General features: G+C 29.1%; 4 protein-coding genes and 1 non-coding gene across 5 annotated transcripts; 4 read left to right on the plus strand and 1 right to left on the minus strand.

Moving 5' to 3' along the window:
- The first annotated feature begins 540 nt into the window (after positions 1-540).
- Positions 541-1,925, plus strand: LOC113363904 (ataxin-3-like). The gene is given in 5 exon segments (XM_026606385.1): positions 541-564; positions 627-691; positions 693-1,163; positions 1,378-1,627; positions 1,735-1,925. Coding segments are annotated over 5 exon segments (942 nt in total). The 3' UTR covers positions 1,867-1,925.
- Positions 1,926-5,077: 3,152 nt separating this feature from the next.
- LOC113363903 (post-GPI attachment to proteins factor 3-like) lies at positions 5,078-8,737 on the plus strand. The gene is made up of 7 exons (XM_026606384.1): positions 5,078-5,198; positions 5,313-5,375; positions 6,341-6,489; positions 6,587-6,739; positions 6,818-7,079; positions 7,154-7,361; positions 8,477-8,737. The coding sequence occupies exons 1-7, from the start codon at positions 5,159-5,161 to the stop codon at positions 8,592-8,594; spliced, it is 993 nt and encodes a 330-aa protein (XP_026462169.1). The 5' UTR covers positions 5,078-5,158; the 3' UTR covers positions 8,595-8,737.
- A 9,912-nt stretch (positions 8,738-18,649) lies between these two features.
- LOC113363902 (D-glucuronyl C5-epimerase-like) lies at positions 18,650-23,671 on the minus strand. The gene is made up of 7 exons (XM_026606383.1): positions 23,572-23,671; positions 22,937-23,088; positions 20,908-21,486; positions 20,639-20,779; positions 20,372-20,556; positions 20,115-20,282; positions 18,650-19,091 (listed from the first exon to the last, which is right to left on the minus strand). The coding sequence occupies exons 1-7, from the start codon at positions 23,669-23,671 to the stop codon at positions 18,725-18,727; spliced, it is 1,692 nt and encodes a 563-aa protein (XP_026462168.1). The 3' UTR covers positions 18,650-18,724.
- Positions 23,672-24,193: 522 nt separating this feature from the next.
- Trnae-uuc lies at positions 24,194-24,265 on the plus strand. The gene has a single exon. It is a non-coding gene; the product is annotated as a tRNA-Glu (tRNA).
- A 32,338-nt stretch (positions 24,266-56,603) lies between these two features.
- Positions 56,604-64,322, plus strand: LOC113377905. Its single transcript, XM_026618361.1, has 6 exons — positions 56,604-56,715; positions 57,345-57,518; positions 58,981-59,118; positions 59,239-59,470; positions 61,620-61,852; positions 63,930-64,322. Exons 1-6 carry the CDS (start codon positions 56,604-56,606, stop codon positions 64,313-64,315), a joined length of 1,275 nt encoding a protein of 424 aa, XP_026474146.1. The 3' UTR covers positions 64,316-64,322.
- The last annotated feature ends 5,667 nt before the right edge of the window (positions 64,323-69,989 follow it).

Here is a 69,989-nt window from a genome sequence, read left to right on the forward strand (position 1 = left end):
TTGTTAATGTAAACATTTTCAAGTGTTTTAAGCGATAAGATCGTCACGTTATATTATATGTACGAATAAATATACGATAAATAATTATCTTTTTGAAAACTATTGAAATTTATTGATTATTAATTTTTTTGCTCGAATATTTAATTCTGGTACGGGAACTACCTTAACTTTGAAATTCCTTTCTACTATGGAAGCTTTTACGAAATAAGTTCGTAATCAAAAACAAAGTAAAACCGGTAATTATGTTCTGATTCAAAAATTTGACATGTTCACTTCCTATTTTAGTAAATCAACCTGATTATGATTATATAAATTTAAAAAAAACTCCAAATTATATTTGAATATTTATTTTGCGTGGTATGTTTGGGAGTAATAATGTTACCAGATTGCATAAGAAATCTCATCGACTGTCACTTGTCATAAATGGTAATATGACGGAATGCACCTATTTGAAGTTATGATTAATTTGTGTTGTAAATATATTGTAACTCGTTGATTGAAAAAGCGTTTTGTTTATTTATTTTAAACGTTAAAACAAAAATGGATATCATATTTCATGAGAAGGTAAATTGCATACTTTGTTTCTATGTGTTAATGTAATTGTAATTGTGTGTATTCATTTTTAGCAAGACGGTCGTTTGTGTGCTCAGCATTGTCTAAATGCTTTATTGCAAGGCCCATATTTTTCTGCAGAAATTAAGTATAATAGCAAACAAGCTCGATGATGAGGAAAGAGAACAGATGGCTGAGAACGGAGTTGATTCTGATGAATACCAACAATTTCTCCAGCAGCCCTCTAATAATCTAGATGACACTGGCTATTTCTCAGTTCAAGTTATAAGTAAAGCCTTATCCCTGTGGGGATTGGATTTAGTGAACTACTGGAGCAGTGAACCAGAAGCCCTAAGCGCCCGTGCTGATCCTAGCATGATGAACGCATTCATTTGTCATCACCAAAATCATTGGTTTTGTATCCGAAAATTTGGCTATGAGTGGTTTAATCTTAACTCTTTACTCTCGGGGCCTAAATACATGAGTGACACTTATCTTGCTGAATTTCTTAACGAGTTGCAATCGTCAGGGTACACAATATTTGTAGTGTCTGGAGTTTTTCCACAGTGTGATGCTGATAAATTAGTTAATGAAACACAACTCTCCCTTAGGTACTTATATGCAATTACCAATAACCATAACATTTTTGAAAACAGTTTACTGTCTAAAGTGCTATTCGTATTAGCAACAATTTTAATTTTCTATTTGCTATGTATGTAATTTATTTTAAATACATACATGATTTTTGAACCAGAAAGGTTCGTATCGACATATTATTTTAGTTATATTTAATATAACTTAGATTTACAAATTAGTTTGTTTTAGGCCAACTATAAATATACCATTGGAGCAATCACCTATTGCTATACCTAATGGTAAAGAGCATATAATTCCGATAACGTTAGAGACTGATCAGCCGTTAGCTCACTCTACGGAACAAGAATCTACTGCTATTTCTTCAGATGATGATGAAGATTTGCAAAAAGCAATTTCTCTAAGTTTGCAGGGCGAGAGTAATAGTGTAAAGGAAATTATACAAATACAACCAATTCCGACCGATGATGAGGAACTACAGGTAAAGTAAATTTCCAATATTTATAGATATTTTAAAATTTTAAATAATAGTACTTTCAAACATGACATTGACAGCTTTGATGTTTTTTTTATATATTACAATTGCAGGCTGCCTTAAGATTGAGTTTAGAATGTTTTTCCAATCCTGTAACACCTGATTCGTTAGAGACTGCCGATTGTAATCGAATGCTTCGCATTGAATCAGATGTAAGCAGCGCTCAAAATATGATAAAAGATTAGTAATAGTTTATTAAATAAATCAAATTTTAAAAATAACAAAGTTACTATCAGTTCTAAACTAAAAGAGATATATTTTTAATACCATTAATATATATGTTGATTTTTTAAAAATTATATTTATACATGGGAAAAAATGTATAATGTTGTTGGTATCATCATTAGTACAAATAATCGTGTTGACTAAAACTACTTATACTGATGATACATAGTTAAATTTTTATGATAAGTAGATTTATAACGTTAGTTTATTTAATATTTTTTTTGTCTTTATTTGTTAAACATTTTAAATTATATAACAGGGTTAAATCGGCATAGCTCAAAGTGCATATATATAAAAATGAATATATTTTTATATGAAATTTGAAAAAAAAGTCTAATGGTTAGATTATATTTTATAATTATATAATTTATAAATGCATGTAACAATGTTCTCAGATAATTCAAGTGCGTTTGAGAAAGTTCTCTTGGAAATCACAATGTTTAGATTTTATTGTTCTTTATATTCTATTTTTTTTGGTTTTTTGAAAACTCTACAGTGGTGTACACCCCTTAAAGCCGAAGCCATAGACCTAAATTAATGAACCTGTCTTGGATCCATTAATAGGATTAATTTGTTTTTAAATAAAAATTTGGCAGTGATATTAGTGATAATTCCAAAGCACTTACTACAAATTTTTAACTATATATAAAGGTGCCTTTGCTATTTGAATTTATTATTGAATCACTTATTTATTTATTTAATATATTTATTATTATTATTATTATTTATAGTAGGTATTAATTTGGGTCTGTGTTGATTATTGATGTTTTGTAAAATGAAACTCAATTTTAGTACTCGTAATTAGAATTGTGATAAACATTTAGTAAATTTAAGTTCACCATGTTACTATCATCTATTAACTATAGTATTTTTAATATTGAAATATTTACTGTGCAGCTAATATAACAATTTTGTTTTTCTGATCTTGATTGTTAATTTAGTTTACAAAATATTGATAAATAATTTGATTATTAATTCTTGGATATATTTAATATGATGTAAGCACATTGCTTTTAATTTAAGACATTAAGAAAATCATATTGTGATAACATTTTATTAATATGTTTCAACATTACATGGAGCTTAAAATCAATAAATATGTTTGTTCATTTCATTTCATTATCAAGATAAAATTTAATTTATATAATTTATAAATATATAAATATATTTCTAATAAATACATTATTTAACTGAAATAAATTGTGTTTTGTATTGGAGTATTTTTAGTGTTAAATATAGTGTATTTGAGAGCTCTAGACACATAATTTGAGAACTCATTTGAGAATGTTATTTTTTATATATCTTTACGTTTCAAAGTTTCTGAACATGCCTACCTTAGATAAAATGGATGTGTGTGTGTGTGTGTGTGTGTGCGTGCGGATACAATTTTCAGTCGGCGATTTAGGGAATACGAATCAACCGATTTAGGTTATTCAAAAAACATTCGATTCCTATTGATAAGGAGACATGCTGATTAGTTTTTTACAAAGGCAGGTCCAGCCGTTTCGAAGATACGGGGTAAAAAAAAATGCCAAAAATGTCATTTTAGTCTTCGAGAGAACAGAGCGTCCGATTTGAATCATTCAAAAAACATTTTTCTGGTATTGACTAAGCAAAAAATTGATTAAATTTTGAGGAAGGTAGATCCAGCGGTTACGGAGACTCAATAAAATGTTTAAACAACTCATTCGTCGAAATAAAAAAATGAGTTAAAAAACATTTCGTTATTGTTATACGTTTCGACACTTTATGCGAATAGAATCTTTCATTCGTTATATTTCTTCTCTGTTTCTCTTTCCCCTTTCGTTTCTCACAAATCGCTGCGTTGTAACCTTGATCAGTGTCCACAATGCACCGCTATCAATAACATTAAATATAGGAGGGCAATATGTGCTTCTTCTATTTCTCGTTTGTTAATATAATATAGTATTTTATTATTTTACACAAATTTGTGTTCAATCAATTTTACATCATAATTAATTTTTTCTGTTGTTTTTCCTGGTTTATATTTATCATCAACTTTGTATTTATGTTATATGTTTTTTAGACATGATGACACACATCCAGTGTCGAAACGTTTAATGGAATATATAATTTTGTTATTTAATCTTATTTTAATTCGACGATTGGGCTGCAAAAATATTACAAATATGTATCAACGTCGACAAAACTATCATATATATATATATATATTATATATATATATATATATATACATATATACTAGCAAACCCGACGAACTCCGTTTCGCCACCAGATGATTTCGTGAGAAAGATGAAGAAATTTTTTGTTTGTTTTATATTTGAAAAGGAAAAATTTGATTTTATTGTACAACAGTAATGAATTTATTTCGATTACAAAAATGAAATGCTTTTTAGTTGAACTTTTCTAAGTTAATAAAAGTGAATCCGCAAATTATCCGTTTCATTGAAGTGCTCTTTGGTAAACCACATTTTTTTGTTTTTTGGTCTGACGTTAACACAAACAAAGCGGATGGTTTTCCAACTCGTGAACAGGCAACGTATAACTGCCCATGTGAAAAACAATGATTTTCTAAATAATCTATTTAAAATTTATCCCGCAAACGCTAAGCGATTGGCCTTGCGACTTGTTATTGCGAACGCAAGGCGAACTGGAAATTGCAATCGTTTGAAGTCAAACGGAAGACCAGTCGGAATCATTGGTATGTCACCAAATCGCCAGCAATTTTTGATTGAATGGTGAAATTCAGTGCGTGTACATCATTCATCTTTGCGGCAAGAATTGCTCGTTGACTTAACCAAGCATAATACTGATAATTCTCACTAATGTTATTACTCGAATTTTTAATTACGGTGCGTGAAGTTCCAGAAACTTGCATTAAGGCACCACTAATTTTCTTAGCTATAAACCTTGCGGAGCCCGAGACCTCCAACGAATGCAAAATTGTCGAAATTGTGCGTTCTGGAGTTATTTCGTCAGGAAGGAAAACCCGACTTATTTTTATATATATAGAAGATATATATATATATATATATATATATATATATATGTATATATATTGTCGCTTTTAAAAATTAACGGTTAAATTCTGTATCAAAAAATCGCCGTAAGCGCCACCAAGAATGCGCGTACGAAGCAGGTACTAACGAAACGTCAAATGTATTATCCAGGATCGCTATGCTATCGGATTCCATTCGGAATCCAATGTAATCCCGATCAAATCGAGGTCAAACCCAAAATTTATTTGTTATCAATTTCTTATCTGTCATAATGAGTTTGATAAACAAAATGCAGAAATTCATGTGGCATGGTGTGTGGTGTTTGCAATACGAAAGTATTGAATAATGACAATGATCTGTTATTATAATTGTTTTGTAATTATTTATTTGTTTTTTGTTAATATGTCAAAACGAGGCTTCGTTAGGTGACAGGTCGCCTTATTTTGGAAACTGCGTCAGGAAGTGTTTGGAAGAAAAATGTGTTGATTGTAAGATATATTATGTATACATACTTATAATTTATATATACATAAGCTTTTTGTTGTCTAAGGCCAACAGGGAATTTATTTACACTTTGCTTTTTAAGTTTAGTGTTTAACCTAACCTATATTTACTATTTATGAAACAAGTCATAATTTAAAGTTCAATGTAATGTATATTTAATTACAATGATTCCTTAATGTTTTTAACTTCAGTTGGAGATTGTAATGAAATTTTCTCTTCATATATATTTTTTCTGCTCAATGTTCAATACTTGTCACAGATATGCATCGTACAATGTTTGAAGTTTTTATAAGTGCTCAATGCATTATTGGCCATAATTAAAAGGCTATATACAGGGGAATCTTGTTTTTATAAGCTTTTATTAATACTATTATTAACTTTACAGTTGTAATTTTTGAATTGCTTATTTCCACAGTATTTTAATCTCTCACTGATGTCTGTCTGGGGTTTTCTCTTGTTGCTATTAATTTTTGTTAATTACAATGATTCCTTAATGTTTTTAACTTTAAGTGGAGATTCTAATGAAAGCTTTCCCTTAGATATTTTTTCTGCTCAATGTTTAATACTTGTCACAGTTATCATGCTTCGTACAATGTTTGAATTTTTCAGTATTGCTTGATGTATTATTGGCCATATTTAAAAAGCTAGATACAAAAGAATCTCGTTTCGATAAGCTTTTATTAATACTATTATTAACTACTAACCAGATATAATTTTTGGATCTCTCATTTCTTCAATATTGTAATGTTCACTGTCTGTTCGAGGTTTTCTCTTGTTGCTATTAATTTTTCTTAAATGAGAAGTAGCTTCTATAACATGTTACATTTTATTAGGACTCAGAAATTGATTTGTCCTGTTTTTTTTTTTTTTATCAACCCATATAATTTATATAGTTTTTATTTCCGATAATTTTTGATTTACTATTATATGTTTGTGCATTATTTTTCAGTACAATCTTTTAAAGATCCATCGGACACAAATGTATTAAATGATTTTGTACACTGGCACTGTAACGATGATTGTAGATATAATTGTATGTGGAAAACGGTGGAAAGCTTCAAAGAGCGAAAATGGTCCACACCACAATTTGATGGAAAGGTAAAGTAATTCCATTACAAAATTATTTTTCACGTCTGATTTAATAAAATATCAAATGATCTATTGTGTTAATTGCTACATTTATTTCATTTTTCAGTGGCCATTCAAAAGAGTATTATGCTTTCAAGAATTTGCTTCAGTTTTATTTTCATTCACAAACTTTTATGCAGTCTACTATTTATACAGAAAGCTGAGGAAAAGATTGAACCGAACATATCCCATGTATTTCGTTTGGAACGTTTTTGCACTGGTAATAAAATATCTTCATATACAAACAATTTATTACTCCAAAAAACTTGTATTGTTTCAATTAATATTATGTTATTAGGTTTCAATAAACGGTTGGATTTGGTCAATGATATTTCACACTAGAGATGTGCGCTTCACTGAATTTATGGACTATGCTTCTGCATTTGCCATAATTTTATCCTACTTCTATTGTCTCGGAATGAGGGTCTTGGTCGGATTACATCAAATCTTCTCAATAGCATTCAGTTGTTTTTGTGCCATTTTACTTTTCAACCACGTCAAACTTTTGAGTGGTACCAGAATTGATTACGCTTATCATATGCAGATCACGGTAACAATAGGTAAAGGATAATGTATAATTTATTACAAGCATATACGATTATTCTTTTGTTGTTAACATATATTTTTATTTCAGCGACTGCAAGTATTTTAGGGTGGTTAATTTGGTGTTGGTTCAACAAGAATAAACTACCGTATGTGAAAAATTGTATTATATTTATGTTTTTATCTGCTATTGTTGGACCGGTTTTGGAACTAGCAGATTTTCCACCGATTTTCTGGATTTTTGACGCTCATTCTTTGTGGCATTTGTCCACAACTTTTGTTCATGTATACTTCTACAGGTAATATCATGTTTTTTGTTGAATATATATTTTTCCTGTAGTTTACACTTATTTAATTATACTACATATAATTTGTCTGTACGTTTTTTAACTTCCTGTAGGGTAAGTATAGTAATCGCAAAAAAATCGAAAATGGAAAATTTTATATATCTTTACGTTTCAAAGGTTTCTGAACATTTTGGCATACCTCAGAAAAAATGGATATTTGTGTGTGTGCGGATACAAATTTTCGTCGACGATTTTGAGAACACGGATTAACCGATTTGAATAATTAAAAAAATATTTGATTTGTATTGATAAGGAGACGTAATTACTAGTTTTTGCCAAAGGCAGGTCTAGCCGTTTCGAAGATACGAGGTAAAAAGAACCAAAACTTCGACATTTCTTCTCTGAAACAACCACGCAGCACGATTGCTTTAAAAAAAAGTTCAAAACTTTCAGGAAAGTTCAAAGCATAAAAAAAATTTCGAAATATAATAAAAATTCAAATGTTTCAAAGTTCATTTTTTCAAAAATTTCAAACATCTCATTTTTTCACTTTTCAAAAAATGTTTTTTTAAAAAAATTTAAGTTTCGATACGGAAACTTTCGAAGAAGCAAAATTCAAAGAAAAAAAAATACAATTTTTCAAAAATGTCATAGTTTTTCAAAAACTTCAAAATTTTCAAAAATATCATTTTTACCAAAAATTTTAAAGGTTTTTTAAAAAATTTAATTTTCGGTAAGGGGAGTTTCAAAGAAGAAAAATTCAAAGAAATAAAAAAATTCGAAATTTAAAAAAAATCAAATTTCTCAAAAAGGCAAGTTTTTACAAAAATTTCAAAATCCTCAAAAATCTCATTTTTTCCAAAATTTTCAGGAAAAATTTAAAGGTTTTTTAAAAATTATAATTTTTGTTAAGGAAAGTTCCGAAGAAGAAAAATTCGAAATATAAAATAAAATTCAAATTTTTCAAAAAAGTCAATTTTTTTTCAAAAATTTCAAAGATTTTTGCCAAAATTTTCAAAAAAAATGGGTTTTTTAAAAAAATTATTTTCATAAAATTTTTTTTTTTTTTTTTGGTTTTAATATAAACGTAGTTTTTTTTTCTGTATTAATAGTTTAATTATTTTCAGGTTTATGATAGAAGACAGTATATATTTAAGTAAAACACTTCCAGATAAAAATTCCATGACGCTACCAGAAAGATATATAAAACGAAGAGATTCCTCAGAAAATAGGAAATTAATATAAGAATTAAAATTATTAGAAAACTTCTTAGTCATCATAAAAAATTTTTGGCCATATGAAATATTAGTCAAAGCTTCTATAGACAAATCGTTAGGCGTGCATTATTTATATAGATATATTTATGTTATGTTAAATATTTTTAATTATTTGTTCATGAAGAGTCTATTTAGTACAAATTTTATTAAAGATTTATATATATGCGGTTTGGGCAACTTAGGTGCTTAAGAGGAAATAGATTAAAAGAATAATATGTTTTAGTTGAATTGTTTTGTCTTTAATAAAATTGCTGAAATTGCTTAGATTTCAGGTTTAACCTGTTGCAAATGTTTCATATTTTTATCAAATATGACAAAACAATTTTCTAAACTATCAATTCTAAATATAAGTTACAAATATTTGAAACCACCTTTGATAAAACTTTAGTGCGATATTAGTCATATAGTATTATTATTTTTAAATTAGTTATTACGCTAAATTTTAATAATTGATGTTGATAATTTTTGCAGAGTTCTATGTTGAAAAATATTTTAAATATAGTCAATTTATTGATCTGCTTAAACTGTTTATGTTAGTAGACATTTTTTAAATCTTAAAAAAAACGATTTTTGAATGAAAAATCATTAAAAATTAATAGAAAGTATAATAAATTAAATAAAAAATGTATAACATTTATTTGAAGTTTTCCAAAAATTTAACATTTTCTTTTAGTCTTTATACATACATATATATTAGGGTGGTCCTTAATATGGACATTTTCAAATTTCTTTGCTCTCAAAGGCTCAAATGCTTCCAAATTAATAAAAAAAAATCTCTGAAGGTTTTAGCTCTTAATATTTAACATTTAGATGGTCTTAATTAATAAATTAATTCGAAATTGTCCATATTAAGGACCACCCTAATTTATATATATATATATATATATATATATATATATATATATTACAAACATGAAATTTTATGAATAATTGTTATCGTGGAGGTAAAAATTTGTGTTTTCAAATTTTATATTACCGATTACTGAAAATTAAGTTTTAATTTTAATAGTTAGTTCAATAATTGTTATTCTGTTGATTTTTAATGATGATGATAAAGTAAATTTTAATATTGTAATATCCTAATTATTTATAAAATTATACTTTAACGTTATATGTACGTTTATAGATGTTCAATTATTCTATACATTTTATTTTTGTTATTAACAAAACTAAATCCATAATAAATGTTATAGTTACTATATAATAAAACAGCCAGGTATGAGACGAGTTTAAAATTAACAATTTCGAATATTGCATAATTATATTTAACATAAAATGTTAATTTTAATGGCATCAAATTAAATTAAAAAGACTAGCACGATAGTGTTAAAATAGCACAATGATATGTATTTGTTACTAATTATATTATTAGTCAAATTTAATTGCAAAATTTATATACAGCTTGCTTTGAATGTCCATTAGAAAAATTCTAATATAAAATGTTACGAAAGATTTATTTTAAAATTCTTCAATATATTAATTATATTCAGAAATAGTGATATTTGGTAATAGATTTTGTTTACAAACCGAACCTCAATGAGCTTGTTTTAAACAAGTGAGTGCAATTCAATATAAAAATCCTCAAAGATAAAATAACATATATGTTATAATTAAATGTTTAGAGAAAAATCGATATGTTTGTTAAGATGTAATCTACCGATAATCTGTTTAGTCTAGTATTTATACTAACTTTTATACATATCATATCAAAATCTTGAATTTATTAAATAAAATTACCATCTTAATGTGTTCACCGACTTTGGAAAAATAAAGAATTAACCACATTAGCAGATAGCATTATTTGTGTAAAATAATTATATAATAAAATTGACAATTTCTCAAAAAATGAGATAAGTAAAAACTCGATTTAGGTCTAAAACTTAATACACTTTTGTGCTAATTATGAAGAATCTTGAATTTAATAAATATACCATCTTAATGTGTTCATTGACTTTAGAAAAATAAAGAATTAACCACATTGGCAGATAGCATTATTTGTGGGAAATAATTGTACAATGAAATTGACAATTTTTAAAAAAATGAGATAAGTAATATCTCGATTTAGGTCTAAAATTCAATACACTTTTGTGCTAATTATAAAGAATTAGCTCGGATGAACATCCAATTGCTTATAACTTTTTAAAGTCAATTAAAGACCCAGAATCGTCTCACAAAAACCAAAATACTAAGTTTTGCTATTGTCGATTATATTTTTCATAATTTTATTACGAGTCTATGTATTGATTTAAGTACAACAGTGTTTATTATTTCATAAATTTTAATATTTAAAGAGAATATTTAACATTAAGACGTTTTACAGTCATCCTAGGATAGTATCATAACCTAATTTTGCCTTTTATGTTCAAATTATTTTGAAATGAAGAATGATTCTGATTGAAGATCTCTTCCATGTTTTCAATAAATTTTTAATAAATAATAAATATTTCTATCTTACCAATTACAATTGTGTTATCAAATTAACTTGAACACATAAAGCAATATTTTCTTAAAGAATTTACCTTTAATATAAAATATTCATTATGTCAAAAAAATATTATATAACTAGACTTACCAAGGCGTCGTAAATGTCTTCTACAAACCGCGTCAGTCGGCTATATTCTTTTTTGTATTTAATACGTTTTTCCATTATTATTTTCTTATAAACTTGTCACTAGGCACTACAGATAATACTAAACTAGAAATCACAATAAAATAACACAGGTATTAATTTAATAATTAATTTTTCCGATGCTTTCGCATCGACAGCCAAACACTGAATGTCCTCCATGTTTTTGTATCTGACTCAAATTGTATCAGGCGCGCAGCATTTAATATTTGTCACAAAAAAGCAGGGCCGTATTTTGATCAACTTTAAATATTTTAAACAAATATGTAGATTATTTTGAAGTCCGAATAACACATTATTATATTGATAACACTTGCTCAGATATTCACAAATAACTAGTTTTTTCATTGCTGTACATATAACACTAAATATTAATGTCATAATAATATTTCAAATGCAATTTTGCTATATAATGCCTATTTAACATTCTTTTCAATGTTTTATACCACAAATACAATAATTATAATGTTAAAATAACATCCCAATCACCAAAACTTGTAAATATATTCCAAAATATTAAATTTCATTTTTAAATTAAAAAATATTCTAATTCTAAAAATAATTACCCCTAACAATTCAGCAGATGATCCTGTGTCGCTGCAAAAGCGGTGTCAAATGTAAAAATGTGACTGCTCTCCTAATACATCAAAACAATTTTGACGAAATTTTGTATGGAATTCAATATTTTTCGTACTAAAGCCATGTATACTACCAGGGGAACAGTCACAATTTTGAATTAAAATGGCACTCATAGTGTACACAGGGCCGACAGCAAAAATGTTAGGGGTAACTATTTTCAATTAAAACAAAGAAATATGCAAAATAAATAATGTGTTTAATTAATAGTAATTAAATGTTCATAATTGATTTAAAATTGATATTTGTATATGGCTATTAATTATTTTTTGCCAAAAGCAACCTTAATATTCAATAAAATGCACATAAATATTATAATAAAAGAATTAAATTAAATTCATAATTTTATTAATATAATTACAAATAAATTATACAGTATAGATAAAATAGTATATATATATATATCCACAAGCACTAGGCCATATATAATGATGTATCGATCAATATATACATTTATATATCCAATTGCCATACAAACCAACTACACTAGGCCATATATAATGGTGTATAAATCAATATATACATTTATATATCCAATTTCCATACAAACCACAAACACTAAGCCATATATAATAATGTATAAATCAATATATACATTTATATATCCAATTCCCATACAAACCACGAACATTAGACTATATATAATGATATATAAATCAATATATACATTTATATATCCAATTGCCATACAAACCAACTACACTAAGCCATATATAATGATGTATAAATCAATATATACATTTATATATCCAATTTCCATTCAAACCACAAACACTAAGCCATATATAATCATGTATAAATTAATATATACATTTATATATCCAATTTCCATACAAACCGCATACACTAGGCCATATATAATGATTTATAAATCAATATATACATTTTTATATCCAATTTCCATACAAACCGCATACACTAGGCCATATATAATGATGTATAAATCAATATATACATTTATATATCCAATTTCCATACAAAACACGTACACTAGACAATATATAATGATGTACAAATCAATTCAAACAATTAAAAAAGTATTCAAATTGAGTAAAATGTTGATTGTATTAACCCTTTTCACTCGCAAATTCCGAGATTTATATGAAATTTGCCGCCGTAGCGGCGGTATCCGAGTCGAAAGGGTTAACTTGATAAATTCAAATTGATGAAGAAATGTTTGACGTCGGTTGCGACATCTAACACAGAACCATATGAACCCGGTAGTCACTACGTAGTTCCCAAAGAACTGGGAACAATTTTGCATAGAGGCGCTGCATGTGCTACATGTCAAACAGTATGGCGGGATATTTGAATGCGCTCTTATTTTCATGGTAACAGTCGTTATAAAATTTTTATTTATATGTATCTAAAGTATAAATCAAAATGCACATAAATATTATAATAAAAGAATCAAATTAACTTATTTATATATTTACAAAAATATCTCAAAAGAAGTACATTAAATACAGAATAATTTTGGAAGCAATAATGAAAACAAACTATGAATATTATTAAATTTTGTTACTCTATTAACATTATTGTTTAACATAAAACAAATCAATAATATTTATCCAATCTAAATATTTTTTAAATGAAATAATGACTTTTTAGAACTGAAATTATTTTTTTAAACTGATTTAGAAACCGATTATATTATAAATCAATATTCGAATATAATAATTAGTCTAAGAAATATTTATTAACTGATATATATATATATATATATATATATATAAAAGACAGTTAATAAACATTTCTTAAAATAACACAGGCCAACAAAAAAAAGTTTTTTTTTTGGTGCCTCAAATGTTAGAGCTGATTCTTATAGTATTTTTTGCGCTGATTTCAAATCTGCAAACCATTTTTTTGTATCAGCTCTAGTTTTTGAGATACAAAGAAGTTGCCGAAACCAGGTCCATTCGAGGTCGTCACGGAAAAGAACTTTTCACAGTGTCAACTAATGTCCCAACTAAGGCCGAATGGGTCTTGTAAGTTTGTATGTACGAGTAGTCATATCTCCTTAAAATAACATTCGGAATTGTATTATTATTTTGTACTTTCGTTCCTCATATTAGGTGCGCAACTAAGTTCTCGCTGTTTGTCAGTATATGGCTCTAGCAGTAAGGGTTGGTCGATTTTGACAAATCCAAAACGTCTTGAAGCAAGCTTAGAGTAAGTAAACAAACTGCTGCGACACATAATTGATTTCGTTTTTGCATTATATACTTCTGGTTAAGTGAATATGTCCAATTTTATGCCAAACAATCCTTATTTGCGAGGAGTGTTGATTTTCGTCTTCTTTTCAAAAAAAAAACGGGAATTTAAGTGCATCGAGACCTACGGAAATGTTGCTCTGAGCGAAACAACATGCCGTGAAGGGTTTTGTCGCTTCAAAAATGGTGATTTTGATGTTGACGACCACCCTCGTGAAGGAAGGCCAAAACCTTCAAAAACGCTAAATTGAAGGCCTTGTTCGAAGAGGATTCGTGCCAAACTCAAGAAGATCTTGCTTTAGAATTAGGAGTTACCCATGAAGCCATTACCAAGCTATTGCATGTGTCGGGGATGACTTAGAAGCAAGAAACTTCGGTTCCTTGTGAGTTGAAGCCAAGAGACGTCGAGCGTCGTTTTTTCGCCTGTAAACAACTGCTCCAGCGGCGAGAAAAGAAGAGGTTCTTCATCACATCGTGACAGGTGATAAAAAATGAACACATTACAGCAATCCAAAGACGAGAAAATCTCGGTTTGGCCGAATATTCACTGCGAAGGTTATGCTCTACATATGGTGGGACCAGGTCGGTGTTATTTGTTATGAGCTGTTAAAACCGAGTGAAACCATCACAGGAGAACTGTATCGAACTCAATTGATGCATTTTTTTATAATAAAGTTACATTTTCATCGAAAAAACAGCGAGAACTTAGTTGCGCACCTAATATCGTGAAATATATCATACATATCATATCTTGAAAACTAAAGCTCATAGAAAAAAAACAATGTCATTTTTGAAATCAGCGCCCCAAATATACTTAAAAACAGCATTAAAATCGTTTGCACCATTTTCTTTGTTGACCTGTGTAATTAATCAATATTATTATATTTGAAATTATTTGAATTAGACTTTGAAAGAAAATTCAGATTGGATTGATAACACAATTGGTTTGCAAATTTTGATTCAAACATTTTTCTTATTTGAATCGTGTAATCCAAATTTGTGTTCATATTTGCATTATAATTTCATAACTTAGTAAATAAATTACAGTAATTTTAACACAGTTCGTAATCGTAATACATATGGCAATAAATTAAAGATAAAGAAAACTTATATAAAAAATAATTTCTATTTGAAGATTTGTTTTTGAACAAAAGTAAAAGTAATTTAAAATCAAAAGTTCTTTTACTTTCATCAAAAATTAGGTTTCAGAATTTGAAACTTATATACTAAAATACATCTCGGTTTTGTCAATTGCAGATATTTACTTATGATTATCATAAATATATATTTGTTAAGTTATTTACTTTACTACTGTGCTTGTGAATATATACTTGAATTTTTTTGCATTTTTTAAAGAAATCGTAAAATTCACGATATTATTACATAAACGCGTATAATTTTTATTAAAAACTTGAATTTATATACTAAAATTATTGTTCTAATAGTTTGAACCACAATGCACTAAACCAAAGATAAATATTATCAAATCAAAAAAAACTTTTTTTATTTTCTCACATTCAAGAATATATTACATGTTTCTAAATTGACTTTTTATTGTTCAGATTGTGCTCGTTGAACATATGTTCATTTTATTCATAATTATAATTCATTGCATCAGTTGTAGTTATAAAACTAAAATTATGTTATCATATCACTAATATATAAACCGAACATCATGTAAATGTAACATTCCTTTGACTTTTCTTAATTACAAGTATATACAATATATAAATATAAATCAGACTATGCAAAAACCAAGTAATTTAAAATCTTACTGTGATATGATACCGCCTTCACGAGAAATCTTAAAATTCTGCAAAACTTAATTTAAATTCTACATTATAAATAAACATGTTTTTGCACTTCATGAGAATACTACAAATTAATATATTTAAAATTAAAAGAAATAACATAATTATTAAGTTTAATAGATCATTCTGTTAACAGTCCTTTTACGATAATCTTAAATGTTTACTTACAGTTCTAAATTGCACTATAATTTTAATTAAAGGAAATATTATAAATATATGTAATACTTTTTATCGATAGACAAACGACTGATTAAAAAAAAATTGAGAAAGGCACATAAAGAATTAATCGAGGAAATACAGAAATAAAATATATGTTTTGATTTTTGACTTCCCGATGGAAAAGTTGTGTTTGTTTTGTTTTTGTTTTCATCAAAAAATCCGATTCGCTAATTTTATGTTTTCACGACGTTTCAAGCCATTCTGAATCGAATGAGACAAAATTTGACCATATAAAAGCACATTTGTTCTATGTTTACCCCTAATATACTAATTAAACTAAAAAGAAATATAAAATTCTGATCGTTTTTTTTACTTGAGGCATAAGTTTACATGTGTTGTTTTAAAACTTAATGAAATTTCAGTATACGTCATTAATTTTCCAGAAAAGTATAAACGATGTCTTCAGTTCTAGTATTTGTTAATAAAAAAAACTATACTATTCTAATATTTATAATAAGTAAAAAGTCAGTAAACGTGTTCCTCTAACCTAAAGATCATTTATAAAAGATCTACATGATGATACTCATTCTAATTTAGATATAAAATTCAACTACAAATTTTCACTATATAAAATTATTTTAATATAAAACAGATTATTCGAGTAAATATATTTCAATCGTTAAAGGTACGTGTTAGTCGGTTTAATAATTAAATTGACTTAATAATAATACTCTTATATATTACAATAAATGAACAAGTTGCAGTTAAATAATGCAATAAATATGCACTAGAGAATTCTGTATTTTATTTTATGTGGTGGGTGGTCCTTAGAATTTCCTTGCTCCCAAAAGATCAAATGCTTCCAAATTAATAAAAAAAAATCGTCTAAAAGTTTTAGCTTTTAAGATCAGCATTTAGATAGTCCGCAATTCAATTAAAAATTTCATATATTTATTATTAACAAATATCATTAGGTAAATTCTTGCGCCATCTGTGATAGCAAACTTATAACTATGATGGCAAATTATTACTGATAATTTTAGCGTCAAAATCACCTAATAAATAAATATTTTGCTGCAAAATTGATATTGATGCCGTAATGAATAAATATTTCGTTAAACACTCCACATGAATTTAATTAAAGGATAAGTGATTTATAAATATTTTTAAGTGTTATAATATTTAAGTTCACAAATGCTATCACAGATGGCGCAAAAATTTATTTAATTATATTTGTTGAAGAAAATGAAAGTTTTAATTGAATTGCGGACTATCTGAATGTTAATATTAAGAGCTAAAACTTTCAGAGAATTTTTTTAATTAATTTAGAAGTATTTGAGCCCTTGGGAGCAAAAAAATTCGAAAATGTCCATATTAAGGACCACGCTAATGTATATATGTATGATTCTGAATTTGATGTTGACATATGTATTAACAAGGTCTAGTAATTGTACATAACATCAATAAAAACATGAATTTCTTTCAAAGCTTTATTTTATGTCCATACGTTTCGGCTATAACCCTAGCCTTCATTCAGTGGAAACAAAAAATTACGATGCAATTTTGAAAATTTAAATTAATTAAAAATTAAATTAAAATAATCGAACATGAAGTACCAGTGTTATGTTATGGTTATGTTTAATAATGAAAGGTAACAGAATTTTTTGCTCTCTTTGATTTGCTCAATAGAATAAATCGCATAAAATCCCCAAAATAAATAGTTTCAAAAGCCAAATAATATTACACTTGCATTAGAAGTAATTGAAAATTTAAAAGTATTCTTGCAAGCAATAATGAACATACTGAAATTTTTAGATGTCCTAATAAGTTAGAATTGAAAAAAAAAAATTTAAACTAGTTTTGTCAACAATTTGATTATAATAAATAATAATTTAAAATCAATGTATTTTCTGCGCTTTAAGATTATATCTAATTTTGTGTACTAAATCCAGAATTATTAAAATGTATTTAAAAAAATTAACGTAAATGTTCATATAATTCTAATGATAAACTGTTAAAACAGTTAAAATAATAAGGGCAGGGGTTGCTAGAAAAAAAATCCTTGTGGGCGCTGAGAACTCCAGAACCGGCCCTGTATATACGTATAAGGGTGGTCCTTAATATGGATGTTTTCGAATTTCTTTGCTCCCAGGGGCTCAAATGCTTCCAAATTGATAAAAAACAATTTCCTGAAAATTTTAGCACTTAATATTAACTTTAAGATAGTCCGCACTCGAACCAAAGTTTCTTATGGAAATAACATAGATAAAATTTCATTTGTTTTTTGGAATTTTATAACTTAGCGACAAGTGAATCAAAATTTTGAGCATAATATTGTAATTGCTTATTTTGATCATAAATAAAAAAAAATACAACAAAAATTTGTCATATTTCACAAAATAAGTATTTACTTAGGAAAAAGAACCAAGAAATTTTGGTTGGAGTGCGAACTATGTTAAAGGCAGCAAAAAAATTCGAAAATAAACATATTAAGGACCACCCTAGTATATAAATGGTTGTCAAATATCTCCCTTCCGCCTTTTTGTATTATAAACCAAGAGCAAAAAAGCGGAAGGGAGATATTTGACAACCTAATATAATATGCATTTGAGAGTGTAACGCATGACAAAAAATAAGACCTTTATTACAATTATCAATTATGAGCCGCTCTTTTCCCACTCATATACCCCATCCATCTTTCGGCAGTGGTTGCCAAAAGTGGATCCGCATCAATAGTGCTCAATAACAACAACTGATTTACATGTGTCGCATGGTAGTCCCATCGAGCAACATTAGGAGCAACTTTCAATGTAAAATGTCTTAAATCGTAGCTGGTGCCCGATCCCAGATCATACAGCAAAAGCATATTTTTTAAACTCAACATACCTTCGTTGAATAGAAGAGTGGCTTCCTTAGCTTCACCTCGGGGTGCTAGAGTCTTGAGATCGTATAAACCGAGAAGAGAGTAGATGAAACCGTTCAGTACAAATGAGGGAGGCGAAGTAGGGTATTCTTCGAACCTAAATGAAAAAGGTTCGATTTTAATAATACAACTAGCTGTAAGTGGAATTCTGTCTTAAGGCAATTAAGGCATCGTGCCTTAAGGCAAATTGCTGGAACTTCCCGTACCAAAAATTATTATTTTTTTAAAAACAATTAACATTTCTGAAAAAAATTTACTTTGAAAAAATAAGATTTTTGACAAACAATTAGACAAAAAATTACTTTCTTTTTTGAAAAAAAATTTTTTTTTTAATTTTTTTTAAAAAAAAAAATGTTTTCTTTATTTTTACATATTTTGAAAGATCTAAACTTTTTTCAAAGCAATCGTACTGCTTTAACTGCATAAAGACGAAATATCAAACCGCGTAAGCGCCGCGTCGACGTCTAACGCGTAAACATTGGTACGGAACCCATAGGAATGTAAACCAAAATTATACTGATTGTTAAAATCTCCATAAAATATCTGATAATTTGATGTGCATATGTCTAATGATCATTTTTGACCTACAGATGGCATTTTTTTTTTACTTTTTTCATTAGATCTCCGAAACCACTAGACCTGCCTTTATGAAAATTTGATCGGTTCTTCACCTTGTCAATACAAGTAAAATGTTTTTTGAATTATTAAAATCGGACGCTCCGTTCTCTTGAAAACTGAGTTACCGTTTTCGGCACTTTTTGCCCCGTATCTTCGGAACGGCTAGATCTGACTTCGCCAAAAACTAATCAGCGCGTCTCCTTATCAATACGAATCGAATGTTTTTTGAATTATTCAAATCGGTTGATCGGTGTTCCCGAAATCGTCGACGAAAATTTGTATCCGCACTACATACACACACATACATACACACACACACACACACACACATCCATTTTTTCTAAGGTATGCCAAAATATTCAGAAACCTCTGAAACGTAAAGATATATAAAAATTTTCATTTTCGATTTTTTTGCGATTACTATAACTTGCCCTACGGGAAGTTAAAAAACAATTCACATGTATTGACAAGATAAAAAACTGATTGATTTTTTATTACATACCATATATATTTTCCTAAGAATGTGGCAAGTACTCCTCCTTGATAAGAGGGAACTCTAAAAGGTCTCAATCCAGCCAGGGCTGCATTCAGGTATCGCTTATCGCCATTAGAATGATAATAGGCTCTTGCAAGAACTGAAATTGCATGTCCTTGCCCCATGGCCGAATACCTGACAAAATAATAAGTACAATATAAATAATTGACAAATTTTTAGATCTGACAATAATAATGTAGAAAAATTATTATTATTATTATTACCATCCGTTCTGTAGCTCCTCAAATCCAGATGCAACTCTACGTTTGACCGCATTGGGCCATCCACCAGAAGCATCCTGGTTATTAATGAACCATTCGGCAGCTGCATAAAACTGAGTGATATGTTCACTCGAAGCTAATGTTAAATTATCTAATTGGCCATCTCCCAGCAGACTGATTGAAGTTATCTAGAATATTAATAATTCAACCTTTATAATAACCTTAATAATAATAATGCAACCTTTATAATGTATATTACAATTATCTTACCTTAATTTTGGTCTTTGATAATTTTTTCCTAGATTTATCTTGATATAATAAAGCAAGTCCTTTTTGTAAATCTACAACTAAGTCTCTAGTTAAATGTTTCCAAGTATTGGCTTGGCCGATACCGTGATATATTACATCATCCTGGAACAAATATTATTTATAACTAGTTGAAAGTGCTCCCGATAGGTGTAATAACTGATTTAATCAACGGAAATAAACTTCTCCTTCGGGAAGTTAAAAATAAAATACATACAAATGTCATTTATTACCTGGGCTGATATCAGGATGTCACTAGCCACATAAATAAGCGTATAATTATCTTTATTCTCCCGATTCTGAAGAACAATTTTCAAGCTGCCATTATTCCTCAGAAGTATATCGACTCCCATAACTAAATCCAATACATGATCCATTTTAAGTACTATTCCATTATCAACTATATCATCACAGTAAAATTTTAATATCTTATTTCTATTATTTCTGTCATCTAAATCTATTTCTAATTTGGAATGTGGGGGTATAACCCAATCAGCTCGGATTGTATTTGCATTTTCTACAATAGTCTTTCTTTGTTGGGGCTCAGTCAGGTTCTTGCTGTAATGAGATAAGCCGAATTGAGCTATTTGAGTGGGATAATAGTATCCTTGGCTTTGCCATTGCGTGGAAATGGGGACTCCGTCTATAGCAGAGATGCATTTTACGCGGTCTCGTATTTCGACGTTGTAATTTTCGAAATGCATGAAAATTCCTCTGGGGTCATATTTGCCTTTAGGGATGTAGATTTTACTAAAGCTGTGAGACCAATCGAATTGCTGAACGCCGTCTACTAGGGATAGTTTTCCATTGATCTGGAAGAAAAAAAATTGTAATAATTAATTATTAATCGTATAACAACTAAAAAATACTAGTTATGCTGATACAAACTAGTGGTGCATGGCATCGTGACTTAAGGCAATTACTGCCACTTCCCGTACCGAAAATTTAAAATAACTTCAACATTTTTTGAAAACTGAAAAAAATAGATTTTTGAGCATTTTAATTTTTGAAGTAAAACTTCTTTAAGCGCGACTAGGAGGTAAATCTTTGAAAATGCAACGGAAAAGCGTTACGGCCGAGCCGAGTACCAATGATTTGTCTAACAAAAATAGATTTTTGAGAATTTTAAATTTTGAAGTAAAACTTTTATGCGCGACAAGGGAGTAAATCTGTAAAAATGCAACGGAGGTGCGTTACGGCCGAGTCGAGTGCCAATGATTCGTCATTCGCTCTCGATGAGATCATTTTTATACGGGTCGATTGATTGGTCATCGTGTCGCGTCAGAGGGTTCTTTGATTGTATAATAAAACTAGTGATGCATGGCATCGTGCCTTAAGGCGAATTGCTGGTACTTCCCGTATCAAAAATATTTTTTTTTTTAAAAAAAATAACATTTTTGAAAAAATTTTACTTTAAAAAAAATAGATTTTTGAGAAAAATTAAATTTTTGACAAAAATTTATTTTTTTCGGAAAAAAGACTTTAAGAAAAATAATGTTTTCTTTATTTTGCCATATTTTTTAAATTCTGAACTTTTTTCTCAAAGCAATCGTACTACTTTAACTGCATAGAGACGAATATCGAAGCGCGTAAGCGCCGCTTCGTCGACTAACGGACAAACGATAACATTTAAATTAAATAAAATTATACGTATTAAAATCTCCATCTGATAATATGATGTGCATATGTATAATGATCATTTTTGAACGCCAAATGGCATTTTTTTTTACTTTTTTCACTAGATCTCCGAAACCGCTAGACCTGCCTTCCTGAAAATCTAATCAGTTCTTCATCTTGTCACTACAAGTAAACTGTTTTTTGAATTATTCAAATCGGACGTTCTGTTCTCTCAAAAATTGAATTTGACTATTTTTAGCAAACTTTGCTCCGTATCTCCAAAACGGCTAGATCTGCCTTTGCAAAAAACTAATCAGCACGTCTTCCCATCAATAGGAGTCGAATGTTTTTTGAATCATTCAAATCGGTTGATCCGTGGTCTCGAAATCGTCGACGAAAATATAACACAACCATTTTTTCTAAGGTATACCAAAATATTCAGAAACCCATTTTCATTTTCGATTTTTTTGCGATTACTATAACTTACCCTAATAAGATAATATATACAAAAAATATTTCATTTAAATAACATAAAAATTTCCTATTCCCATGAGCAAATAATAAAATAAACATCATTATATGATAAATTACAGCACTAATTTTGTTGAATATGATTTTGCGATGTTACTGAAATAAGTTAAGTACCTCAAAATATTTTTTTATAAAAGAAAATGGTATGAACACTTCATCTTTATCTTTTCTGCAATCGATCACTTCATTATTGTTGATATGGCACTCAATTCCTCTCAGTTGATATGATACAGAATTATCATCCGAGTTGGGACGTGAGTACAAATCTGAAAAATGTGAAACAAAACTAATTAAACCACATAATCCACAGAATGCTCTTGCAAACATTATTTCAGTAGAGTAAACATATGGCTTTTACAATGCAATAAAATTTGCTCTGCCGTGTGAAATAGCGATTGATTTATATAATATTTATATTTGTGTCAAATGCATTTGAGCCACTATAGTATTGCAAATAGTATGGCTTTGGTATATTATTCAGTACATCTTTTACATCGTTATACATTTATAAATACATTAACTATAAATATAAATTGTGACTTATCAGACTGAGAAGGTTTCTCAATGAGAATCTATCGATACCATCATTGATTTTTTTTAGCTATTTCACTTAAAGTTAGATGGCCATTGTAATGAAATTATTTACTCAATTAGGGGCACATACGATTCAAAATAAGTACTTATAAGTAAAGTACTAAATAAGTAAATTATTAAATTACTATGTCAATTACCATGTGATGTCAACCCACCTGCTATAGGAATATTTCCACAGCTGCTCCACAAAGAAAAAGTGATGACAAATACAAATATGCATAATATAAATAAAAGTTTATAATTCATTCGCCACATGATCAGAAAATGTCACCGACTAATATAAATTTGCATGTCTTAAAATACATAATAATTCGTAATAGATACGACGAACTCATTACTGCATGCACTAATCAAGAATCGATATTTTAACGAAATTAAAAGATATCACGATGCATTTGTAATTGATTATTATGAATTTCAGTTCGTTGCGATCATTTCGGCAATCGTAATTGCCAAGATAATGGATTTTTATGATAAAATTCGTATTTTTTGCACCATATGATTTTGACGTTCCATAATGAACTGGTTTTTAGGTTATGCTTATGTTAGCTGTACTGCTGTCAACTTCAGAGAACATAGGGCGGTAAATTTAAATTTAACAGTAGGAATGAAGAATTATTTGAGAAAAACGGTTTAAAATTACATACGCGCGATAAATTTTATGTATTTAGTGAATTATTAATGTTTTAATATAATTTTTTTTAATATTTTAATATATTTATAGCAATATATAACATGTTGGATATAAAACCACGTAGATATGGTTTGTATTACAACTCCCATATGGTCTAGTGGCTAGGATACCTGGCTTTCACCCAGGAGGCTCGGGTTCGATTCCCGGTATGGGAAATATTTTTTTTATTTGATTGCGACTAAAAAATGATTGTTACTTGCATTGTATGTAATTTTTAATTTATTTCTTTACTTATATATGTTCTTTCAGTGCATTCACCTTAAGATTATCAGAAAATCTTCTTAATCTCTCTCACACCCAAAGTTCAATATTTATTATTATTTTTTTTAAATTTTAAAAAATGGTGAAACTCAAGAAGTGGTGAAAAAATAATCCCTTTTTTCAAACAGTTCTTATTTTGTTAATTTTTTTATATGGTATTGTTTTACCTTTATGGAACCAGTAATCCAATTTCCTCTTTTTAACCAGAAAGTTCTATCCCTTCCACTTTTTGATGCATTTAATTTACTACTCATGTTTTTATTCGCTTTCTTAGAGTCCATGTTTCTGATCCATAAAGTGCCATTTCCCAAAAACTGAATTACCATTTATGGCTCTTTTTGTCTGGTATCTTCGAAACGGCTAGACCTGTCATCGACAAAAACTAATCAGCACGTCTCCTTATCAATACAAATAGAATGCTTTTTGAATTATTCAAATTAGTTGAATCGTCGACAAAAATTTGTATCCGTTCACACACACACACATACATCCATTTTTTATAAAGTTTGTCAAAATGTTTAAAAACCTCTGAAAAATAAAGATATGCAAAACATTTCATTTTCTATTTTTTGCGATTACTATAACTCACCCTACGGGATGTTAAAAGTTAGAAAAACTACCTCGAAGATCATCCTAACTATCACTTGTAATGTAACTAACGCCGCAAAACTACCAGGTCAAAATTGAAAAAGAAATTTGTATTTTACCCGTTTTTATATTCATGCAGTTTTACTTCTATGCCATTTCAGGACAAGTGTAAAATTCATCATATAATTAAAAAAAAAGACTTAAAGTACTATCATATGGCCATCATCTAACTTCTTGTAGGTAACACTAATTGCAAGTATAAATAATCACCTGTTACGACTTCCATGATATCTCTTGAAAGTATAATATCGTTTTTGTAATATAAATCACTACCCACGCGACATTTACTGTAAATATCATGTAACATGATAGTACCAAACGTATGTGCGTATCCACATCTTCACATTTCGAATCCCACGCCCGCGACATTTATTAAAAACATCTCAATTATTTGGAAAGAGTGTTTGTTTTTGATAGTATAATAATTAATTGTCAGATAAAAATCACTCTAGTAATTAAATAAAATGTTTAGGAATTTACTAAAGGACATCACCTCTTATGATTCGGATAAGCTTACAAGATCCTGTCAAGTTGTACTGGAGGACGTTGACCAATTTCATGTTATATTGAAATATGAACAAACCAAAACATGCATTTCAAAGTAATGAAAATAAAATCGCAGAATTCAACGCAAATTTGATAAGCTGGATGAGTTGAAGACAAGAAGCAAAACATACAAATTATATGCTCCGAAAGATTTTATTTAAAATTTTGAACAATGGTTCCTTGTAATTGCTGTAAATTTTTATCGTCAGTTTTCATTAAACGATGTACTTGACCGTTATATTATATAGACAAAACAAAAATAAAATTTTTAAGTGAATTAATTTATGTAGCATTCTGCCTTAATTGAGTATTCTGGCGTAGAAGTTCAAAATTCATTTTTTCTATTGTTTCATATTTCCAAAGTTTAAATATTAATTTTTTTTAAAAATTTAAATTATTTTCGAAGATATAGCCATAATAATCCTGGCCAGTTTCCTTCCTTTTGCGAAACTTTAATACGATGTCCACAATTCCTCGAGTTCTATTGGGCCGATTTACTTGAAATTATCAGAAAATCATCTTAATAGACTTCTCTCTTGTAAAGTGATCCCTTTTTTCAAACAGTCCCCGATTTATTAAATAACTTCTCGTAGGGTAAGATATAGTATTGGGCCAAAAATTTAAAATGAAAATTTTTGCATATCTTCATGTTTTAGAAGTTTCTGAGCATTTTGGCACACCTCAGAAAAAATAATGTGTGTGTGTGTATGTGTGGATACAATTTTTCGTCGACGTTTTCGGGTGTACCTCTCAACCGATTTGAATGATTGAAAAGGCGATCGATTCTCACTAATGGGGATTAGTGCTGATTATTAGTTTTTGGGGAAGGTCGGTCCAGTCGTTTCCGAGATACGAAGCAAAGAGTGCAGAAAATGGAAACTCGTTTTTTGCGAGAACCGGGCATCTGACATGAAACGTTTAAAAAAATATTCATTTCGTAGTAATGGGGAGAAGTAGTGATTATTTTAGACAAAGGCAAGTCTAGCCGTTGCGGAGATAATGTTTTTTGAATCATTCAAATCGGTTGCTCCGCTAAAAAAACTTCAAAAAAACTTTTTTTTTGTTTTCTGCACTCTGTGCCTTGTGTCTCCGAAACGGCTGGACCTGGCTTTGCCAAAAATTAATCAGCACATCTCCCTATCAATGGAAATCGAATGCTTTTTGAATCATTCAAATCGGTTAATCCGTGCACCAGAAAACGTAGACAAAAAGTTGTATCCATACATATACACATATCCATTCTTTCAAAAGTGAATGCCAAAATGTTTAAAAATGTGAATAATGCAAAAATTTCAATTTCAATTTTTGGATGATTACAATAACTTACCCTACGGAAAGTTAATATGTAAAAATATTCATTCTTGATTTTTTGTGATTATTATAACTTACCGTATGAAAAGTTAATAATAAAACTCAAGAAGTAAATTTTTCCAAGATTAATTGAACTTATGAAAAAAAAGTTAATGTACCATATTTTTCATGTCAATATAAAGCAAATAAACATTTATGTTCGCGTCTACTAAAACAGCTCCGTATTAATAGCAATCGAATATTTTTTGAATCATTCAAATTGGTTAATCCTTGCGCCTGAAAACGTGGACAAAAAATTGTATCCATACATGCACACACAACCATTTTTACGAAGGTATGTCAAAATGTTTAGAAACTTTCAAAACGTGAATGAGACAATAATTTTCAATTTCGATTTTTGGACGATTACAATAACTTACCCTACGGGAAGTTAATGTGTAAAAATTTTCATTCTTGATTTTTTTGTGATTATTAAAGCTTGCGGTATGAAAAGTTAAAAATAAAACTCAAGATGTAAATTTTGCAAGATTAATTGAAGTTTGATTTTTTGAAATAACCATATTTCTCATGTCAATATAAAGCAAATAAACATTTATGCTCGCGTCTACTAAAACAGCACCTAAACCAAATTAATACCGCCGTGTCCTTTTCAAAAAGCCCACGCTTTTCTCTTCCGATATTTTCCTCGTGTTGATCTTTTAAAATGCCCACGCTTAGCGCTCCCGTGTGCGGCGCCTGCGCCCGCATCATCCCTTACCGGCGCAGTCGCAACGGCGACTAGGGCGACTAGGGCTTACAATACCGGGATATCGTAATCCCGAATACCGGGATCCCGGACGATTTTTGTCCTGTATTCAATACCGGTATTGATACAATAATACCGGTATTTCGGGATTATCAAAAATTCGAAAAATTTAACTTTCAGGATACACTTACACAGTTTTCAAACTAGTGCAGTAAACGGAGCGTTTTAGGTCTGAATTTTTTTACTGTGCTCCGAATTGAATGAAATTTTGGAATTAGGTTCATCTTAGCCCCAAGTTCAAAAGCGAAAACAATTCGGGTTGCGCCATCACCCCGCGGGGGTCTTCACCCCTTCTCAATTGCGTAATTACATTTTTTCAAAATAACGTCGGAAATCGATAGAAGAACTAATTATAAGAATAAAATGCCTTTTATAGTTTTTAAAAACTAATACTTTTCAAGTTACTGGCCACTAAAGATTCATATATTTTTGACGTCTTTCTTCGTTTTTTTGCAAATATCTCCTAAAATATACATTTTAACAAAAATCATGTAATGAACAAAATAATGTCAATAAAAATCTTAATAAATCGGTATTACATAAAGTGTTCTAGGAATAATATTAAGCAAGATTTGAAAGAGCAAAGTCGTTTTTTTTTATTTCGTTCAAGATTTAATTGTTGTATTTAAAGCCATCTAGTGTCGAGGTTTTACATTTTATGCATTTCGGTGAAATTGGGTTTTTTAGTGCTCAACATAAGCTTTAAAATGAGTACTGTTACAAGTTTTTTACGTGTAAAATGAGTGAGCTATCATGCAAATAAGAAGCATATACGAAGTTTTTTTCTTTTAAATCATATGGTTTAATGAGCGCCATTTCCACCAGAATTAAAGTAATTCACATTCCATCTAGAATTCACTTCATTATAGATATCTTGATGGATTCTAGCAGATTCACTACTTTAGTGAAAATCGAAATATGGTGAAGAGACCGAAAAATGAACTCATAGAAGAAGCTCTATGTTGTTGGTTTTTACAAAAACGATCAACATGACGATGTGACAAGGCATTACAGTTAAATAAAAAATTTGGCGGCGATGAATCGTTTGTGGCAAGTAGTGGATTGATTTTTGTTGATATCTGTGTATGTATTTGTTATTTTTGATAATCAAAGCATTATTCTTCATAATTTGGATTATCCGGATTTTCGATTATCCGGATGCCTATCGACAACAATTAGTCCGGATAATCGAGGTTCTACTGTTTATTAATACTAGCAAACTCGACGAACTGCGTTTCGCCACCAGATGGTTTCGTGAGAAAGATGAAGAAATTTTTTGTTTGTTTTATATTTTAAAAGGAAAAATTTGATTTTATTATACAACAGTTCGAATTTATTTTGATTACAAAAATGAAGTGTTTTTTAGTTGAACTTCTCTAAGTAAATGAAAGAGAATCCGCAAATTATCCGTTTCATGAAAGTGATCTTTGGTAAACCACATTTTTTGTTTTTTGGTCTGACGTTAACACAAACAAAGCGGATGGTTTTCCAACTCGTGAACAGGCAACGTATAACTGCTCATGTGAAAAACAATGATTTTCTAAACAATCTATTTGAAATTTATCCCGCAAACATTAAGCGATTGGCCTTGCGACATGTTATTGCGAACGCAAGGCGAACTGGATATTGCAATCGTTTGAAGTCAAACGGAAGACCAGTCGGAATCATTGGTATGTCACCATATCGCCAGCAATTTTTGATTGAATGGTGAAATTCAGGGCGTGTACATCATTATTCTTTGGCAAGAATTGCTCGTTGACTTCTGATAATTCTCACTAATGTCATTACTCGATTTTTTAATTATGGTGCGTCAAGTTCCAGCAGCTTGCATTAAGGCACGATGCCATGCACAACTAATTTTCTTAGCTATAAACCTTGCGGAGCCTGAGACCTTTCCAACGAATGCAAAATTGTCAAAATCGGTTTGTGCGTTCTGGAGTTATTTCGTCAGGAAGGAAAACCCGACTTATTTTTATATATATAGAAGATAACAACTGCAGTAACTAAAAACATGACTAGTAAATTTTTCATTGTTAATACCGGGATCCCGGTATTACAAATTTCAAATTTCGAATACCGGTATTCAGATTTTAGTACGGTATTGGAAGCCCTAGTGGCGGCGGCAACGGCAACGGCAACGGCGCTAAACGGGCGCCATCATCGATCACACTCGCACGCGTTCCACCATCGTTTTCCCCACAACGCACGCGTCACACGACGCACGCACACTGTCGAAAATTACACATCGGTGTGTGCGTGCGTGCCGGGGGTTAAGGAATAGAATGGATTTTTTTTGTTGAGAACAGAAATTTGCGGTAAAATTTAAAGAAATTTCCAACAAACCGACAAACAAAGTCGCGACGACGGTTCCTTACGAGTGCGCCGTTTTGCCAGAAGCAGAAAAGTGTGCAATGTATGTTGGGGTTGTGTAACTTTGACCGATTTAGAGGAAAATGGCGAACGTGAGAAGTGTGAAGTGAACGGGCGGGCAATTGCGCCCGCTCGGCTTTTCTAATTTTCGATTTAGGGAATTATTTGCGGAAACATTTTTCAAAACGGATACGCCATAAATGGCCACTCTGGACGGCCGACGGCATCCTGCACACTACAGCCCAAGGATGTCGTAATGGCAAGAGAGGTAATCATTTTAGAGGTCACATATATCATTTGCAAACAATATTACATCACTAGAGCAAAATATCCATTTCAGATTATACTTTGTTGAATCGTTTACCACTTGTGTGAAAATTTATTGTAAAAATTCATATCAAAACAAGAATTGCTTTTCATTTACTTCATTACCTTTAGGGGTTACTCTGGTCTAAAATTAAACTAGTTGTGTATGGCATTGTGCCTTGAGGCAAATTGCTGGAACTTCCCGTACCATAACGAAACGTTCGAGGAATATCAAATGTTTTCAATTGCTAACAATATTACATCACTAGAGCAAAATACCCATTACAGATTATACTTTGTTGAATCGTTTACCACTTGTGTAAAAGTTTATTGCAAAAATTCATATCGAAACAAGAATTGCTTTGCATTTACTTCATTTCCTTTAGGGGTTATTCTGGTTTAAAATTAAACTAGTTATGTATGACATCGTGCCTTAAGGCAAATTGCTAGAACATCCCGTGCCGTAAAGAATATTAAATATATTATAAATATTGTAACATTGTCTAATATTTATAAGAATTATATAAACTGAATTATAAAGTTAAAATTATTCATTTAAAGTATATAAGTGAGGTTCAGAACTTTAGCCACAATTAAAATTAAAATCTGAATTATTTTCGATATACAAAATTCAAAATTTTGCAATAATGTTTTTCCAAAAGCAATTATTTTGTCAAAAAAAGCATAAAATTCTTTGAATCATTCAAATCGGATGCTTAGTTTTCTCAAAAACTGCCATTTTTTGCAAATTTAGCTCTGTATCTCCGAAATGGCTGGACCTGCCTCTGCCAAAAACTAAACACAACTTCTCCCAATCATTTCAAATTGAATGTTTTTTAGATCAATCAAATCCGATACTCCGTTCTCTCAAAAACTCGATTTCTATTTTCTGCACCCTTTTGCTTCGTATCTCCGTAACAACTTTACCTGCCTTTGTCAAAAACTAATCAGCACATCTCCCTATCAATAGGAATCGAATGTTATTTGAACCATTAAAATCGGTTGATCCGTGCGCCCGAAAACGTTGACGAAAAAATGCGGACATACAAAACACACACACATCCATTTTTTCTGAGGTATGCCAAAATGTTCAGAAACCTTTAAAACGTGAAGATATTTTCATTTTATGAATATATTATTTTCGGACATGTCCTTTTCGATAGGATACCCACGATTTCTCAACTGGTACTAGACCGATTTACTTAAAATCTTCATAGACTTCTTTTTAGTATGAACAAACTGTCATCCCCACATTCCAATTTAAAATATTTTTTTAACAAAAATCGAAAATATCAGAAAAAGTTGCAAGCAAAACATATTTTCTAACTTGTCAATAGTTCATGCAATTGCGACATTATTTGAATGAATAATATATTTTTTTATCTTCAAATTATTTGGAGAGCTAAAAATATGAGTAGGGTCAAATGCCATGTTTTCACCTTTCAAATTAAAACTTCGTGACTAATTTTATTTTTTTTTCTGAATTCTCAAACCAAATAATAAATTATAAAAAATATAGTAATAATATTGCTTCCCTTTTTTACGAACTTTCAAAAATCGCATAAAAGTCATGTCTCCAGACCAGAATATCACCTTAAATAAATCTTTGGCACAAATTTAAAAGCTTTTACAATGTGATATATCATATATAACTTAATAATTGATGTCTAAATATAATTGAAAAATTAACATCTATAGTTTTATCATACGGCATTTTTTATGGTCTTACTAATATGCAAAATTAATTTGTTCAATAATTGTTACAAATTCACAAAGATATCAGAAAAGTGTGTATTGAAAAAATAAATTGACGGTTTGAAAAAAAAAATATGAAGATTTCAAGTAAATCGGTTCAGTATCACTTGAGAAATCGTGGGTATCCTATCGAAAAAGACACTTTCGAAAAAATGGCCAAAGAGCTATATCTTCGAAAATAATTTGAAGTTTTATAAGAATTGACAAAAAAGTAAATATGTTGCTGTAAATTCAAAAAAAGATCTTGGAAACATGTCAACGTTGCGCCCCTTTCTTTAAAAAACTAAGGATTTTTTTTATCATAAACTTTTAGTTTACAATTTCTAAGAATATTATTTATAACTAGCGACCCGTTCAATAATGTTTTATAAGTATAAATAAAACTACAAATAAAATAACACTACAATTGTCTATTATATTCATCTAAAATACCCTATTAAATTTAACTGAACATAACCTGTCAAAACCATTTGACATTTGACGTATGAGCCGCCAGCCATTGTTTTATTCTTAATTACCCTTCTACAAAAAAATTTATATAAAAAATGTAAAGTTTCTACGCGGTTTTGACATAATATCTCACTTTTCCCACGACCTCTGAATTAGCACAAATTTTTCAAGACTAAGACTGGCCAAATCGGTTCAGCCGTTTTACAGTTTTAGTATACCTAACATAATATCGAGCTCCATTTTCATATATAAGAAGATTATAAATTAGTTGACCATTTGGGTTACAAATAAGTATCGTTGTTGCATGTGTGCATAATTGATACTGTAAAATTGTAATATTGATGTTTTTACGAATTTTAATTTATACAAGATTCAAAATGACTTGTTCATCCGTGAATTATTAGTACAAACTTTGTACGTTTTAAATATACAAAGCATGTGTCTTCATTAGCTTCTAATTTATTTATCCTGGTTGTGGATAAATATCATACATTCAATGGCTCACACTACTTACACCCGAATCAATTAAAAAATTTACTATAATGTTACTTATAACCCGTTTCCAAATCTTTTTGCTTTTAGAAAAAATACTTACTAAATGACCTAATAGTAAATTTATAAATAATTATTCTAAATAGACCAGAAAAAATTGAAAATTTTTATAATTTATGATAAGAGTTTCCTAAAAATACTTAAAATTCTAAAATACTTAAAAATCCATGTAACTGTCTGAGAATTTTATTCCATCTCTATTTTCTAAGTCCTGTCATTTTTACTCAATTCGAAATGTAAAAATTATAGTCAGTATCTAAACATCAAAGAGCAAATTATAGTCAGTATCTAACATTTATTGCCATTTACTAAATAAATTGGCAGAAGTATTTTTTTTTAATTTTAGAATAATTCTTGGCCATTTGTGATCAAGCCCAAAGCTTCTCCAGCTTTTACCTACATCATAGTCTGTTGAAATATCGATCGATATCTTTAATTACACATTTAATTCTATCATCGAATCAAATCGGTTTGTAAGATATTACGAAGATATCATAATAAATAGACAGAGGGTTGGTGAAACCTATTGGGTTATTCTTAAAAAGTACAAAATCCTAAATATTCATTATTAACTTCCCATAGGGTAAGTTTCAGAGGTTTCTGAACATTTTAGCATACCTCAGACAAAATGGACGTGTGTATGTACATGTGTGTGTGTCCGTATTTTTCTCCCACGCTTTCGGGCGCACTGATCAACCGATTTGAATGGTTCAAAAAACATTCGATTCCTATTGATAGGGAGATGTGCTGATTAGTTTTTGGCAAAGGCAGGTCCAGCCGTTACGGAGATACGGAGCAAAGAGTGTAGAAAATTGAAATCGAGTTTTTGAGAGTACGGAACATCTGATTTGAATGATCCAAAAAACATTCAATTTGTAATGATTTAGAAAAGTGGTGATTAGTTTTTGGCAAAAGCAGGTCCAGCCATTTCAAAGATACAGAGCTAAATGTGAAAAAAAGCAGTTTCTGAAAGAACTTAGCATCCGATTTGAATGATTCATAAAACTTTTTGCTTATGTTGATAAAACAATTACTTTAGGAAAAAAAATTACTTGAATTATATTTTTTATTTCCATTTAAAGAAAAAAAAATGTATATCGAAAATAATTCAGATTTTAATTTTAGTTCTGGTTCAAGTTTTAAAGCTCACTAATATACTTTAAATAAATAATTTTAACTTTGCAATTCAGTAGATAAAATTCTCATAAATATTAGACGATTTTACAGTATTTGAAAAGATTTATTATTTCTCGAACATTTTGTTACGGTAAGAAAAGTTCCAGCAATTTGCCTTAAGGCACGATGTCATACACCACTAGTTTTTATAGTAATATTGAGAAACATTTAGGGAATTTTAATCAGAAACAAAAAAGTGCCAAAACGTTACTTCTATGTAAATTATTTATTACATTATTCTCAAAATTCCTTAATAAATCGACTAAGGTGTAATATGAGTTGGATTCCCATTCCAGATATCATCTTAGATCATTTATTAAAAAATTCGTCTTCTAATTCCAGAACATAATTTTTCATTACATAAAACTTCAACATTGAAAAAAAACATGAACCTAATTTGTGTTAAATTTTATAATCAATCAACAAAGCCAAATAATTTAAAAAACAATTTAATTAAATACTTAAGAAGCACTCGAGGGTGGTATTTTTTCGACCAATTTCTTATATTTTAATTTTTTATGATTTGTGCTAAAAAGGCATATACAGCCCTAAAGCTTCACACTCCTACCACACATAATTGTAACTACTATTTCATAATACTTATTTTAATATTAATTATAGTCTTTTTCACAGAATTTAAATCAAAATTATTCTGAGGCTTAAATTTAGCCCTGAAACATTTTGAAAACAATTCTTATATGATAAGGTTATCATCGTTCAAACTAGATACGTTAAAATATCGACCGATTTTTGCATAATCATTAATTCACAGGATTATTCCATTGTACAAATATTTTTCCGATCTTCATTTCTCTGATGAAGGTTCATTTCTAAATGCTAATTACAAAGACAAACCGATCATGTCATATTTGAAGTATGACTTCAATTACATTATTGTTTGTAAATATTATACGCATTTATAATGCTATTATAAATATATAATTTATAATTTATCATTATATAAATGTGTATAATGGTTGACACTAATGAATGTGTGCACCACGAGTATTACCATATTACTAATAAACATTATTCAAAATTCTTATATGATGTATTTTTAACTTCCCGTAGGGTAAGTTATTTTTAACTTAAATACCATCTCGTACAGTAGCAAAAAAGTTTCACTTCAATCGCGTGTGAACCTTGCGCGCACTTTTTTGTGGACCCGTATTATTGAAGATGAAAATTTTGAGAAATTGTCCATCAAGCTCCCCAACGATGTGTAGTAAAGAGGAGAGCAGAGGAGCTCCTCTGTTTGAGTTTTGGGAAAACGCGTGGGTTTCGGCATGTTAAGTATCGATCCGTACAAACTTAAGGGCATTCTAAGATTCTTCTATATATACATACACATTTATGCACCCAAACCGATGTACAAATGTACCTATATGAATATTGTTTATAACAACATTTTGTTTTAACAAAATTATATCAACTTCCCGAAGGAGAAGTTTGTTTTCATAAAAAAATCAGATTCGCTAATTTTATGTTATCTCCACATTTCAAGCCATTCTGAATCGAATGAGACCAAATTTGAAAAAAGTGTGTTTGTGTGTAAACAGATTTTTACAATAAAACGACGTTTTCTCAAAACGGCTGGACCGATTTCAAAAATTGAAAAATCATTCGATGTATCTCGATGAGGACTAGCGTTTGCCAGTTTGGTGCGACGATCGGCCCAGCCGTTTCTTTGTAATTTGCAAAAAAGTGTAAAACTTTTCGCCCACGTATTAGCTCACAATACTGAATGGATTTTAAAAAAATCAAAAACTGTTCGAAAAATATTAGTTGGGAATGATACTGATTGGTTTTAGGTAAAGATCGACCGAGCCGTTTTCTTGTAATTAACTGTTGAAAATTTTTTTTACCGATTTTATGAAACTTTTTTTTCACAATAGATCTCATTGTCTTATAGAACATACTGAAATATTACAGACCTACGACAAGTAGTTTAATTTTAACAATTCAACCAAATTTGAAAGAATATCATGGTCAAAAGTTGCTTAAGTGATGTAATAAGTCAATCATTGTCAATTCATCAAAATATGGAATAATAAAGGGCATACAAGCACGTATCTGTGCAATATAATTGATATAATAACAGATAAGAATGATGTGTTTAAGAATGATGCTTGATTTTTGAAATAAACAGTTAAAAATTTTATTTAAATATCTAAATCCCAATTTCGATTGATTAAGTCAATTATTACACTTATCTAGAAGTTTATTCAACTTGCCTTTGGGCAAAATGCCACTTTCAACTAGTTTTGTTTATCTGTTTATTTTTGTGATCAATGGTTTATAATTTGGTGATTTTTGCATCTACAAGTTCATATATACATATGCATTCAAAAAATTGTTTTTTATGTCTTCAAAGTTTAACTATTCAAGAATGTGTACGCACTAATAATTAATTAATTGTTGAAATAGTCTCTCACATAATTTTACTTTACAATTTCACAAAAAATTATCAGAAATAATGAAACCGAACTTTTTGACTAAGTTCTCCAAAGTGAGAAGACATATACGAGTAGTTATATAATATTTTATATAACATATAATGGAATAAAAGTTATTTTTAATTGTAAATATTTTTTTAAAAAAGGTTGAACAGTAAATAATTTCATCCACCAAATTGCATTTTTAAATGATATTTAAAAATAATTAACAATTGTTTGTAATGAGTTTTTTTATAAGGTATTTAAGGTACAAATGAGGTACAAATTATCTAAAAAAAATCTAAAAAAAAATTAAAGCATTAAAATTATATTGACAACTCCATATTTCCCTTATCCTCCTTCCATATTTTCCTTTATATTTATCTAGAAAATACACAAAGTAGACACAAAACAACTATGGTAAAAAAAAACTATAAAATCTCTCCCTTATAGAAGATGCATACGGTAAAAGCATTTCTGACGTGTTTTCATGGCCTGTGTGAAAGATTGTCGCCATTGTGGGAAATTTCTGAAAACTAGAACCCACCCTTCTAGATTCTAAGGGATGAACAAGCAACCCTCCGCCCATCGCATTCTGCGACGGCACTGGCTTTTGTGCACCGTCACAAATATGCATCAGCTTGGCAAAAGGAGATGTATGAAAAAATACACTCCCGGGGGGGTGGTAATAGAGTTTGGGGTAGATATTTGCACTGGGAGTGTATATAGGTGAATTAATAACTATTAACTAAGTTTTGGCGGTCTTTAACAACCGATTTTAGAGGAACGTTCAGTAATATTATTAACTTCCCGAAAGAGAAGTTTATGTTTTCATAAAAAAATCCGATTCGCCAATTTTATGTTTTCTCGACGTTTTGGAGATACAGAGCTAAATGTGCAAAAAATTGCAGTTTTTGAGAGAACTAAGCATCCGATTTAAATTATTCTGCTTGTTTTAACAAAATAATTGCTTTTGGAAACAAAAGTTCCATTGTTTTTCTAAAAAAAAATTTACTTTGTATATCGAAAATAATTCAGATTTTAATTTTAATTCTGGCGAAAGTTCTAAAGCTCACTTATCTACTTTAAATAAATAATTTTATCTTTGTAATTCAGTTAAATTCTTATAAATATTAGACAATGTTACACTATTTATTTACAATAATCTATTTAAAAATATTTAATATTCCTCGAACATTTCATTACCGTACGGAAAGTATACACCACTAGTTACAATTACAGATAATTTAAAAGTGTTTCAGAAAATTCAATTGGAAATTGCTATGTTAATTCTTTTTTATAATATTATTATATTGATAAAATTACATTAAAGATAATGATGATAGTCAAAATAAAGCCCTTAAAATATTATAGGCATATGGAAAGTGGTTCGTAAAGAAAACGCGACAAGGATACAATACCAAATTTAGATAAGGTTTCTTTACAGAAAATGCCCCAATGATCTAAAAAATTGTATCACTCTAATATTATTACAAACTAGTTGAAAGTGGCATTTTTCCCTAAAGCAAGTTGTAAAAACTTCCCGAAATGTGTTATAATTGACTTGATCAAACGAAATTGAGAGTTAGATATTTAGATACAATTTTCAACTGTTTATTTCGAAAATCAAGTTTTCGGTTTCAATTAAATCTAAACATTGCGATTGCCAATTGATTTTTTTCAAACACATTTTAAATTATCTGTAATTATATTAATTATCTGTAATTATATTAATTATAGTGCAGAAACACGTGGGCTTGTATGTCCTAAAATTGTAGTTTATTATTTCAATTTTACCGAATTGACAATGTTTGACTTTTCACATCACAAAAGCATTTTTTACACAAATTTTGACTATGATATTAGATGAATTTTTAAATTTAAACTACTTTTCAGAGCACATTCATTTATTTATTTGTAGTGTAACTTATATTATTTGAAGATAGTAATTAAAATTGAACGTAAATTCTAAAAATGTGTTTTTGCAAACACGAGATTCTAGTTCAATTAGTTCAGTGTGAGCGGATACAAATAATCGACGACGATTTCGGGAACACCGATCAACTGATTTGAATTTTAAAAACATTTAATTCGTATAGATAAGGAGACGTGCTGATTAGTTTTTGGCGAAGGCAGGTCTAGCCGTTTCGAAGATACGGAGCAAAAAGTGCAAAAAACGGAAGGTTCTGAGAGAACAAATCGCCCGATTTGAATGATTCAAAAAACATTCGATTCGTATTGATGTAGAGACGCGTTAGTAGATAAGAGAGTCAAAACTGATCGAGTTCGAATCCCACGCCTGTAACATTTTTTTTAATACTTTTTATGTTTGTATAGTTCATACTATATGAACTATTTAAAATTGTTAACTCAATGCACATATTTCGCGAACGAAAAATTGGTGAATTTGAAATAAAATATGTTCATTCTAACAATAAGTCCGCTTAATTATTTTTTGTTTATATATATTTCATTCAAACATATATAAACAACGTCGTCTAATCTAATAAGTTTTCACATTTTGTCAACAAGGAACAAATAATGAAGATTCTAGTTTTTATAATATTTATTCATAGACATTTTTGTTGGTTGATTATTTTTATTCTTCGAATGTTTAAATACGGTACGGAAAGTTCCAGCAATTTACCTCAAGGCACGATGCTATCGCCCCACTAGTTATGGAATACCTTCTAAAAAAAATACTTTTCCAGTCTAGAATAAGCGCCCACTGATAATGACAATCCAAATATTCGCATTACGAACGTTTTACAAATAATATCAACCCTGTATTTCGCGTAATCAGGCCATAGAGGGCGATGCCTTCGCTGCGAGGCCGAACTAACTGTCCGGGATTTGGGTCACCAATACATGTATATCCTACACTTCTGATATATATATATATATATATATATATATATATATATGTATATATATATATATGTATATATATATATATGTATATAAATACGTGTGTGTGTAGTTACAAATTTGTCAAATATATTCATACAAGTGCAGTTACACACACATTTTAAAGTGTCTATCGTTTCGATACTCCGAAGAAGAACTGTAAAGTGCACAATATATATATATATATATATATATATATATATATATTTGTGTGCTGTAGATTTGCGCAAGTATATGTAGAGCAGTGACCTGCATATAAAATGCGCAAGCGCAGCAGGCCATGTCCACACCCGATATATATATATATATATATATATATATACATAAATAGTGATAGTAAACTTGAGTGTGTAGGCAAGCATCAGTTTAAAGTTGTAAACAAATTTACAACTTATATTGCATAACATATAATTGTATATATACCACCGACGAAATTCCAATATATGTATATATTAGAGTTGGGTAACTCATTTCTGGAGTTATCACTCCGATACAACTCCTCCCTCGGAGTGAATCCAAGCGGAGTTATTTTGGAGATTTTGTCATATCCGACTTACCTAAACTGGTACTAAATTATTAACACCTACAGACATTTGCTTGAAATTTTTTACTAATATAATTAAGATTAAAAATAATTAAAAAATTGATTTTGATTCTTAAATTTTAGTTAATTTAGTTATAGTACATCTTCACGTTTCGAATTTTAGTTTGACTCTTTTTCAACACTATAGAACCCAATTTTATTAAAAAAAATACAAAAATCATTCACCATGGGCAATGAGTATTTTATAGATGTGTGAAATAAAATTTTAGATGGTTATTCAGAGCCAAACTGGGATCCTAATTAAAAATTTTGTAAACAAATTTTAGAGTTTTGAGTTCCAATTTGACGCTTCTGATGTGTAATAATTGACTTAAACAATCCAAATTGAGATTTAGATATTTAGATAATATTTTCTTAATCATATATATTATGAACGTAGTCTCTTATATTATTTAATGGCAACATTTTTTACACAACTAGAGAAGTTTTGTAGACTTATTTTTCCAGTGATTTAAAAAAAATTGCTTTTAAATTTTGACTCATCACATCAAAAAAGCGAATTTTGACACAAATTATGACCCTTTTTTTGCAAATTTTGATGAATTTAATTTATTTAAAATATATAAGTGAGCTTTAAAACTTTAGCCAAAATTAAAATTGAAATCTGAATTATTTTCGATATACAAAAACAAGATGAATTTTTAAAATTAAACTATTTGCCGTAGGGCCGTAAAATTTTAGTATGTTCTTTAGGACCATGATGTCTATCGACATAAAAAATTTTATCGAAAAAAAATTTTTGAACAGTTAATAACGAAGAAACAATTAGGTCGATCTTTGACCAAATAATATCTTTTAAATAGTTTTTGAATTTATAAAATCAAGTTAGAATTTTTGTTAAAACGTGGACGAAATTTTTTCACTTTTATGCTATTTACAAAGAAACGGCTTGGCTGATCGTCGCGTAAAATTGATAAACGCTTGTCTTCATCGCGATACATCGAATGGCTTTTAAATTTTTGAAATCGGTTCAGGGGTTCTTGAGAAAACGTCGATTTAAAGTAAAAAATATACTCACACATTCACATACACATACTTTTTTCAAATGTTGGTCTCATCCGATTCAGAATGGCTTACGTAACTTAAAATTAGCAAATCGGATTTCTGATAAAATCATAAACTTCTCCTTTGGGAAGTTAAAAATTATTTAAACAAAAGTAAAAAATGTTGTGAATCCATATATTGCAGATTTTCAAAATATTAAAGCCCGCATTTCCACTCCAAATTGTTCTAAATTTCAATATGTAAGTGTATATAAACCTTTTTACTAAATTTTAGTAAATTTTACATAGTTCTCACTAATATAATCAAATTAAATAGTTCGAAATAAGGATTAAAAGTTATTTGAGGAAACTTAAAAAAATTCTAAATATATATATTGCAAATTTTTAAAATACTAAAGTCTGCATTTTATCTACGAATTATTCAAAATTTCAATTTGCAAGTATATATACAGTTTTAACTGCAGTCTAGTAAATTTTATATAGTTTTTACTAGAAAGCATAAAATTATACAAAATAAAGCATTGAGAATGATACTCGGAATAAAGAGAAACCCTATCACTTATTATATTATGTATCCAATGACTATCTACACAACCGACTGAATATACCATTTATATATGAAATTATAAAAAAGCAAGCAAGGAAATTTTTTGAAAAATGTAAACATAGTAATAACCCAACTATTACGGATATTGGATCTATAATTCAAGATATGTTTAGCTACAACAATTACAATCTACCGACAGTCAATCTATTAAGATTAACACTATAAGATACCTCCAAAAGTCAACAGTGTAATATGTTTTTTTGTGATTTTTTTCCCATTATCTATTTAATTTATTTAATTTATACAATCAATAATGTTTCAAATGTTATATATCAATGAATTGTATTAGTATCAGATGATAGGTATACAAAATCTTATATACTCACTTTTCCTTTTATGTAATATAATATGGAACAAATAAATCTTTTCAAACAAAACAAACAAAAACTAAAAAACATAAAATTACCAAATCGGATTTTCTGGTGAAAACAAACTTCTCTTTATGCAATATGTTTGGATAACGCACAGTTCAAACAATTCACCAATAGGCGTATGTCTATTTCCCATGCCCAAGACAGTAGTAGTTCCTTTCCTAGTTGAAAAATAGCCTCCTGAATGACCTATTTAGCCGAATTAATCGTGACACAGAATCAGTCAAGCCCTGATCTAGGATGCACTGTGCAAACCTACTACTCCCAGCGATTTTCTATAAACTAATACAACCGACCGAAAACCATGGAACAAACCAACACACTCTACTCTCCTATGAAACTTTGCTGAAAATTCACTCACCAACACACCAAAGGAAAATTCATCCATCCACAGGAAGGAAAATTCACACAAATGCAATCCTATGTATTTGCAGTAAATGCATTTACTAATACATTCGAATATTTCGTTGCACCCGCATACTGAATTTTCTCTCGATAGGATAAAATTCATATATATATATATATATATATATATATATATATATATATATATTTAATAAAATATATTAAAGTATAAAATATTTGCATCAGTATAGATATCTCGAAGCATGCAACACAAATACTACTTTGAAGCAGGCGCTTGCAACTTTTTCCAAAAAAATGATGATAAATTCTATGTTACCCTAGAATTAATCATATATTAAACTAGTTGGTATTGGTATTTTGCCTTGAGGCAAGTTACATGAACTTCCCGATATGTGTGAATAATCGACTTAATCAACAAAAAATAAATTAATTTATGAGTGATTCAAAGTATTCCGAGTGGATTCATTATGCATGATTGAAAACGAACGAACACGTTAACACGGGGTATTTTCTAAAAGCAACTTTTCAAAAATCAACAATTTATATAATTGAACCAGTTTCTGTAAGACTTTAATGGTTTAATATGTTCATTAAGACCAAGTACTCTATCGTTATACCAAGTAAATAGTCCAATTTTAATTTTAACAAACGTCAAAAAATCTACTCATTTTCTCAAACTTTGATGAATTTTTAAATTTAAACTATTTGTCGCAAGGCCGTGATATTTCAGTAAGCTTTATAAGACCATGATATATATCGCCAAAAAAAGTTCCATAAAAATCGGCTGATTTTTTTTTCAACAGTTAATTGCAAGAAAACGACTCGGTAGATTTTCACCTAAAACTAATTAGTATCATTCCGAACTAATATTTTTCGAACAGTTTTTGATTTTTTAAAATCGATTTGGTAGCATGAGCTTAAATGTGGATGAAAAGTTTAACACTTTTTTCCAAATTACTAAGAAACGGCTTGGCAGATCGTCGCACAAATCTGAGAATCGATAGTCCTCATCGAGCTACGTCGAATGGCTTTTAAATTTGTGAAATCGGTTCAGACGTTTTTGAGCAAACGCCAATGAAAGGTCTAATTTTGACAAATACCAAAAAACAATACTAATTTTTGCAAACTTTAAAAAATTTTTAAAATTAAACGACTTGCCGTAGAGCCGTATTATTTTAGTATGATCTATTAGACTGTGGTATCTACCATCAAATAAAAAATCATAAAAATCGTTGAAAATTTTTTTTTGACATTTTATTGCAAGAAAACGGGTCGGACGATCTTTACTAAAAACTATTCAGCACGATTCTCAACCAATATCTTTCGAGCCGTTTTTTGAATTTTAAAAATCGATTCAGAATTGCGGGCTAAAACGAGGACAAAAAATTTTTACTTTGCTGCTATTTATAAGGAAACGCCTCGGCTGATCCTCGCACAAAACTGAAGAACGCTAGTCCTCATCGAGATACGTTAAATGGCTTTCAAATTTTTGAAATCGGTCTAGCAGTTTTTGAGAAAACGTCGATTTACGGCAAAAAATCTGTTCACATACACTCACACATACACACACTTGCATCAAATGTTCTTGAGTTCAAGTTTGGTCTCATTCGATTCAGAATGGCTTGAAACGTCGAGATAACATAAAATTAGCGAATCGGATTTTTTTATGAAAACATAAACTTCTCCTTCGTGAAGTTAAATATAGCCCTAAATTTTCACCCTCCTACCACAACCCCTAAACTTAGTATCAAATAGTTTTTGACTCGCTACAGTCAATAACTTAATTTTAGTTAAAATTTTTTTGAGTTTATGATAAAGCTGCGGAGTTTTAATTAAAAAAAAAAACAATCTACTTTTATCAATGGTTGTCCAAACCTAACAGTTTTTTTAAAAAAATGTGTTTTTAATCTATTTTTTTAATGCAGAATTGAAATAGATATACTCACACATTCACAATCAGTTACTTTTGATACTAAAATATTTTATAGAATAATTTTCCATGGCTAAATAACGGGCCAGCTAGTATATATATAAATATATTTATATATATTTTTTAACTTCTGCATTTTGACTAACTGTACTAAACTATTTAACAACACAAAAAATATTTGTACTTATTAAAAAATTATTTCGGATTTTGTTCCATGTGTCAAAAATTCATTTGTTCGGCATTGGATGTGGAATATTTAGCAAGTAGATCTTAGATTGAATTGAATTAATTATTAATTCACCTAAGATTTGAACATGAACAATAATGTTTATTAAATTATTAGTAAAAAGAATGTACTTTAGAAATTATATTTGGCAAAAAGCAACTAATATATCTTATGAGATTGTGAAAATTATAGACTAAATTATTGAAGCAATTATGTTGTGTGGTAAAATCAAGTGTGATATTGTTCTTTAACCGCAGATACTATATTATTTTTTTCTGAATTTCTTATACTGCTTACGCTAAGACCATCCATGAATTACAAAGGCAGGACATCAAATAGGATATCTTAAAAGTATAGGATAGGATATTAAAAAAATTGGAACGTTTGGATTGTAGACGTGGGTGCGGGACAACGTCTGTCGGGTCAGCTAGTATATATATATATATATATATATATAATCATACATATAATAATTCATACTGTGTTTGACTTTCGACATTCAATACACATCAACAGTATTGTAAGTTTTTATGAAATAAAAAAACATCATTAAAAAACTCAATGTAATTGATGTAAGTTGTTAGGGCATTCGAAATCTTATTGTTATATACATTTTTGTTATTTATCGCAAAAAATCGAAAATATAAAAATAGTTTGTATCTACCAAGCAAGTCGGACTAAAAAACTTCTACTGTTGCATTGTTTTTAATTAATTTGCACTTTTAAATCATCACTCATTCTTGAAAATTAACCAATACCCCAATTTTACCATACAACAAAATCATATTTATTTACCCTTACATTAATTTTAATGGTAATAATAATTATGACAATTCCTTCATTTTCTCCACAACCACACCCAAATGCCCTCCAGCCCTTAGAATCTAAGGTTCTCAACCCCTGTTCGCAAAGTATCTCTGTCCCTAACCTACACCATTTGCCAGTATGTACCATACGATGAGTATATGTATTGCGCATGGAAAACGGTTATCCTCAACTCTTGTACCAGTTTCCCCAAAGACACCGTTTCGAGAACAACTTTTGCATTTCGCGGGCACTTTTCCAATTTTCTATACACATTAATATCAAATAAAAATAAAAAAACGTCAAAGCCGCGCGATCCATCACCCCCAACACTGCCAGTAATAAATAATAGATAAATAATAGATAATTAGATAATAAAATAGATAAATAAATAAATAATAATCGTGAAGCTTTAACCAACACAAGTCGACTGATGCGATAAATGACTTAGAGACTTGATGTAAACATATACGTAAAAATTGAATAAATAGATTTAATAGGTGTTTGTAGATGATAAGTTAACGTAAAACGTAACGTAAAGGGTAAATTTGTAAAAGTTTTTAGTGAAAATATAATTTTTCTAAATATCGTAAACCCCGCGTATATAGAACTAAAATAGTTTGTATTAATTACAACTGCCGAATTGATGTTTAACTAAATATAACTAATATATATAAAAACAATAAATAGAAAGCTGTCTGCCTCAATAACTAAATATTCTAAAACCTTAAACAATAATCAACTAATCACTATGACATAAATCCCTTACCCCTTATCCCTTATACCCTCGTGTTCAATTTTGGTGATTTTCTAAATTTCCACTAGTGGTGTGCGCCAAATTTTGGTGTCGCCCAAAAAGTGCCAAAAACTGTTTTAAAGTTGGATGGAAATTTTGTGTGCCCCCATACAGGGGCTAACATGTGGTCGACGGCCCTTTGCACATTTGCGGCCAAGCCCAACTGGCCCTGCTCCAGACAGCTGGGACCTGATTTGGACCCACCTCATGTAGGAATAGATTGAATATTAATTTGTAATATTTTTTTGATATTGCATATGTGGACTAGAGTAATTTTTGATTAAAATAAAAATTATACTCGTGCCCTAAAGTAATTTTTGATTAAAGAAAAAGTTATAATGCTCACTTGACCATGATACAGAATTTGGATGCACCTCGGATAGGTTTGAATTTGATTTTTTTTTATTAATTTATTATCTTCGCATCTAGATAGATACTTCCTTATTGCCAAATTTGAAATTTCAATTTAGACGTCTTGGAAGACTAAGAAGATTTGAATGCACCTCATTAAGTTTTCCCAAAGAAGTTTCTGTTTTCGCCCAAAAATCCGATTTGCTAATTTTATGTTTTCTCGACATTTCAAGTCATTCTGAATCGAATGAGACCAAATTCAGAAAAAGTATGTGTGTGTATGTGTGTTTGACCAAAGCTCTAAGTTGTACCTGAAAGCTCATAACTTTTAAATGGCATAAGGTATTTTTTTAACATTTTTCTTACAAGAGTTACATTCAATACTGTAACGTTTATGTTGCAAAATTTGATGTATATAAATATATAATATGAATTTTTTTTATTATTATTTTATTTTTATTTTGCTTAATATTTATTAAAACTTGTCATATAACTTGATGTTATATTAATTGTTCATACATTGTCGTGTTTTTTTGTTTTTTCCTTTAATTTATTTTTATGCACTGAAGATGAGTCAAATCAAGACCCGAAACGTATGATATTATAATAAAAACATTTTTCTACAATAAAATTGTTATATATATATATATATATATAAATAGGTGGTCCTTAATATGGACTTTTTCAAATTTCTTTACTCCCAAGAGCTCAAATGCTTCCAAATGATTAAAACAAAATTCTCCGAAAGTTTTAGCTCTTAATATTGACATTTAGATAGTCCGCAAATCAATTAAAAGTTTCGAATATTTATTATTAACATTTGTCATTAAGTAAGTTCTTGCGCCATCTGTGATAGCACACTTGTAATTTTGATGGCAATTTATTACTGATAATTTAAGTGTCAACATCACTAATTAAATAAATATTTTGCTGCAAAATTGATTTTGATGCCATGATGAATAAATATTTCGCATGCATTTAATTAAAGTTTAAGTGATTTATAAATATTTTCAAGTGTCATAATATTTTAGTCCACGACTGCAATTACAGATGGCGCAAGAATTTACTTAATAATAAATATACAAAACTTTTAATTGAATTGCAGACTATTACAATGTTAATATTAAGAACTGAAATTTTTAAAGATTTTTTTTATTAATTTGGAAAACATTGTGCCCTTGGAAACTATATATACTAGCTGGACCGGCAACGTTGTTTAGCCATAGAAATTATTTCTAGAAAATTTTTATTATAAAAACTAACTGTGATGTATGTGGTATATAGGTGAAAGAGACAGCTAAAACAAATTAAATAGTTTACTTTAGATAGTTTACTTTCTGGGACATTTCAATTGTCATTGCTAATCTGATATGGATTTCATTTAAATTGAATTGGCACACTTGGATATATTAATTTAAAAAAAAATGACCCAAAAATAAAAAAATGTTAAGTTTGGACAACCCTTGATAATAAAATGCTTTTTCTAAACTAAGATCTAACCTTTTTCATAAATTCAAAACTCAAAAAAATTCATTCAGTCAAAAACATTCATTGACTAAACGCGGACAGAAAAATAGTTGAGTAATAAACTGTTTGTGGTTGGAAGTTGAAAATTTAGGGCTACATGTGTTTTTTGAATACACATAATAAAAAAGTAAAATAAAAAATTGGTCCAAAAACTAAAAAAAATGTTAAGGGCCAATGAGAAATAGATTTTGACCGATTCTCAGATCTCGATTATAAAATTTCATAAAAATCGGCGATCATGACACAAAAATATTATATAACTATATACATATAGATAAATATAATTCTCCTATATATATTAAAACTATTGGGTTATTACATCATTGAAATTCTCTTTTCAAATTTTCAACTTTTTATTCGAGCTGCAAAGTTGTACAAGAAATAATACGGTGGAGACGCCAATACTTTTTGTCATCATAGAAAATCATTCCGTTCTTTAAAAAAATAAATGTAAATTTATTATTTATTCCGTTCTTCAACATAGTAAATGTAAAATGATAGAAATTATAAAAATATAATTTTACAACTAACAGAAACCAGTAAAAATTATCTAATATAAAAAGAAAACCGTTTACCATACTTGACCTATGAGTTGAGCAACAAGAAAGCAATTTAAGTTGAAGAGAACGTTTATGAATAAAAAGTATTCTTCAACATTCATATAACTTTTATTTTATTCCTTTAACATATGTATAGTGCAAGAAGATTCACATTATGTATTTACTAAAATACAATTCTGATATGGAAATTTGTGGATTTATTTATCGATTTTTTGCCATGATTTAAAAATTACGTACCAAGTGCAAGTACTTTATACATTTTTATAGTCCATTACAAAGAAATCGTAATTTCCATTTGTTCTTCTATGAAACTACTAATTCATAATTTTTAGTTTAATTAAAATATATGTACATATAACGAAAACTAATTAAGAGTACGATAGCTAATGGAATGAAATACTATTTTATATTTTTGATTTAATCGAATTTCATTTATTCATTTCCGTTTTAAAAGGATTACTTAATAAAATCTATCGCATCATATTTATCCATTAATTAGTTTGAACACAAATCGCAAAACGGTAAAATGTTTTTATTTAATAAAAAATATTAATTATTTTTTGATGCTATAATACGATTAAGTTTAAAATTTATTTTGCGGACTTGGAGAAAACGTGGAAAAAACGATGGCCGTTGAGGCAAATTGCTGGAACTTTCCGTACCACAATTAAATATTCGAGCAAAAAAATTAATAAACAAAAAATATTGATCAATGATTAATAACAATTGTTTTAAATATTTTCAAAGAGATAATTATAATTACTATATATTTTATCGTTCATGTAATATATACTATTATATATGTGGGGAAATCAAGCTGGCTAGTTTTTGGTAAAAAAACAATTGGACTTGTCATTTATACTTTCATATCAGAATATTTTATAATGAATAAAATTTTTATATTTTTTTATGTGTTGGGAGTTTCTAATTTAATATATTGTCATAATAATTACAACTCCCACATATATATTATATAGTGACTAGCTTATCGCTCAAAACACTTGAGAATGTTTGCATTAGCAAGAGATGCCGAATGAATCAACTTGAGGATATATTTCTTACGAGTAGAATAACGCATATAACGCATTTATACATTTTTAAACTGAATTGTAAATTTAAAAATAATATTTAAAGTATATATCTTTGTCTATTTTGAAAATTTTGAAAAAAATTTTTTCTGAAAATTTGTTTGAAGCGTATAAGTGAACTTTAAAAATTAAAATTTTAGTAATTTCAGTAAATTTAAGTAAATGTTTGCAAAATCAGGCGAAATTAAATCTTAAAAAGTTCCTTTGACAAACTCTAAAAAGAATTATCAAGATCCGAATAACCGAATAATCCGAATAATTTTATACATAAGATATATGCATATATACACTGAAATTAATCATATTTATTATTAATCTAGAATATTCGTATGAACTACGAACAAATCAAAATAGCGACAGTCCGAAAAAAAATATAATTTTAGTAATTTTAGTAAATTTAAGTAAATGTTCGCAAAATTAGGCGTGACATATAATCCACAACCCGCAGTTAATATTTTAGAAATATTATATTATCAGGTCTCTATCTACAAAAAAAATTGTTATTTCAAAATTTTGCTTTGTTTACTATTATGCAGTTACGAAACTCAAAAAATGTAACAAAATTAGTACTAATTTTTAAAATCTCCATAAAATATCTGACAATTTGAAATCAGACATAGACTATAGTCCATATTTTTCTCATACGTCTCAAGATTATTTTTTTTAAATGATGTTTCTTAGTCCAAAAATTAATTTAGTGTTACTTTTCACGAACATCCGATGTCATTAATTGACGATGATAGAGAATGCATATCAAAAACAGATTGTGCATCTCTAGAATTGGGTCAGATGGGTGCAGTCGGGAGCCCCCATTGGAATGAATTGACTTATATAATACCTCAAGAGCATACAGGATTTCATACAAATTCTCGTTCTTTACTTCGTTCGTTCTTTGCATAAGGGCACTTTATAAATCGTATTATTCTGGGAATTTCATTACATTACTTATAGAACACACGACATGTGCAAACATCTGCGCTCCCTGCAGACCGTTGCACTTTTTAATGAAAAAGGATTGATAATAGTAGATTGTAGATTGTATATATATATAAATATATATATATATATATATATATATATATATATATATATATATATATATATATATTTATATATATATTTAGAATATTCCTATGAACTACGAACAAATCAAAATTTTCTTTCCACAACCGTATAAAAAAATTACTATTTTTTTGATACTTTAGATTTTTTTAAAATAGTAAAAATCGGAATTTGGAGATGAGCATAAGTTGTACTGAAGAATAGTTTATAAAGAAAACTCTGTTAAAAATTTAAGTGAATCTGTCCAGTATAGGTTGAAAAATGAACAAAATGGGGACTGATTGTAAAGAGGGATCATTTTTTTGCCACTTTTTGAGTTTTGCGATTTTTTTAAAAATAGTAAATATTTGGTTAGGAGTCTGGTATATACCCGAGAGTAGTCTATTAACAAGATTTTTTTATCATTTCAAGTGACATCGTATCGAAAAAGACAGTTTCGAGAAAAACGCGTTCAAAGTTTCGTTGAGAAAGAAAACAGATGAGAATTATCGAAAATACTCGATATTTTTGTTCCAAACCAAGATATCACCTTATCATTTGAGTTTCCACATCACAAAAAATCGGTTCAATCTGAACAATATCCGTCATTCGGAAACATTCGGAAGTAAAACTAGAAATTTTAATGGTTTTTCTTAGATATTATCCATATTAAATTTACCTTTAATTTGATATACCAGATGGAATTTACATATTGTCGTCAAAAACTATGGGTCCGTACAAATATCAATTTACTAAAGTAAATCAGGCGTAACATATGATCCACAACCCGCAGAAATATTACAGAAATATTATAATATCACGTCTATATTTATAATAAATTTGATATTTTTATAAGTAGGTACTTTACGGGTTGAATTTAATTCTTCATTTCAATTTCCAAATGCATATTCAATTATTTTGCTACATACTTCAAAATATTAGATAGACAAAAATAATTATATTACAAATTACCTACATTGTCTTTTTCAAACAAAAGTTCTAGAAATGCTTCGACTTAATTTTTATTGTATAAACCAAAATTATAATTTCATACGTAAAATAACATTAAATATAATTATAATCTGAGATTGAAAAACCAGTTTGTATTTTTTTAAATAAAAGTACTATGATTTCGCAATTTATGTTATAAACGAAATAACTGATAAATATAAAGCGATAGATTTTATTAAGTAATCCTTTTAAAACGGAAATAAATAAATGAAATTCGATTAAACCAAAAATAAAAAATAGTATTTTATACCATTACCTATCGTACTCTTAATTAGTTTATGTTATATACATATATGTTCTTATTGAACTTGAATTCATATTGAAATATGAATTAGTAGTTTCGTAGAAGAACACTACTATGCAACTACTTTATATAAAAAATATATAAAGTAGTTGCACTTGGTACCTAATTTTTAAATCATGTCAAAAAATCGATAACAAAATCCATAAATTTCTATATTAGAATTCTATTTTAGTAAATACAAAATGTGAATCACTATACATATATTGAAGGAATAAAATAAAAGTTATACGAATGTAATAGAAATCTCTTTATTCATAAACGTTCTCTTCAACTTAAATTGCTTTCTTGTTGCTGCACTCATAGGTCAAGTATGGTAAACGGTTTTATTTTCTTTTTGGAAATGTATAATAATATTTTTTACGTATATTTTCATAATTATATATATATTTTATTATACGCGTATATATGTATATTAATATATATTTGTCTAAATATGGATTAGTTCATAATTAACAATATCCCGAAGGAAAAGCTTATATTTTTCCCAGAAAATACGATTTAATAATTTTATATTTTCGGCGTTTGAAGTCATTCTGAATCGTTTTAAATCAAATTTAGTAGAAGTATGACCTTACGAAATCGTTTTTTCATTTTATATGTATGCATTTATTCAAGATAGTTAATTTCGGTTTTGAAATACATGTATAAATTCTTTAAATAACAAATTAAACTAGTTGGTATTGGTATTTTACCTTGAGACAAGTTACATTAACTTCCCGATATGTGTAAATAATCGACTTAATCAATAAAATATAAATTAATTTATGAGTGATTAAAAGTATTCCGAGTGGATTTATTACACATAATTGAAAACGAACGAACACGTTAACTCGGAGTATTTTCTAAATGCAAATTTTCAAAAATCAACAATTTTTATAATTGAACTAGTTTCTATAGGAATTTAATGGATTAGTATGTTCATTAAGATCAAGTACACTATCGTTATACCAAGCAAATCGTCTAATTTTAACTTTAATAAACGTCAAAAAACTACTCATTTTCTCAAACTTTGATGAATTTTCAAAATTAAACTACTTGTCGTAAGGCCGTAATATTTCAGTAAGTTCTATAAGACCATGATATATCTAGCCAAAAAAAGTTCCATAAAAAACTGCTTAAATTTTTTTTCACCAGTTAATTACAAGAAAACGGCTCGGTAGATTTTCACCTAAAACTAATCAGTATCATTCCCAACTAATATCTTTCGAACAGTTTTTGATTTTTTTAAATCGGTTCGGTAGTATGAGCTTAAATATGGACAAAAAGTTTAACACTTTTTGACAAATTACAAAGAAACGGCTTGGCAGATCGTCGCACAAAACTGACAAACGATAGTCCTCACCGAAATACATCAAATGGCTTTTAAATTTCTAAAATCGGTTCAGGCGTTTTTGAGAAAACGTCGATCAAAAGTCTAATTTTGACAAATGCCAAAAGAACGATACTATTTTTTGCAAACTTTGACGAATTTTTAAAATTAAACGACTTGTCGTAAGGCCGTCATATTTTAGTATGATCTATAAGACTACGGTATTTACCGTCAAAAAAATTCTTAAAAATCGTCGAATTTTTTTTTAATACTTTATTACAAAAAAACGGCCCGGCCGATCTTTACCAAAAACTAATCAGCACGATTCCCAACTTTATCAATATCAATATCTTTCGAACGATTTTTGAATTTGAAAAGTCGATTCAGAAATGCGGGCTAAAACGTGGACAAAATGTTTTTCACTCTCCTGGTATTTAAGAAACGGCTTGGCCGATCGACGCGCAAAACTGACAAACAATAGTCCTCATCGAGATACATCGAATGGCTTTTAAATCTTTGAAATCGGTCCGACCGTTTTTCAGAAAACGTCGATTTACGGCAAAAAATCTGTTCACATACACACACATACATATTTTCCAAATTTGGTCTCATTCGATTCAGAATGGTTTGAAACGTCGAGAAAACATAAAATTAGCGAATCGGATTTTTTTATGAAAACATAAACTTCTCATTCGGGAAGTGCTTTTGCTTTTTGAATTGTATGTAAAATCTTTGAAAATTTTCTACACATACACACACACATACATATATACCTATATATATATATATATATATATATGTATATCCAATGTGTGTATGTGTGTATGTTTCGATTCGCGTTGCATTTGACCTGATTCTGGTGCAGTCGTCGTAGTCGAGTCGGGGCGCTTGTGCTAGGGCAGTAACGGGCCACGCCCCATTCGGAGCGAAATTGTGCCATGTAGACACAGATTGACCTAAAAAACTCACTCACTAAAACGATTTTACAAAAGGAGAACGACACATATATATATTTTAGAAAGGACTTAACGAGTTATCGATAATTCTATCTTATCATATTGAAAAATTCGTCGAGAAGAAGGAGATTCTTATATTTACTGCACACATCGCCGGTGTAATGCGAACTTATTAAATTTGGTTCAATAGCATTTTTGATATTAATAACGTAGAAATTTTATTAACTTCCCGTATGGTAGTTATAGTAATCTGCCAAAAATCAAAAATGAAAATTCTTGTATTTCTCGACGTTTTGATGGTTTCTGAACATTTTGGCATACTTCAGAAAAAACGGTTGTGTGTGTGTTTTTTGTATGTTCGCATTTTTCGTACACTTTTTAGGGCGCACAGATCAACCTTTTTTAGATGGTTCAAAAAACATTCGATTCCCATTGATAGGGAAATGTGCTGATTAGTTTTTGGCAAAGGCAGGTCCAGCCGTTTCGGAGATTCGGAGCAAAGAGTGCAGAAAATACAAATCGAGTTTTTGAGAGAACGGAGTGTCCGATTTGAATGAACTAAAAACCATTCGATTTGTAATGACAGGGAGAAGAAATGATTAGGTTTTGGCAAAAGCAGGTCCAGCCATTTAGAAGATACAGAGCTAAATGTGCAAAAAATAAAAGTTCTTGAGAAAACTAAGCGTCCGATTTGAATGATTCAAAGAACTTTCTGCATGTTTTAACAAAATAATTGCTTTTGGAAAAAACTTGTTTTAATTTTTTTCTCAATTTTTTTTTTGAATTTTTTTTGTATATCGAAAATAATTCAGATTTTAATTTTAATTCTGCGCCCAAAAACGTGGACAAAAAATTGTATCCATACATACATACACACCCATTTTTTCTAAGGTTTGACAAAATGTTCAGAAACCTTCAAAACATAATGATATGAGAAAATTTTCAATTACGATTTTTGGACAATTACAATAACTTACCCTATGGGAAGTTAATATTAAACGTGTATTATAATAAGAAAATCAATTTTTAAAGATAGTGACAAATTTGGGCACTTAAAACCCTCTATTGAGTGCGGAAAACACTAAATCAGGGTGAAGCACTTTTATTCTTTGTTTAACCCCATGCCCAAGTTTAGTTTATTTACTTTTGTATATAAAGTTCAAATTCGTATTTCGGACTATCTCATATCAAGCAGTAGTAATATCCGTTTTCGTGTGAAAATATGAAAAAAAAATCTGGCATTACTGTAATACGTTAAAATGTAAAATCTCTAGTATAAAATGGACAACCAGTGGGTTGCCTTTTGATAAAAAAAATAATCAAATAGATAGGACAACCATTAGGTTTTAATCTAATGTAAAATATATAAATTAGAAAGACCAACCAATGGGTTGTCATTTAGAAAGTCACTAGGGACCGATTCTGCCGCATAACAGAAAAATGTTATGACAAAGCTATGCTATGAAGAACTTTCCATACAAAATATTGAGAAAGCCATGTGGTTGGTTAGGCAGAAAACCTAACCTAGAAACCGCACAAATGCAAAAAATACGATGTTAGATAACAGGGTCTTTCTGACTCAGCTTCATAACATACGAGTGACGTTGCAGTTTATGTGTAAAATGCCTAAACGCACAGCAAATACATGACATTTTGACAGTATTCAGTATGATTCAGTAGCATAATGTATGTAAGTTGGAGCGAAACATGACCATGCCATAACATTTGTCTGTTATTAGTATAGGGAAAGTATCACAACAGATTACATAACTCTAATTAGTCCCGATTGCTGTGCAGAAACAATAAACAAGTCTTGATTTATATCAAACAAATAGTAGATGTTACTCCACATATGATATATAATATCCTTTTGCACTTAAAAATATAAATCCAACCCAAAATATGTCCCTATTTAAAAATTGTGCACCAGTGCAATATTACAATGCCTTGGAAAATTTCCCATGCCAACATTTTTGATTCGATATTGAGTATAACTCAATTTACCTCAATCAGGACGTCTTTATTTCAATTTTAAATTTTTATTAGACTTTACGACATGTTTAATTTTAGTTTCATTTAATTTTTCAATTCGATTGATTACATCTTTATTCAACTGATGATTTTTTTACAGGAGGCTCGCGGCAAGAGGCCCTTAAAACTATGGGATTGCTGGCGGAATGTTCGTAAAGGACTCGTGGTCGGCAGCTATGAGGAACTCATACTCAGAGGTAATAGAAATAAATAATAAATTATGCACACCACAAAATAAAACTATTTTATAATAGAAATAGTAAGAATAGTCCAGAATCACTTAGACATAACCGTTGTTTAAAATCATTACTTGTTCATACATAGATCTTAATACCATGATATTCACTAATATTTGCCATCGACTATTCAACTTGTCACTGTCCAATTTATGATATTATTCGACCGATTCTGCCGTATAACAGACCAATGTTATGGCAAGGGTATGTTATGAAGAACTTTCCATACAAAATTATTCTGAATATTGTCAAAAGCCAAGCAACCGCTTGATATGAGTTTTTTTTACTGTGCAGTCAGACGTTTTTCTCAAGTCGACAGATAGACAACCTAACGTAAAAACCGCACAAACGTCAAAAAATGATCTTAGATAACAGGGTCTTTCTGACCCAGCTTCATAACATACGAGTGACGTTGCAGTGTAAAGCATCTGAATGCACACCAAATACATGACATTTTAACAGTATTCAGTATGGAAGTTGGAGCGTAACATGGCCTTGCCATAACATTGGTCCGTTGTGCAGTAGAATCGGTCCATAAATTACGATTTTCTTGTTGTTTAATTATTATATTTATTGTCTTTTTCCATTAGGCAAAGATAAGTTAGGAGTCGGAGCAAACGAGCCCGTTCGCCTGGTGTTGGAATGTGACGGCACCCAGATCGAAGATGGAGAATACTTCCGGACTTTAGCCAATAACAGCGTGTTGCTATTGCTGAGACAAGGCGAGAGATGGTTCCCTTCGGGGGCTGATGTCATCAAAGCTGGTCAGTAAAAAAAAAAAAACTAGTGGTGTATCGCATCGTGCCTTAAAGCAAATTGCTGGAACTTCCCGTACCGAAATTAAATATTCGAGACATTTTAAACGTTTTCAAATATATTATTACAAATACTGTGACTTTCATTATTTTTGCTAACTCGTTATATCTGAGCAAATCAAATGTAAATCATAAATCAATTTATCTCCAGAACATTAATAACAATCGTCATTTCATTTCGAATTCAATTTCAAACAAAAAAATAGTTGCCTAATTTACACAAAATTGAAAAAGTGCTGTATAGTAACAGTCTAAACGCATTTGCGAATAATTCTGTGCGACATTATTACTTATACTGTGCTTGGCTTGTCGGCATTTTCACATTTTTCAACAGTTTTCACAAAATTGGAAAAGTGCTCCAAACATAAACAGTTTAAACGCACTTGGGTAAACATTTGTACCAGAGTGGCGCTTAGACTGTGCTTAGCCTGGATAATTTTTTGAATTTTTAATCCAAAATTACAAAAATATTTTATGGAAAATAAAAAGAAATGTAATAATTTTTTATCCTCAAAAGCAATTGTTTTGTCAATACAAGCAGAAAGTTTTTTAGATCATTCAAATCGGACGCTTAGTTCACTCAAAAACTGCAATTTTTTGTACATTTAGCTCTATATCTTCGAAGTGGCGGGACCTGTCTTTGCCAAAAACTAATCACCTCTTCTCCCAATCAATACAAATTGAATGTTTTTAGATCATTCAAATCCGATAATCCGTTCTCCCAAAAAACTCGATTTCTATTTTCTGCACTCGTTGCACTTCATCTCCGTAACTGCTGGACCTGCCTTTGCCAAAAACTAATCAGCACATCTCCCAATCAATAGGGATCGAATGTTTTTTAAACCATTCAAATCGGTTGATCCGTGCGCCCAAAAACGTGGACGATAAAATGCGGACATACAAAACACACACACACACATCCATTTGTTCTGAGGTATGCCAAAATGTTCAGAAACCTTCAAAACGTCGAGAAATGCAAAAATTTTCATTTTCGATTTTCGACGCTTTACTATAACTACCCTACAGGAAGTTAAAAAAAAAACATTTTTGCACACTGTAAAAAAAAATGGCACACGCGTGCCAATGTGTTTCTATAATATATCCTTTACTCGTAATGTATTTTTTTTATTGTTTCCACAGCAATCAGAACTCTTTATTACTGTTCTATAAGCTGTTTTTGTGTATGACTAAGGTATTGATATGACAAGCAACCCATCGGTTCATCATTCTCCTTCCTATGTGTGGGGTTTTTATATATTAGCACTTACGTCTAATATTGTGCATATGATTGTATGCAACTATGTCCACGAAGGACGATTTCCACTTGGAATTATATTGTGATCTATAACCCAAAGTGGAAATTTGACAATGGTAATGATTATGCATTCCAAATATTTTTTTATTCCTTTAGCGATCTCTGCGATTCCTAAGATCGTGTGCGAGACAATCCACGCCTTGGAGTTGCAGGATGAGACTCCGTCCTGGAAGATCATGGACAACAAGGGTCGCGTCACCGTGGTTTTGCACTGGGATCAGAGGCATGGACAGAGTCTGGCTGGTACCAGCTCGTCGCACCAGCAATCGGGATCATCAGCAGGTAGTAATAAACGACATATTTCATTACGATACTTTTTGGCATTCTTTGAGAGTTTTTGTGTCCTTTATTCAGGTCAAACCCTTGCCCAGTCGGGTCCGATCTCGGCAAGTAGTAAGTTCTCTCCGAGTAAAAAGCCACCTTCGGCGCCTCGATATCCAGTCAGTCCTCAGATAACGGTGATCAACCACGATGATGCCCTTCAAGCGAGAATGCTGTCGGGGGGCTCCAGGCGCCTCTCGGGCTCTCGGGCGAGCAGTTTTGATGGGGCGGCGGTGCACGTACACACACCAGAATGTATTCAGAGGTAAGTAGTAAAAAACAGAGCAAATTGAATTTGATAATATAATTTTGAAATTTTAACAATATTGTCCAGCAATCATTGGTCAGAACAGAAATTTTCTATTCTGTTGTAAAAGTCAGTTTGAACGTTTTTATATAGCAAATAATTCAGGACGTTATTAACTTCGCGAAAGAGAAGTTTGTTTTCATAAAAAAATTCGATTCGCCAGTTTTATGTTTTCTCGACGTTTCAAGCCAATGAGACCAAATTTAGACTAGTCGGTATTGGTATTTTGCCTCGAGGCAAGTTACATGAACTTCCCGAAATGTGTCAATAATCGACCTAATCAATAAAAAATAAATTACTTTATGAGTGATTAAAAGTATTCCGAGTGGATTTATTACACATAATTGAAAATGAACGAATACTTTAACTCGGAGTATCTTTTAGAAGTAAATTTTCAAAAATCAATAATTTTTATAATTGAACCAGTTTCCGTAGGACTTTAATGGTTTAGTATGTTCATTAAGATCAAGTATTATATAGTTATACCAAGTAAATTGTCTAATTTTAATTTCAACAAACGTCAAAAAAACTACTCCATTTCCAAAATACAAAAAAACGGCTCGGCCGATCGTCGCACGAAACGCTAGTCCTCATCGAGATATACATCGAATGGCTTTTAAATTTTTGAAATTTATCTAGCCGTTTTTGAGAAAACGTCGATTTACGGCAAAAAGTCTATTCGCAGACACACACACATATACACATAATCTTTCCAAATCTGGTGTCATTCGATTCAGAATGGCTTGAAACATCGAGAAAACATAAAATCAGCTAATCGAATTTTTTGATGAAAACAAACTTCTCCTTCGAAAAGATTTTTTACCTTAAATCGACATTTTTTCTCAAAAACTTCTGGACCGATTTCAAAAATTTAAAAGCCATTTGATGTATCTCAATGAGGACTATCGTTTGTCAGTTTTCGTGACGATCGGCCAAGCCGTTTCTATGTAAATAGAAAAGTGAAAAAATTTGCATCTACGTTTAAGCAAAATATATTGGTTGAGAATTGATATGATTAGTTTTTGGATAGCGATCCTTCTCACGCCGTCAATTAATATATAACTGTAACAAATGTAGCTGAATGTACTTTGTATAGCTTGCTATGAATAATAAATAAAAAAAAAAAAAAAAAAAAAAAATTAGTTTTTGGTAAAAATTCGCTGGCAAAATTTCTTGTAATAAACTGTAGAAAAAAAAATCGTCAATTTTTACGTTTTTTTTTACTACCATGGTCTTATACTAAAATATTGCGCCCCTACGATAAGTCGTTCAATTTTCAAAATTCGTCAAAGTTTGCAAAATTTAGTATCGTTTTTTTTTGGCATTTGTCAAAATTAGAACTTTCATCGACGTTTGCTTGACAACGCCTGAATTGATTTCAAAAATTTAAAAATCACTCAATGTGTCTGAATTGTGCGACGATCGGCCGAGTCGTATCTTTGTGATTTGCTTAAAAGTGTAAAACCAGTCCACGTTTTAGCTCACAATCCTGAATCGATTTTAAAAAATCAAAAACTGTTCGAAAGATATTGATTATGAATGATACTAATTAATTTTAGGTAAAAATCTACCGAGCCGTTTTCTTGTAATTAACTGTTAAAAAAAAATCAAGCCAATTTTTATGGAACTTATTTTGGCTAAATATTTCATGGTGTTATAGAACTTACTGAAATATTACGGCTTTACGACAAGTAGGTTGATTTTAAAAATTCATCAAAGTTTGAGAAAATGAGTAGTTTTTTTGACGTTTGTTAAAATTAAAATTAGACGATTTACTTGGTATAACGATAGAGTAGTTGATCCTAATGAACATACTAAACCAATAAAGTCCTACAGAAACTGGTATAACTATAAAAATTATTGATTTGTGAAAATTTGCTTTTAGAAAATACTCCTAGTTAAAACGTTCGTTCGTTTTCAATAATGTGTAATGAATCCACTCGGAATGCTTTTAATCACTCATAAATTAATTTATGCTTCATTAATTAAGTCGACTATTTATACATATGGGAAAGTTCATGAAACTTGCCTCAAATCAAAATACCACTTTCAACTGGTTTCGTTGGATCTTTATCCAATGTATTTGTATTTCTTTTACATTTCCCAGACCTTCCCGAACAAGTCCGACGCCCGAGGGTGCAAATGGCCCCATCGAATGCGATTTCCATTGCTGCGCCCTTCACGAAGAAGGCAGGAAGATCGCGGTGCACAAATCGGTGGCCACTTCCCCAATACAAGATGCCCAGCAGCAGACGTCTCCGCAGCCGCCGAGCTCCCTCTCGGACGGAACGAAAAGGGCGGGCCTGGCGAAGGGACATGTTCGATTTTTGGATATTGAAGGTAAGACTAATTTAAACTAGTGGTGCATGGCATCGTGCCTTAAGGTAAATTGCTGGAACTTCCCGTACCCTGACTAAACATTCGAATTCGAAAAATGAAAATAATTTCAAATAGATTATTTATTATAAATACATACTGTATATTTATAGGTGCTTCTTAAATTGGGCGACGAGCGTATTCTACGAGCAACTTATGTGTATGTTCACAAGAAATTTGTTCTTTTTTTTTCAATATCAATTTTGATAATTTTGAATTTTTTTCAAAATTTAGAAAATTTTTGAAAGTTCGAATATTTTTGGAACTTTTTTAAAAAAAAACGTGCCTTTAAATTTTTTGGGTATTTTTTTGAGAATTTCGATATATTTCAAAATTTTGCAAGAAATCCATATTTTTTAAATTTTTACATTTTTTTGAATTTTTCAAAATTAAGATTTTTTTTGAAAACTGAATTTTTTTTTTGAAAATTTTCGAGATTACGAAATTTTTGCTAAATGCATTTTTTGCACACAAGCAAAAGGTTTTTTGAATTAATCTAATCAGTTGAACCGTGTTCCCAAAATCGTCAACAAAAATTTGTATCCGCACACACACATGCGCGCACACATCCGTTTTATCTATGCCAAAATGTTCAGAAACGTCTGAAATGTAAAGATATATAAAAATTTTTAGTTTCATTGGTTCATCATAGTTTGCTTATACGGTTCAAACAAATTTCAAAATTTTTAGAAAAAAAATTTCAACATTTTCAAAAATATACAAAGTTTTATACTTCAAATATAAATTTTAAACTTACAATTCTGTTTAAAAATGTATATATTTCAAATGCGTTATTCTAATCGTAAGAAATATATCTTCATATGGATTCATTCGGCATCTCTTGTTAATGTAAACATTTTTAAGTGGTTTGAGTGATAAGATCATCAGTGTATATTATAAGAACAAACGCATATAAAGTAATTATAATTATCTTTTTGAAAATATTTAAAACATTTGTTATTAATCATCATACCCGGAAAACGTTGTTTTACCTTTTAAGGTATTTCTAAACAATTTCTAGAGAATTCAAAAATTGGCATTTTAAATATTTCAAAAGAAAAGCTTTTAACTATAGTGCAGTAAACGGAGCGTTTTAGGTCTGAATTTTTTTACAGTGCTCCGAATTTCATGAAATTTTGGAATTAGGTTCATCTTACTCTCAAATTCAAAAGTGAAAACAATTCGGGTTGCGCCATTACCATACGGGGGATGACACCCCTTCTCAATTCTGTAATTTATTTTTTTTCAAAATAACGTCAGAAATCAATAGAAGAACTAATAAGAAAAAATGTCTTTTATAGTTTTTCAAAAAACTAATACTTTTCAAGTTACTGGCCACTAAAGATTCATATATTTTTGGCGTTTTTCTTCGTTTATTTGCAAATATCTCCTAAAATATACATTTTAACGAGTATCATGTAATGAGCAAAATAATGTCAATAAAAATCTTAATAAATCGGTATTACATAAAGTGTTCTAGGAAAAATATTAAGCAAGATTTGAAAGAGCAAATTCGTTTTTTATTTCGTTCAAGATTTAACTGTTGTATTTAAAGCCATCTAGTGGCGAGGTTTTACATTTTATGCATTTTGGTAACATTGGGTTTCATAGTGCTCAACATAAGCTTTAAAATGAGTGCTGTTACAATTTTTTTGCGAGTAAAATGAGTGAGCTATCATGCAAATAAGAAGCATATACGAAGTTTTTTTCTTTTGAATCATATGGTTTAATGAGCGCCATTTCCACCAGAATTAAAGTAATTCACATTCCATCTAGAATTCACTTCATTATAGACATCTTGTTGGATTCTAACAGATTCACTACTTTAGTACAAACTATTTACAGAAAACTCACGATTTTATAAAAACTTTTTTTCTTTCTGAAACTTGTGGTGCCAAATAACATAATATGCCAAAGCTAAAAATGATTTTTAGTATTTATTTATACAATTGGGTGCCAAAACAAAAATAATCAATCCAAAAATGTTAAGGTGAAGGTAAAAAAAAATTAACCCTGACATTTTTCCCTTCAGGTTCCAGAGCTCCGACGGATCGAGACAGTTCAGAAAGCGAAACAGAAAACACGGTCATGGAAGACGAGGCGGTCACCTCCGAAAAATTCCTTCTACTAATCGATCAGCTCAGCGTCGACCAAAAGCGTCATTTGAGTATCAAAGACATCGGCATCATTTTGGAGAGACTTAGCTCTAAAATTTTGGACGTTGAACGTCTTGACAGGGAAAGCGAAAGCGACGATTGTTACAATTGGACGATAAAGGCTACGATACGAGGCGATGTCCTTCGAGAATTAGGGGTGATTTATAATGGAAATTATTATGCGATATCGGAGCACCCTGGATATAAGGAAGAAAGCGAAGAAAACGCTGAAGACGTCGAAGAGGAAGAGGAGGAAGAAGACAGGTTGTAAATTTTTTAATGGCTAAAAAGCATAGGATTTATCTAAATGCCAAACAGAAGGATTTCTGGATCCATTATCCATTACAGAAATTGAAGTCTATTACAAGGTGCCAAAAATTGGAACAATCTTTATGTTGGAGGCTATGATGTTTCCAAAAGATGGAAAAATTAATACAGTTCGAAAGGCGCCTAAAATAGATAGTATTTGGCAATCCATAGAACTACTAGAAACAATTGAAAATATAATAATTTAGTAAAATAGAAGCTGCAACGACAAAAATTCTAGTTAAACGCACACTAATGCTAAGAGAAAATTCTGTTTATTGTTAGGTGCACAAAATACATGATGTGCCCAACGCAGCTTCGAAATAAAAATAAATATAAAATAATAACTATAAAATAAAAATACGTCAAAAAAGTATTTTGGCGTTATCGAATTTGGCAAACCTAGACAGGTATATATAGGGTCCGCCAAATAACTTTTTTTTTGAAAATTCTATAAAAAACTACTGATTTTTTTTAATTTGAAATAATAGTTTTGGTTTATAAGAGAAATGCAAATGGCAGCCTAACTTTTAAATGCTTGCCAAAAAATCAAAATGGCAGCCTAACTTTTAAATGCTTGCCAAAAAATCAAAATGGATGCCAAAAAAACAAGATGGATGCTAAAGATTCAAAATGGCTGCAAAAGTTAGATGGCGGACCCTTTATAGAAAACTAACAAAAACCGGTTTTAAATTAATATCAACCAAGGATATGTTGAATTTTGCCTGTACCAGATTTAAATAAAAATATAGAAATATGATTCAGAAGTGGGATAAAAATATTTACAATATCGTGCGAAAATAATATTTGCCAAATTTGCCAAAAATTTTAAAAAAACTCATGGTGCCAAATAAAATATTCCAAAGATTTATACGTGTATATATATATATATATATATATATATATACGTATATATATATATATATATATATATATATAAACCAACAAAAACTGGTTTTAAATTAATATCAACCATGGATATGTTGAATTCTGCCTGTACCAGTAAGTTAAATAATTTAATGATTCAGAAGTGGGATAAAAATATTCACAATATCGTGCCAAAATAATATTTGCCAAATTTGCCAAAATTTAAAAAAAAAACTCATGGTGCCAAATAAGATATGCCAAAGATTTTCATCATTTGGGTGGCAAAACTGAAATAATCAATCCAAAAATGTGTTTTCATAAAATACATGATGTGCCCAAAGCTGCGTCGGAATATAAATAAATATAAAATAAAAATACGTCAAAAAAGTATTTCGACGTTATCGAAATTGGCAAAACTGGACATGTGTGTATATAAAAAACCAACACAAACTGGTTTTAAATTAATATCAACCATGGATATGTTGAATTCTGCCTGTACCAAAAAGTTAAGATTTAAATAAAAATATGATTCAGAAGTGGGATAAAAATATTCACCGTGCCAAAATAATATTTTCCAAATTAAAAAAAAACTCATGGTGCCAAATGATATTAACATGCCAAAGCTAAAAATGATTTTTATCATTTATAATCAATACAAAAATGTGTTTTCCAAACAAACAATTAAATTATCGGTGAAAGTGTTCATTGTGTGAACGATTTACAACAAAAAAAAATTCATCAAATTTTAATAATAATAATAACAATGTTATTCGGTGTTATAGACTTCGTACTTGTGAAAAAAAAACAAATTGTGTGAATGACGTGACGTGAAATTTTTAGTGCATTAAATTTGAACAATATAAATAATATTAAATGACTTAGAGAATAAAATAGCGAATTGTGAACGAAATTATTAAATTATTCGGAATGTTTGTGTGCAGAAAATAAATAGTCACTAGAAAAATTGAATTTACTCCAGTTTGCATTTATGTCAAAAAATTGCAATCAATAAGCTCGATTTGTCTGTAAAAGTATAAAAAGATCGCAAACACGGCCATTTTGCTATTACTTCGATTTTAATTATTTCCGCTCTCCATAGAGGTCGCCACTAACTGTAGCACGTAAATTTACCATTGGGTTCGTTTCTAGATAACATATACATACAAATATAATATAGAAAAGATAAACCTGATTAATTTGATTGAATAAAATGAGAACAAAATATCCGCGTATAAAATATTTTCAAAAATGTTTGTACAAAAATTATAATAAAAATATATATGTTTCATAGTAAGAAAATCAGTACTTTAAATGGAGTGATGTTGGGCACAGGAGACCCTCTGTTGAGTGCGGAAAACACTAAAACAAAGCAAATTTGTTCTGTTACAATTAATTTTTTCTGTAAAAATTTAGACAAATAAAAATTGTTTGATAAAACTGCAGACTGGTTGAGAATTGCATTTAGTAAAAAAACTTACTAAATATTTAAAAAATTAACAAATTATTCTTAAACATCGTCATTTTTTTAAAACAAAAATAAACGAGCATATTTCGAAAAGTATACAATTATCTTTATACTTTTAAAAATATTGTTAATTTTTCTGCCCCAAACATTCATGAAAAAGTTCAACTTATGAAATTCGAAAAATGCTGATCAGAAAAACACTTTCATAATATGAAATTGCGAAAAATGAACCTTAAAAAGGAATTTATGGCCCTTTGATACATTTTTAGGTGGAAAAAAAATCAGCAGAAATTACAAACATTTTCTTAAATATAATTCTTAATTAAAATTATATGAATCAATTTTCTGATTTTTTGATATAAACAAAGTATTTCCTTACAAAATTTGAAAGTGTTCTTCTGTCCTTCATATGTCGAACTCACAGTAAAAATAAAAGATAGCCAAATTTTTCAATGTTCAAAAAATAGATACATACATACTATATGAATATAAACATATAAAATTTAATTTTTACACCAAATTATTCAATTGATTGGAATATCTTTCATCTTCTTATAGATACATGTATATTATTTTCGCGACTAGATTTAAATACATTAGTGAAATTGTATATCAATAAATTGATATTATTAACAAAAAATCGTAAACGTTATAAGATCTTAATAAACTGCCATATGTATATTCTATATTATCCAAATAGTGCCATTTACATAAAAACGCGATAAATCGAAATGTGCATTATTAATATTATTTTTTAATTTAAAAACTTGCGTTATCAGCCATAAAATTATTTTCCTTCATTCAACATCAAATAACAATTTGAAAATCCATTAATATTTTCGTACTGTGTGTATTTCATACAAACAAAATCGATAAACTAAACTGATAAACGGTTTTCAATAGTCGAAAAATTACTAATAATAAGAATAATAACCGATATTAATATAGTCGTAGTGATAACAAACGATTCCTGACACAAAACAGCCAAAAAATCATAATGAAACGATAATTTGTGCAGAATTCGATGGAAATGATTTAAAATAAAAAATAAATAAAATAAATGTCAATGAATTTACAAAATAAAAAGTCTTTATTAATATATCTGTTAATGGTTGCAACTTGGGTTTACACAAATAACCAACATTTTGAAAAACCGGTTTTCAAATAGTATTTTCCACCGAAAAACCGGTACAACCGGTTTCGAGTTTTTATATAAAAAAATTATCATCTCGGATAATTCGAGCAACTAGTGGTGCAAGGCATCATGCCGTAAGGCAAATTTCTGGATCTTCCCGTACCAAAAATTAATATTTATAAAAAAAATACATTTTTTTAAACTTTGAAAAAATTACATTTTTGAGAATTTTGAAATTTTCGAAAATTTGACTTTTTTGAACAATTTGATTTGTTTACTAGATGCGCAATTTATATTTTAAAATTTCGCCTATAGTTTTATTATTTTACAAATATTTTTTTTGAACTCCCTTAACCAATAAAATCTGAAATACAACAACGGTCTAAAAAATTTCTGACATGTAGACCTTTTTAAATAAAATAATAATTTAAAAAATATACGGAAAATCATTCTATGAATTGTAAATTTTCCAGACTATTCTCGTATTTTGATTAATTTTAAAATTAATACATTTTTATTAAGACAAATATTTTTTCTTCTAAACCAATTCCATCGAATTCTACACTCCATCATCCCTTATAAGTAATTATAAGTAATGTAATAAAAACCCAATATTATAAAATAATCGGAAAACTGTTGAAATAAAATTAAAGAAAATATATAAATAATAGAAAATTATAATTTATATCATTATGTTAAAAATGGACTTTCACTTTTGAGCTTTTTTTTTATTAAGTTTTTATTAACACCGTTTTTTTGGTACTGAATATAATGGCTGGCATCAGTATATATATATATATATATATAAATATATAAATACATATATATATATATATATATATATATATATAATAGATAAATCCTGGATTTTTCAATAAATTGATGAATGTTTCATTTCCGTACAATTGATCCAATAAATAACTAAATTATAACAGTTTTTTTGTAAATGCTTAAATACGTTTCGAAAATAGATACGTTTCATCATCAGGTAAAGTGAAGTCAAAACATTCAAATATTTTTTTACAAATAATTTTGTCAAAAAATGAGTCAATCAGTATTGAAGGTAAATAATTTTTTGTTTCTCAATTTATAACATTTTTCCACAAGGTACATAGTTCATTTCAATATAAGTGTTTTATTATTATGTAATCATCATCATGAACATTGTTATTTCATAAGAAAAATGATCCTGATGATGGAACGTATCTAGTTCCGAAATGTCATAATTAAACGTGTACAAAAAAACCACAAATGTTTATTTATTTATTGTATTGATTGTTCGAAAAAGAAACATATATATATATATATATATATATATATATACATATATAAAATAATAAGCAGCCCATTTTTCCGAATAAAAGAGTTAAAAAAAAACATTTTTAAATAATCATACGTTTCGACACTTGATGTGTGTCATCAATCAGACACTAAAATAAGTTGAAAAATTTTTTTTTATTTTATTTTAAATAAAAAAAATGAATTAGGCAACTCTTCTGCTTAGCAGAACTTTTTTTATTTGATTTTTTTTTGTTATGTCTTGATTTTACTTACTAACGTTTTGATAATTATTTTTTAAAAAGCTAAAAAAAGACTAAAGACTCTAGAATTAGATTCAACACAAAGATTTTTTTTTTAATTTAATTTAAGAGGCTTCATGTCATCTAAATATTTTTTATTTGAAATTTTTTCTTTTTGTCTTGATTTTAAGTACTAAAGTTTTGAAAATAATTTTTAAAAAATGATTTTAGTGTCTTGAGTTTTTGTTGCTGAATGATGTCACACATCAAGTGTCGAAACGTATAATTAATAAAAAATGTTTTTCTTGTAACTTTTTCTAATATTGATGAATGGGCTGCAAGTTATTTCAAAATATATATATGATATATATATATATATTAGATAATAGCACGATATATTTTATGTACGATATTTATTAATATAAATATAGTCGAAGTAAATATTAAAATGAACTCAAAAATTAAACATATTATAACTTGTTAATGTGTGAAACATCTGTAAAATAGTTTAAGAAGTCGAAAGCACAAAATATAGAAAAAAAACACTTTTAAATAATTATAATTGATTATTATAATTATAATTATTATTGATTATTAAAATTGAAATTTAAGATTTTTTCGAGTACTTTTTTTTTAATTGTAATAACACTTA

Source organism: Ctenocephalides felis, unplaced genomic scaffold (genome assembly GCF_003426905.1).
Source record: "Ctenocephalides felis isolate EL2017-DRISC unplaced genomic scaffold, ASM342690v1 CF-g0.4_SCAFFOLD_00845, whole genome shotgun sequence".
In the NCBI taxonomy this organism is placed as follows: Eukaryota; Metazoa; Arthropoda; class Insecta; order Siphonaptera; family Pulicidae; genus Ctenocephalides; species Ctenocephalides felis.

Excerpts from the sequence above, each read along its gene's own strand:
- LOC113363903 (XM_026606384.1), top strand. The coding sequence starts at position 5,159 with ATGAGTTTGATAAACAAAATGCAGAAATTCATGTGGCATG. Across the intron at positions 5,199-5,312 it reads GCAGAAATTCATGTGGCATG|GTGACAGGTCGCCTTATTTT; the intron begins GTGTGTGGTGTT and ends AGGCTTCGTTAG. Across the intron at positions 6,490-6,586 it reads CACCACAATTTGATGGAAAG|TGGCCATTCAAAAGAGTATT; the intron begins GTAAAGTAATTC and ends TTCATTTTTCAG.
- LOC113363902 (XM_026606383.1), bottom strand. The coding sequence starts at position 23,671 with ATGTGGCGAATGAATTATAAACTTTTATTTATATTATGCATATTTGTA. Across the intron at positions 21,487-22,936 it reads TTATAAAAAAATATTTTGAG|ATCAATGGAAAACTATCCCT; the intron begins GTACTTAACTTA and ends TTTTTCTTCCAG. Across the intron at positions 20,780-20,907 it reads ACATCCTGATATCAGCCCAG|GATGATGTAATATATCACGG; the intron begins GTAATAAATGAC and ends TATTTGTTCCAG.
- LOC113377905 (XM_026618361.1), top strand. The coding sequence starts at position 56,604 with ATGATTTTTTTACAGGAGGCTCGCGGCAAGAGGCCCTTAAAACTATGG. Across the intron at positions 57,519-58,980 it reads GGCTGATGTCATCAAAGCTG|CGATCTCTGCGATTCCTAAG; the intron begins GTCAGTAAAAAA and ends TTATTCCTTTAG. Across the intron at positions 59,471-61,619 it reads ACACCAGAATGTATTCAGAG|ACCTTCCCGAACAAGTCCGA; the intron begins GTAAGTAGTAAA and ends TACATTTCCCAG.